At 42.9% G+C, this 72,089-nt stretch overlaps 1 protein-coding gene across 1 annotated transcript; it reads right to left on the reverse strand.

Annotated features, from left to right (window-relative positions):
- Window positions 1–17,578: 17,578 nt before the first annotated feature.
- Window positions 17,579–51,537, reverse strand: LOC132898943 (hyccin 2). Its single transcript, XM_060940608.1, has 12 exons — window positions 51,466–51,537; window positions 51,239–51,296; window positions 37,322–37,426; window positions 34,140–34,319; window positions 33,982–34,062; window positions 29,159–29,274; window positions 26,292–26,387; window positions 25,848–25,964; window positions 25,183–25,270; window positions 24,821–24,971; window positions 24,404–24,538; window positions 17,579–18,541 (listed from the first exon to the last, which is right to left on the reverse strand). The coding sequence occupies exons 2-12, from the start codon at window positions 51,287–51,289 to the stop codon at window positions 17,964–17,966; spliced, it is 1,698 nt and encodes a 565-aa protein (XP_060796591.1). The 5' UTR covers window positions 51,290–51,296; window positions 51,466–51,537; the 3' UTR covers window positions 17,579–17,963.
- Between the last annotated feature and the right edge of the window lie 20,552 nt (window positions 51,538–72,089).

Genomic DNA, 72,089 nt, shown 5'->3' on the forward strand with positions numbered 1-72,089 from the left:
CATGGCAGCCAGGTGCTCCACGATGTCGGGTTATCCATAGCCAGGCCTCGCAGGGTGGTTTCCAGGTCCTGGTTGAGCCTCTCCGTCTGACCATTGGACTGTGGGTGAAACCCAGAGGAGAGGCTGGCAGTGGCTCCGATGACCTTGCAGAACCCGTGCCACACTCGGGAGGAGAACTGGGGCCCTCGGTCTGAGACGATGTCCTGTGGAAGACCAAAGACTCGGAAGACATGATTAAACAAAAGTTTCGCAGTTTCAAGAGCAGAGGGGAGTTTGCACAGTGGTATGAAGCGGCAGGCCTTGGAGAATCTGTCAACTAAGACCAAAATGACCGTGTTACCTTGTGACTCAGGGAGACCCGTGATAAAGTCGACTGCCACGTGGGACCAGGGACGCCGGGGAATGGTCAGAGGATGCAGGAGACCCTGGGGACGCTGTCGTGGGTTCTTGGTTCTGGTGCAAACCTCACAGGACAGGACAAATGACCTTACTTCCTTCTCCATGTTAGGCCACCAGAAGTGTCTTTTCAGGAAGTCCAGGGTCCTCCGAGCTCCCGGGTGGGCGGTGAGAGGGGAAGAGTGACCCCACTGGAGAACCTTGGCCCGGGCTTGATGTGGGACGTACAAGAGGCCTGGTGGCCCCGTCCCAGGACCGGGGTCCTGGCGTTGGGCTCGTCGGACAGCCTCCTCAATACCCCAGCGGACAGGGGCCACAATCCGGGACACAGGGATAATAGGCCCGACTTCATTCTCCCTGTTAATGGCAGAGAACAGTCTGGACAGTGCGTCAGGTTTGGTGTTCTTGGAGCCGGGGCGGTATGAGAGGGTGAAGTCAAACCGACTGAAAAACAGGGCCCACCTAGCCTGTCGAGGGTTCAGTCTCTTGGCTTGCTGGAGGTACTCCAGGTTCTTGTGGTCAGTCCAAACCAGGAATGGATGTTGTGCTCCCTCCAGCCAGTGCCTCCACTCCTCAAGGGCCAGTTTGACCGCTAGCAGTTCTCGATCCCCCACATCGTACCGGGACTCAGCAGGACTCAGGCGGTGGGAGAAGTAAGCGCAGGGGTGCAGCTTTCCTTCCGAACGTTGAGAGAGCACCGCGCCGACACCACTGTCCGAGGCGTCCACCTCCACGATGAATGGTTGGGAGGTGTCCGGGAGAACCAGAATGGGTGCCGTGCAGAAGCGGTCCTTGAGGTCTTTGAACGCCTTTTCTGCCTGAGGAGACCAGCCATAAGATCCACCTGTCCCTTTGGTGAGGTCTGACATGGGTGCTGCCACAGAACTGAAGTTCCTGATGAACTTGCGGTAGAAGTTAGCGAATCCTAAGAACCGCTGAACCTCCTTAACGGACTTGGGAGTAGGCCAATCCCGGACGGCCAGGGTCTTGGCAGGGTCCATTTGGAGTTGGCCTGTCCGTACAATAAATCCCAGAAAGGAGACCTCGGGAACATGAAATTCGCATTTCTGGGCCTTGGCGAACAGATTGTTCTGTAGCAGCCTCTGGAGAACCTGGCGGACATGGTGGCGGTGCTCCTGCACGGTCTTGGAAAAGATAAGGATGTCGTCGAGGTAGACAAAAACGTATAGGTTAATCATGTCCCTTAAGACGTCGTTGATTAGGGCCTGAAAAACAGCTGGTGCGTTGGTGAGTCCGAAGGGCATCACCTGGTATTCGTAGTGCCCAGACGGGGTGTTAAAGGCAGTCTTCCACTCGTCTCCCTGTCGGATACGGATGAGGTGGTATGCGTTCCGTAGGTCCAACTTGGTGAAGACGGTGGCGCCTTGGAGCAGGTCGAAAGCTGTGGACATCAGCGGAAGGGGATATCGGTTGCGCACAGTGATCTTATTCAGGCCCCTGTAATCAATACATGGTCGGAGCCCCCCATCCTTCTTGCCGACAAAGAAGAAGCCGGCTCCAGCAGGTGAAGTGGAGGGTCGAATAAACCCAGAGACCAGGGCATCTTTGAGGTATTCCTCCATGGCCTTGCGTTCTGGCTGAGAGAGTGAAAACAGTCTGCCACGAGGAGGGGTAGTCCCAGGGAGCAAGTCGATGGCACAGTCGTAGGCCCGGTGCGGAGGAAGAACGGCGGCCCTGCTCTTGCTGAATACCTCCTTGAGATCCCAGTACTCTGTGGGAACTTGAGATAACTCGGTGAGATCAGGGGGCTCGGCAGGAGACACAGGAGAGCTAGAGAGCAGACAAGAGGCATGGCACACAGGGCCCCATTCCACAACCTGGCTTGTTACCCAGTCTATGCGAGGGTTGTGGCGGGTAAGCCAAGGAAGGCCTAGAATCACTGGGAACTCTGGTGAAGGAATCAGGTGCAGGGATATTTCTTCCTTGTGACCTTGAGACTGGAGGAAAACTGGAGAAGTAACTTGGGTGACTCTTCCATCACCTAACGCTTGGCCATCGAGGGCAGACACAGACAGTGGGACTTCAAGAGGTGCAGTCGGAATATTGATGCTTTGGGCGAAGTGAATATCCATAAAGTTCCCAGCCGCCCCTGAGTCTATCAAAGCTTGACAAGAGTGGACAGACTCACCCCAGGAGATGGAGACCGGGATGTAGATTCCTTGGCCAGGGAGTCCGGGAGAGAGGGTAGGCCCCGTCACAACCCTCCCTCGGCTGGACGGGGCGGTCCTTTTCCCAAGAGTTCGGGACATGATGCTCGGAAGTGACCAGGCTTGCCACAGTAGATGCAGCACTTGTCCCTCCTTCTGCGCTCCCTCTCAGATGCGGAGAGGCGAGTACGACCCACTTGCATGGGTTCTGGACAGTCACTGAAGGAGGTAGACGGTCTCCAGGTAGAGGTAGGGAGGCTGGGGGGGCTCAAGGCTTGGTGGCGTTCTCTCATCCTGTTGTCCAGACGAATAGCATGTGAGATGAGGGTTTCGAGGTCACTTGGGCATCCAATAGAGGCCAGACCGTCCTTGATGGGGTCAGACAGACCATGGTGGAAGGCTGACACCAGGGCAGTCTCGTTCCATCCACTTACTGCTGCGAGTGTTCGGAACGAGATGGCGTAATCTGCGACGCTTCCTCCTTGCCGGATGGACATGAGCTTTCGGGCTGCGTCGGTACTGATGTCTGCCTGATCGAAGACCCGAAGCATCTCTTCAGAAAACAGCTGGAAATCAAAGCACTCAGGTCCCTGTCTTTGCCAGATAGCAGTAGCCCAGGCTCGCGCCTTACCAGCTAATAAGGTGATCACAAAGGCAATCTTGCGGCGATCCGTAGTGTAGGTGGTAGGCTGAAGCTCAAAGGTGAGTTGACACTGGGTAAGGAACTCTCGGCACTCACTGTGCTTGCCGTCATACCTCTGTGGTGCAGGAAGGCTGGGTTCGCGAGGTGAAGAAGGCAGCATTGCAGGAGGCACTGGAGCAGGAGTGGGAGCTGGATCAGGAGCAGGAACTGGATCAGGAGCAGGAGATGCAGGCAGAGATGTCAGCTGTGCCAGGGTTTTCCCAATTTGCTGAAGCAGTTCCTCGTGGCGAGCGAGGGCCTCACGTTGGCTGGTGAGCGTACGTCCATGAGCGTCCATGGTCGCTCCGAAGCGTGTCAAAGCTGCCATAATTCCCTGAAGGTTGGCCGGGTAGACAGTTGAAGCAGCCTCTGCTGAGTCGGTCATGATGGAGTCTTTCAGTTAGGGTTTTGCTGGGATTCGAACCTGGTTCGTTGGTGTGATAATCCAGCAAACCCCCACTAGGCCACCAGGGGGATGACTCAAATGCAGAGGCGTGAGGCGGAAGTAGAAAAATAATCAAAAGGTTTATTTAAACTATATACACTATATACAGGGCAAAACAAAAGACAAAAAAAAACCAAAGAGTATAATCCAAAAGAAAAGCAAAGTGCAAAAATTCAAAAGCTAAGAAGATCAAAAAACACAGTACAAAGGAAACTGGAGATAAACATAACAGCACAAAGACTCCGTGACAAGAGGACTGAACTCAGGGGTATAAATAGACAAACTAATTAAGGACACAGGTGAAGATAATTAGGCAATTAACACAAACTCAAAACACAGGAACAGTGGCGGCCTCTAGAGGCCAAAATGAACACGACATGAAAAGGAAATAACAGCGGCCTCTAGAGGCCAAAACAGTCCTAGTCCTAACACCGTGTTCACAAGAAGAACGACGACGTTCATTCTCTTTGTTCCTCCTGACCTCTTCTGCTGCTTGCTACTATTACTGTTGTCATGCCGACCGAGGCTGTTGTGTTTCCCGCTTGTGGTCTCGTCACTTGTCACTTCCGGAAAAGGCAGTGCTGAAGTAAGTAGCTCGACTACGTAGCTCGATAGGGTTTACATGCACTAAGTAGCTCGGCTACAATCGCTTAATCTAGGTCGCGTAGCTCGATTACGAGAAATCCAGTTCGGTTCGATTTCAGCCGAGCTAAGGTGTTTCCATGGCATTTAGAACTTCGATTTCAGTCGAGCTACAGCAGAAATTCAATTTTCTCTATGTGCATGTAAACGCAGTCACTGTCTGTATGGTCCCGTGTACTTTTTCTTTAGCTGTGTAGTGTACTTTAATGATTTCTTTGGAGCCATCTTTTTTCTTTTTCTCCACGATGCTTCTCCACTGGAACCACCAAGTCTGTTCCTCAGGATCGTAGGCCAGTGTCTCAAGTTGTCTGTTTCTACAGTCTCTGCATTCTCTGTACATGCATTCTTTGGTCACATTCTCACATGACAGTGAATAAATGAGATCTGTTACCTTAGAAGTCTTAATGACCTTGTGAAAGGACAGCCTACTGGCCATGAACTGCATGTTGGAGTGGAGCTTGCACAGATACCGTATGTGTCTCTGTCTTTGATTGTGAGTTGAACAACCCAAAAGGGTCGCTGTCTGCAAAACTCTGTATACGAGAGTTTAAAATTAGGATACTCATGCCTAAACTTCATATGCAAGGTCTTCATAGAATCAAGAAGAAAGCGCGTTTTCATTTTTTTCATTTTCTTAGTAATTGTCTCTTTTTTTCCCAGTAGTTGCCCTACTGTTGTCGTCACGTTCTAAAAACTCAGTGACTTTTTTCTTTACATCTTGGCTGATTTTATTTCGTTGTGTTTTCCGTGTGTATTTTAGTTTGTTGGTCCTGGTCATATTTGACTTCAGAAGCTTTGCGGAAAAGCCAAACACTTTTTTTGACCATGGTAGTCATGCGGTATTTTTTTAATGATCTTACCAGCCACGATTTTCGAAATGATTTGCCGAGCCTTGCGATTGTCATTGTGGTATTTTTGCTTTATTTCTGAAATTATGCTGTTGTGGAATAACAATGTTCTTTTTAATTGTTTGGTTCCTTGCTGTAGCTGCTGTTTTGTTCTAGCTTTTGGGGATTCCATTATGTCCATTTTCATCTTCAGACAATCACATCTTTTTTTTTAACTTTTCAACTTGTCTTATGGCTTTGTCAAGTTTTTCTCTAGTTTCGGTAAGGTCTCGGTACACCTTTGCTCTTGATTTTTTTCTTTTCTTCCCTCTTTTCCTCTGTATTGTCTCTGGTGTAGGCTCCAGCTGATGTGGCATGGGAATAACCATAATGTTTTCAGGGGATTGTGGTGGTGTTGCCCCCGCCAGGAAACTTTCTGCTGCTGCGACCATTTTAGAGACTTTAAGTCTACTACGTCTGTTTCGCTGTGTAATTCGCCAATTTCTTCTCATTTTTCTTTGGGCCCTTTTTGGCATTTCTTTGACAGACTTCACTATACCTTTCTCTTTTTTCTTTAAATATCTTTCTCTGTCTTTGTTTAGGAATTCCGCATACTTCACTGGGTCTGATTTTATTCTCTCCCTGTATGATTTTGACTTCTCTGCCGCTGTTTTTCGTGCCATCTTAAAAAAACAGAGAGACCACTTAGTTGGCTTCAATTAACATAATCCCCTAGGACATCACTGTTTCCCATACATTGTCGAGACTATGGCGGCCTGCAATAGTCTAAATTTGGAAAGTGAAAAAATATTTCTGCCATACTGATGTCTCAGTCAGTCTCTTTTGTTTGCATTACTTTTAATTACTTAAGTAGGCCCTACCGCAAATTCAGGCCTGTTTTGGTGTAGAAAAAATTAACATGAATCTGTTTTGGAACCTGCAGCAGTGCGCTGCACACCCTTGGAGGCTCCTCCACTTGCGCACGCATGCACATACTGTACACACACACACGGTGAAAGATGGTGCATCTGTGTGCCACTCCAAAGCAGCCATAAATTAGATGAAAAGGATGTCACCTATGACTGACACTGACTACGTTTACATGCACCTAAGTATCCTGAATATGTTCAGGATATTAAGTATCCCGGCTTTGCGTTTGCACATGTAAACACCTTTTCCCAAATTCAATATGCCGAATAAGACCTTATCCCCGTTTCTGAGAAATCAGGAAATGCTAGGTGGAAAGAGACCAGGATACTGTAGCATGTAAACACCTTATCCTGATTTCTGACAATTGAATGCTATAATCAGTAACCGGAATATAAGTATTTATCATGTAAACATTTATCATGTATTTATTCATGTAAACACTTTATCCTGAATATGATCAAAACCGGGGCGGCACGGTGGTGTAGCGGTTAGCGCTGTCGCCTCACAGCAAGAAGGTCCGGGTTCGAGCCCCGTGGCCGACGAGGGCCTTTCTGTGTGGAGTTTTCATGTTCTCCCCGTGTCCGCATGGGTTTCCTCCGGGTGCTCCGGTTTCCCCCACAGTCCAAAGACATGCAGGTTAGGTTAACTGGTGACTTTAAATTGACTGTAGGTGTGAATGTGAGTGTGAATGGTTGTCTGTGTCTATGTGTCAGTCCTGTGATGACCTGGCGACTTGTCCAGGGTGTACCCCGTCTTTCGCCCGTAGTCAGCTGAGATAGGCTCCAGCTCGCCTGCGACCCTGTAGAACAGGATAAAGCGGCTACAGATAATGAGATGAGATGAGATGAGATATGAGCAGTTTGGAAATGACGCACAAAAAGTGTCCACTAATTTTAGCTCATATTTACCTTCATATATGTTCTTTTTATTACCCCCTGTGGGGAGCACTCTTTCACTCATCCATGTGGTTCCCTTTGGAGTGTCTGTTGCTATGGTTACTGAGTAAACAAATCTAAAGCAATAAGCCTGGGATTGTATTTTATACAGAGTGGTGGAAATGATGGTAAACCCAAGGGACAAGTGTTCTACATGTGAAAAATATGACAAATTGAGATTAAATATTTTTTAAAATAATATATTTTACTGAAATGAATAGTAGTGAATACTTTATGCATGAGTTTGACATTATTTCATTCTTAACTTTAAAGTGAAACAAGGTCAAAGACCCAAAGTCTGACCTAGGGACAGAGGCAAAATGGCTAAAAACACATATAAAATGCCTCCCATTTTATAGAAAACATCATAGTTGAACCATGATTTTTTTTTTCAAGTTCCCCTTAATGAGTAGTAAGTGTGGAAAAAAAAAAGAAGTAGAAATGTTCTTTGGTTTTTAAAATATCTGCCAGGGACAAGAAATGCACCATAGTTGAAGAATCACCCATATGTAGTTTCGTGGTGAAATCTTACTGAAATGTGATCATTGCACATCTTTCATTTCATGATCATGTTGAAATGTGTTATTGTTTACCTGGCACTGATTTCTTAATACATGTGGTGTCCTCATGAAGCCTTTTTTTTCCATTAATAGTAACAAGAAGGTGAAAAATAAATATTTATCCTAAGGTCACCAATCCCCTCTTAAAGTTGGGAAAATAATTTTTGGCTGGAAGCCCCTCTAGACCCCCAACCAGGGCTTTGCCCTGGACCTGACCGGGGCCTGCAGCCCCTGGACCCTGACTTTCTCACTTCTTTTTTCATTTTGGGGTTGACAGCTATGTGACTTAAGACAGCTATCTTCACCACATTACACCAAATAACCGAGATAACAGGAGTGTGTTACACTCCTGCAAAACTCTCATGGTTTTAAATTTCCAGTCATTCATTTATTTTCTTGAGCACTTATCCATTATGGGTCGCAGGTATGTTGGAGCTGTTACAGGTCAGAATTGTAGGTCAGGTGGAATTTTTCAACCTAGGTTAGAATTGTTAACCCAGTTCATAATTTGCTATTTGTATCAAGGAGACATAGTATATCTAGGGTCAGGATTTGGGAAGACTTTGTATTTTAAACTACTTGATGATGTAATAAGACTGGACTCATAATCCATCCATCCATCCATCCATCCATTATCTTCTCCTGTTCTACAGGGTCGCAGGCAAGCTGGAGTCTATCCCAGCTGACTATGGGCAAGTGGACTCATTAATAAATTCAAAATATACTTCACTCCTTCCATTGCAATTGTCACTAGTCTAGTGGTTAAAGTTTTGGGTTAAGAATCAGAAGGTTCTGAGTTTGAATCCTTGTTAAGTATGAAAAAAAGACGGGGAAAAATGCTAATTAGTGAGATAGGAATCGATAGACAGACAGACAAGAGGAAATACTAGGTAGGTGTAGACAGAGAGGAAGTGCTTGGAAGAAAGAGAGACAAAATAAGTGATGGAAAATCCTTTTTAAGAATCTTCGATAAGCCAAAATTTTGCTTAGGTTGGAAATTATGAACTAGGTTAAAAATTTTAACCCAGGTCAAAAAAAACCCAAAACCTTAGGTTAAAATTTTTTGACCTGTAACACTCCGGACAGGTCGCCAATCTATCATGGGCTATCACAGAGACACTCACTCTCATGGGAAATTTAGAGTAGCCAGTTAACCTAACCCACATGTCTTTGGACTGTGGGAGGAAACCGGAGAACCCAAAGGAAACCCACACAGGCATGAGGAGAACATGCAAACTCCACCCAGAAAGGGTCTGGTTGACCGGCAGGTTTGAACCCAGAACCTGCTTCCTGTGAGGTAACAGTAATAACTAACCTCTGCACCGCCCCAAAATTTATCAAGATGTAAAAATAAATGCAGTTACTCAGTTCATAAATTGTGTTTAGTCAAATTCAATTAAACCCTTCCACGATCTCAACCGCAATGGCCACAGGACACAAATATCTTATTCCCATTCAATAATTGTTTGGTGATGTGATATGGCATTGCATACCGATGCCATATTCAGGACAGAAATTTTGCTCATGATAGCAAGCAATTCTTTTACTCCATGGTCTTGTTCTGCCCTGCACTCTCCTGATGTTGGTCCAAAATATTTCATTCATTCTCAGGTTTGAAAAGACTGAATGTGTGTCTGAATTGCTATCACCTGTGGCAGCTAGGAATCAAGGCCCATTTCATTTCACGCTTTTCTTCAGCCTAATAATTTTTATCTAATCACTATACCAGAATGCCACAGATGAATAGAAACATGAAAAATTCTTAGGTCTCACTCTAAAGTTCTATGTCTGGATGGAGAGGTACTAAAAGCATCGGGACACCAAAACAATGGTGAAAATTATACATGCACAAGATACGAAAATGTGTTTTTGTTTTGTCATTTAAAATAGTTTTTTTAAAGATATATTTTTATTGAGATTTTCATATTGACTTTAAACATGAACATTTTAACAAATAAAATGAATACATTATCCCCTCCATCTGGCAAAAAAGAAAAGAAAAAAGATCACAGCAGTGCATAAATTACAGAAAATTTAAAATTAATCACATTTCAAAATGGGCGGCACGGTGGTGTAGTGGTTAGCGCTGTCGCCTCACAGCAAGAAGGTCCTGGGTTCGAGCCCCGGGGCCGGCGAGGGCCTTTCTGTGTGGAGTTTGCATGTTCTCCCCGTGTCCGCGTGGGTTTCCTCCGGGTGCTCCGGTTTCCCCCACAGTCCAAAGACATGCAGGTTAGGTTAACTGGTGACTCTAAATTGACCGTAGGTGTGAATGGTTGTCTGTGTCTATGTGTCAGCCCTGTGATGACCTGGCGACTTGTCCAGGGTGTACCCCGCCTTTCGCCCGTAGTCAGCTGGGATAGGCTCCAGCTTGCCTGCGACCCTGTAGAAGGATAAAGCGGCTAGAGATAATGAGATGAGACATTTCAAAATCATGTGTTTCCAAAAAGTCTATGTAAGGCCTCCACAAGTGAGCAAAGTTCTTTTCTTTCTTTTTTTTTTACAATATATGTTAGTCTCTCCAGAGCGAGACAGGCCATCAGTTCCTTTGTCCACATTCCAGTAGAAGGTGTATCCACACTTTTCCATAACAATGCGATTATCCTTCTGGCTTGTAAAAGTCCAAAGTCGATAAGCAGCAACTGTTGTTGGGTCACAACAAAGCCTTCAGGGTATATTCCCAGTATACAGAGTTTAGCTCGCAAAGGAGTCATTTAAAATTGTTACATGTTATATTAAAGACATATTTCTGAAGTTACAGCCAGGTCTAGATCTATCATCCAGACAAGGTACGCTACTTAACGTAAACATTGCTTGTGTGGTCCAATGACTGCATCAATAATCAGAGTTAAAATGTTGTCATAAAACATTCCAGAGCACGAGGCTTTGTGGCATCCTGTGATCTAAGCTGTCAACTTATCATGATATACAAAAGGAGTTAAGATGGAGAAAGCTCAAATGAAATTGTCAAGGGCACATAACAGGAAAAATAAAAGTATGAAAAGGAGAAAGTGTATGAAAGAATGAGAAAACTTGTCAAAGTGAATGAAAGACTGAAGGAAGGATGTAAAGTAATTACGACTTCAGTGAAAATCTTGAGAGGGAAGTTTGAAGTTGAACAAGAAAACAAAGACATTTTGTAATTGGCTAAACTAGACTAGCTACAGTGGTGCCTGAAAGTTTGTGAACCCTTTAGAATTTTCTATAGTTCTGCATAAATATGATCGAAAACATCATCAGATTTTCACACAAGTCCTAAAAGTAGATAACGAGAATCCAGTTAAATAAATGAGACAAAAATATTATACTTGGTCATTTATTTATTGAGGAAAATGATCTAGTATTACATATCTGTGAGTGGCAAAAGTATGTGAACCTCTAGGATTAGCAGTTAATTTGAAGGTGAAATTAGAGTCAGGTGTTTTCAATCAATGGGATGACAATCAGGTGTGAGTGGGCACCCTGTTTTATTTAAAGAACAGGGATCTATCAAAGTCTGAGCTTCACAACACATGTTTGTAGAAGTGTATCATGGCACGAACAAAGGAGATTCCTGAGCACCTCAGAAAAAGCAGTGTTGATGCTCATCAGGCTGGAAAAGGTTAGGAAAAGAACCTTATCCCATCTGTGAAACATGGTGGTGGTAGTATCATGGTTTGGGCCTTTTTTGCTGCATCTGGGCCAGGACGGCTTGCCATCATTGATGGAACAAGGAATTCTGAATTATACCAGCAAATTCTAAAGGAGAATGTCAGGACATCTGTCCATGAACTGAATCTCAAGAGAAGGTGGGTCATGCAGCAAGACAACGACCCTAAGCACACAAGTCGTTCTACCAAAGAATGGTTAAAGAAGAATAAAGTTAATGTTTTGGAATGACCAAGTCAAAGTCCTGACCTTAATCCAATCGAAATGTTGTGGAAGGACCTGAAGCGAGCAGTTCATGTGAGGAAACCCACCAACATCCCAGAGTTGAAGCTGTTCTGTACGGAGGAATGGGCTAAAATTCCTCCAAGCCGGTGTGCGGGACTGATCAACAGTTACCAGAAACGTTTATTTGCAGTTATTGCTGCACAAGGGGGTCACACCAGATACTGAAAGCAAAGGTTCACATACTTTTGCCACTCACAGATATGTAATATTGGATCATTTTCCTCAATAAATGAATGCCCAAGTGTGATATTTTTGTCTAATTTGTTTAACTGGGTTCTGTTTATCTACTTTTAGGACTTGTGTGAAAATCTGATGATGTTTTCGATCATATTTATGCAGAAATATAGAAAATTCTAAAGGATTCACAAACTTTCAAGTACCACTGTAACATTGGTAGACTAATGTAGTTTTATGAGACATGAGGAAAAGACTAGTGAGGCTAATGCCTCAGTCTGTTGAGAATAAATGTTGTTGCTTATGTTTAGATTTTGGTCAAATCCCAGTATTTTATCAGGACATGTACAGTTTGATGAAAACAAGCTGCAAATTATAGCCGACTGTTTTCTTAGTTTTGCTGCCTTCACCTCAATTAGCTAATAGCTCATCAATAGCTAAGATAAACGCTAGCCAGCTTTCCTTAGATGTGAAATTGATGTTCAGTCTGTCTCATTCAATTCTCGAAATAACATGGTCTACCAGTGGTATTTAGCCACGGGTTTTCCTGTGTTTATGCCAATCAGTCACTAACTTATGTTACTGATGTGACAATACAGACAACCAGAAGGGCACTCAGTAGAGAGCATACCTCCTCCAAGCCATATATTAGAATATCCTGGATCCACATACATATTCTGATTTGCATCAAAATCTAATCAAATTTTCCTTGGTCCATGGTTCACCTTTCCTCAAAATTTCGTTCACTAATTTTATGAATTGGGCAGCACGGTGGTGTAGTGGTTAGCACTGTCATGTCACAGTAACAAGGTTCTGGGTTCGAGTCCAGCAGCTGACGGGGGCCTTTCTGTGTGGAGTTTGCATGTTCTCCCCATGTCTGCATGGGTTTCCTCCATGTACTCCGGTTTCCCCCCCACAGTCCAAAGACATGCAGTTAGGTTAACTGGCTACTCAAAATTGCCCATGAGTGTGCAGAAAGGAACTGGCCACCCTACTGCTGCAATTCTGGCCAAGTCAACCAAATGGTTCACCTCAAGCCCCGATTGGATTTGGCAGTGAAGATGATGATGACAGCTTTTAGAGTTGGATTGGGAACAGACAAACAAACAAACAAACAGAGGTGAAAACATAACTTCCTCCAACAAAGTTGGTGGAACTAATCAGCCAGTTTATCAGTCAACATTAAGTTGGTTGGTGCGGCACGGTGGTGTAGTGGTTAGCACTGTTGCTTCACAGCAAGAAGGTTCTGGATTCGAGCCCAGCGGCTGACAGGGGCCTTTCCGTGTGCAGTTTGCTTGTTCTCCTCGTGTCTGTGTGGGTTTCCTCCATGTACTCCAGTTTTCCCCACAGTCCAAAGACATGCAGTTAGGTTAACTAGACATACAGGGGCGGCCTTGGGCTGAAATGCCCTTGAGCAAGGCACCTAACCCCCAACTGCTCCTTGGGCGCTGTAGCATAGCTGCCCACTGGTCTGGGTATGTGTGTGTGCTCATTGCTCACCTGTGTGTGTGTATGCATGCGTGTGTTCACTGCTTCAGATGGGTTAAATGCAGAGGACGAATTTCACTGTGCTTGAGTGAGCATGTGACAAATAAATGCTTCTTCTTCTTTTTAACTTGTCCCATTTGCTTAACATGTAACTGTAGATTCTTAGTTCTCCTGATAAGAATACCAAGATAACTTTTATGTTTTGATCTGTCTGTACTGGAGGAGGTTGAATTGACAAAGCATGATCTAGGAATGTAGACCTCTGTCGCCTAAGAGATTTTGCCTCACGGATCGATCCGGGAGCAAACAGTCACTGGCACAGACACAGCTGCTCAGCGATGTTTCTCAGTTTATTGTAGGACAAATATAAGTATATATTCACATTCAAGAGTGTGTTGTAGCTGTGTGATTGGATGATGATGATTTAAGTGACAAAGCTAAGTTACCTATGTATAATGTAAATGGGTGATGAAGCATGACATCACTGGTTTAGATTACACTACTGTCTGAAAGAAGAGAGACATTATGTACATCACTTTACAGAATCATAATCTTATGAAAAGAAGAAAGACATTACTGGTCAACATAACCTTCATTAAGCAGAGAGCAGAATGTGCAAGCAAAGAAAAATCTCAAGGATTTAACTAACCAAAACAAATAGCAATCAGACCGGTCTGCCTGTTCCAGTGTCAAGTATGCCAGACATATATTTCTATCAATAACCTTCCTAAACACAATCGGACACAAACACACACCAGACCAGTGTTGTAGTCGAGTCACTAAACCTCGAGTCCGAGTCCAGTCTCGAGTCCCTAGTATTCAAGTCCGAGTCAAGTCCAAGTCATTAAAAAAATTATGAGTCAAGTCCGAGTAGAGTCCACTATTGATTTGAGTTGAGTCCGAGAACAAGACTTCAACCGCACTATTTGACGGTGGCTGTTTCAGAACCATTAACATGAGTTTGTTCCTGAACATGACATATGAACAAGTGAATGTGCATTCTCTTTGTCAGGAAGTGTGAAGTATTCTGAAAAGAAAGAAAGAAAGAAAGAAAGAAAGAAAGAAAGAAAGAAAGAAAGAAAGAAAGCACAACTTTATTCATCACACACTTGTGAAATTTCCTCTCTGCACTTAGCCCATCTGAAGCAGTGAACACACACATACCCAGAGCAGTGGGCAGCCATGCTAACAGCGCCCGGGGAGCAGTTGGGGGTTAGGTGCCTCGCTCAAGGGCACCTCAGCCCAAGGCCGCCCCATATTAACCTAACCTGCATGTCTTTGGACTGTGGGGGAAACCGGAGCACCCTGAGGAAACCCACGCAGACACTGGGAGAACATGCAAACTCCACACAGAAAGGCCCCCGCCGACTGCTGGGTTCGAACCCAGAATCTTCTGTCAGAGATGGTTGGGAGATGGATGGAAGTGCAGAGCATGTGTTTATTAATACAAGTGAAGACGGTAAACAATCCAGAACAGCAGGCAAAATTGTAAAACGGTGAAACAGGCAATAGATCGAACGAGGTACAAACAGGCTATCGTAGACTCGACAGAATCAAAGACGAGAAACAGGAAATCAGGGATCAGGAAACCAAACAAGAAAATAAAGCTCGGTAATGTCTCAGCAATGCAGCTCAATACTTCGCAAAGTAAGCGTGTTTTCACAGTTTTTATATAGGTGCTCTGATTGTGCCTTAAAGGGCTGATGACACGAACATGACTCTATGCAATTTCTTAAATAAACTATACAACATGGCAAACATGTTAGATTTCTGTTATAATTACGTGAAAAGAAGCTGTTGTTACGCAAATATCCAACTTTTAATTGCACAGCGCAAGAAAACTGGGTCCGTGGCTCGCAGCCATGTTGTGACGTCAGCGGAAGAACACGCTATGGTTCACTGGCTGTTCTACTCTGGTTCTACTCAATGGAAATGGCGCATGAAAACGCCAGTGAACTCTCTAGTGCTAGCTCTTCCTCTTCTGGGAGTCTAGAATTGTGTTGATCTCTTCCGAATAGAATCTATGATAGCCTACCCTCTTTACCCTTTGCCTCTCGTTGCTAGGCGGCAGTTACATGAAAGCCGCAAGCTTTCACAAGCAAATACATGACTGATATCACGCCGACTTTATGATTACATTTATGATTATCATGTAGAATCTATAGCTCTACGTACCTTTATCTTATGTCGTTTCACAACACATGTTCTGACAGGAGGACTGTCTTTGGATCCGGCATAGCTACGAGTAGACCCCCTCCGGAATACTGGCAGTGTTGCCAGATTGGGAGGTTTCCCGCTCAGTTGGGCAGTTTCAAGTGCATTTTGAACATATTTTGGGCTGGAAAACGTCAGCAGTATCTGGCAACAGATACTGCTGACGTTTTCCAGCCCAAAATATGTTCAAAACCCACCAAAATGCACTTGAAACCACCCAACTGGGCGGGAAACCTCCCAATCTGGCAACACTGTGTAGGCACTGCTGATGGTAGCAACACACGTTTGTGCTGAACTGCACACCCAAGAGATTCTTTTAAGCTGGGAAGGGTGTCAAAACAATCCAAATCGAAGTGTTTGGAGCACAGGACGGATGTTGGTGAGGGCTCCCACTTGTCACGAGTGCGCCTGACTTGCTTCACCCACTTCGCATGCAGCTCGGGATCTCTGGGAAACTTGAATAAACTTACCCCATCCTTGTGGGTTTTGGAACAAAAGCCGGCAACACAAGGCGAAGGCATAATAACTATATATGTCTAATAAAAATACTAATAATGATAAACTGAACATCTGCTGCATCAACAACAAACTGGTAAATTAGGAGGAAGGTTCTTTCGCTGACGTCATATAGCCCCTCCTCCTCCTTCGTCTCCTGGGTGCTGCAGCCCTGTCAAATTTGCCCAAATAGCCGCGTTTTTTATCATAACTTGTAAAATAGGCGCCTTCGTGAATTAATATATGGATCATCGGGAATTACTTTTTATGTTATAAAACATCGCCAAAGATGTCAAAAACGTGTCATCAGCACTTTAATCCTGTGCCCAAGAGTCTATCTGATGCATGTGCCAAGGCGCGCAGGTGTGACACTCTTGCACTAAATTAGTACAAAATTAATGTAGATATAAATATCTTATGCCAAATTATCATGGCATGTTACAAAAAATAAAGAAAAAATCTGAGTCCTCGTCTCCAATTTACGAGTCCAAATGCAGTTAATGCACGAGTCCGAGTCCAAGTCCGAGTCATCAGTGCTCAAATCCAAGTTGAGTCATGAGTCCTTAAAATTAGGGCACAAGTCGGACTCGAGTACAAGCCTGCACCAGGCACACTATTATGGGTGGCAGCTTTTTTTAAATGATCCTTTCACTGAGCAAACTGAATAAACTCCTTTCTGTTTATGGTTAATATGGATGATGTAGTTGGAGGGTAGCATTTCTTTCACATGAGGTGACACCTTCATGATCTTCATGAGCCAAAAGCTAGATGATATATTGAATGGCGTCAGAATACATAGCCTTGTGTATGCGAATAAACTGAGACGAAGAATAACAGAAGAATTAGATATTAAAAAAAGGCTTAAATATCCTTAGACTAATCTTGAATCCTGGGTTTAATTAACCAAATCCTGTGAGCTGAACTGAACGAGAATAATGACTGACTGTTGGCATTCTCTGGGACACATTTGCCAATTTAAATAGCAGGTATTTCATCATGTCTGATTTGTGTCCCAGGAAAACAACTTCCTGTAACAATCACATCTTTAAAGTTGTCAGCAGCCTGCAACTTCTGGAGATGTAACAGGATTGAAAATCATTATCTTTACAGCTATTCACATGCTACCAATCCCAGTAATTGACTTACTGATATTTTACCAGATACAGTCACCTGCCACTTTATTAGGAACACCATGACTAATACTTGGTAGGACACTGCACAACAGTGCCACAGTTACTGAGATCACATTTTCCCCCCGTTCTGCTGTTTCTGTTTTTAATTAACTATTGAAATAAAATAAAATGCAGTGATCGTCACAATGTATTTATTCAACATTGAACAGATAAATTTTCAACTCTGTACAAGCGATATATAGATATTGTCACAGCATATAACTCTTCCTATCTTACAATATCCATTTACATAAATGTACATATTTTTGAGATATAAACTTGCTTCAAAGTAGATAATCTATATTGTTCATTACACAATGTAGCTTTTCCATGGATTCTTTGAGGCTCTGAGCATTTCAGTTGCACTGGATGGATCAGTAGCACAGACAACACAAGCGGTCAGTCTATACCATTTACAGCAATGGAACTCAAGCAGCTTCGTTAATACTTCCTGGAGTCTCACACATGTGATTCTTTGGATCATGCATTGTCAGGCCACTCATCATTAAATTCATGTGATTGTCAGTTCTGGAGACTATTTTTAAGATACAGCAGGATGTTTAAAGTCCATCACGTATGTTATGGCACATTATATGCACCTCTGGATCACATGTCCACAAGGGGAAGTCGGTGCAAAAAACGCTTATTTCTTCTGCAAAAACTGCCAGTGCATAATGGTGTAATTATAAATTCTTCACTTTATGCACACAAACATGCGCGCGCACACACACACACACACACACACACACACACACGCACACACACTGTCTCTTATAAGCACATACACTCACAGATCACTGTGAAACCATTTAACATATACAAAGACATGCTCATACACATGCACAATATTTCAGTCAACACACACACACACACACCGAGACGCATTTAAAGACACACAGATTTGTCTACACTTGTGATATAATCTGCATATTAAAACTGGATGAGCGAGACTGTTTGGACAGAGGGCTTGCAGAGGAAAAGGGACTTCCAGGCGAGAGCAGATCTTGGCTTCTTGATGCCTGCCTGAGTTGCATTTCCTGCAGGCTGACAGCTGACAAACAGTGAGCCCGATCTGCACTCAGGCTTCCAAATGACAAGCTATCTGTGGGCCCAGATGAGCCATTAAAACCGGTGCAGTCCAGGGATTTACTGGAAGATGTGCTAGCAGTTCTGGCTGGAGGACCAACAAATGGGGGCAGGTAATGTGGGTCTAGGAACCTCCTGGCCATGCTGGGGCTTGGGCTTCTGCTGCTCTCGGCAGTGCGGAGCGTGATGGCTGGAGGAGGCGATTGGTGGTGTTGGTGGCGTGTCCACAAAGCAGCTCTGGTCTCGAAAGACATGTTCACTGCTGGGTCCCGGGACAGACGCACTCCTGCAACTCGGTCCCTCTTCATACTGCTGGGCTGGCTACTACTGGAGGCCCCGGAGGAAAAGCCCTCATCTGGGTCAAATGAGTCCTCACCGCAGCTTCCACCATCAGCTTCTGGGGCACAGACAGGCAAAAAGGTCAACAAATAAGAAAGGGAAGAGACCATAACCTTTAATGTTTTAAATGTTATCTCTATCCATTATATCAGTAGTATATGTGTGAATACCATTGACAAGAACTGACACATTGGAAAAACCTGTTGACTTGAAAGTTATTTATAATGTAAGCAAAAGTTGTTGGAAGCCACCAGTACTCTCTAACCACAAAGCTATACAACCCCAATTCCAAAAAAGTTGGGTCACTGTGTAAACTGTAAATAAAAACAGAATGCAATAATTTGCAAATCATGGAAACCATACATTTCGTTGAAAATAGTACAAAGACAACATATCAAATGTTGATACAGGGAAATTTTCTTGTTTAGTTGACCTGGCGACTTGTCCAGGGTCCCCGCCTTTCGCCAGTAGTCAGCTGGGATAGGCTCCAGCTTGCCTGTGACCCTATAGAACAGGATAAAGCAGCTAGAGATAATGAGATGAGATGAGATGAGATGAGATGAGATGAAGCGCAAAACATGACAGAGGAGACCCCAAACTGTTGAGCAACTGAAACTGTATATCAGGCAAGAATGGGACAACATTTCTCTTTCAAAACTACAGCAACTGGTCTCCTCAATTCCCAAACGTTTAACGTATTGTTAATGTCCTCTACTTTTAGCAACACGTTTGGGACGTTAACAATACATTAAATGCTTGGGAACTGAGGAGACCAATGACTGTAGTTTTGACAGAGAAATGTTTTCCCATTCTTGCCTGATATACAGTTTCAATTGCTCAACAGTTTGGGGTCTCCTCTGTCATGTTTTGCGCTTCATAATGCACTAAATGTTTTAAATGGGAGACAGGTCTGGACTGCAGGCAGGCCAGTTTAGCACCCGGACTCTTTTACTACGGAGCCATGCAGTTTTAATATGTGCAGAAAGCGGTTTGGCATTGTCTTGCTGAAAGAAGGAAGGCCTCCCCTGAAAAGGATTTTGTCTGGATGGCAGCATATTGCTCTGAAATGTGTGTATATATCATTCAGCATTAATGATGCCTTCCCAGATGTACAAGGTACCCATGTCATGTGCACTAATGCCCCCTCATACCATCACAGATGCTGGATTTTGAACTGTGTACTGATAACAAGCCAGATGGTCCCTCTCCTCTTTAGCCTGGAGGACATGGTGTCCATGATTTCTAAAAAGAATTTCTGCTTTTGATTCATCAGACCTCGGGACAATTTTCCACTTCGCCTCAGTCCATCGTAAACGAGCTCGGGCCCAGAGAAGGTGGTGGTGTTTCTGGATATTGTTTATATCTGGTTTTAACTTGCATTTGTGGATGCAGTCATGAACTGTTTTCACAGATGATGGTTTTCTGAAGTGTTCCTGAGCCCATACGATGATTTCCACTACAGACACGTGTCTGCTTTTAATGCAGTGTCTCCTGAGGGCCTGAAGATCACAGGCATCCAATGTCAGTTTTCAGCCTTGTCTCTTGCATACAGAGATTTCTCCAGATTCTCTGAATCCTTTAATGATATTATGGACCATAGATGATGTGATCACCAAATTCTTTGCAGTTTTACATTGAGTAACGTTATTCTTAAATTGTTGCACTGTTTGCCTTAGTCTTTCACAGAGCAGTGAACTCCTCCCCATCTTTACTTCTGAGAGACTCCGCCTCTCTGGGATGCTCTTTTTATACCCAATCAAGTTACTGACCTGTTGCCAATTAACCATTTTTTCTATATTACACAACTTTTTCAGTCTTTTGTTGCCCTGTCCCAACTTTTCTAAAACGTTTTGCTGACATCAAATTCAAAATGAGCATATATTTTTCAAATAATAATAAAATTTCCCTGTATCAACATTTGATATGTTGTCTTTGTACTATTTTCAATGAAATATAGGGTTTCCCTGATTTGCAAATCTTCACATTCTGGTTTTATTTACGTTTTACACAATGTCACAACTTTTTTTGGAATTGAGGTCGTATACTGGGTACAAGGTGGGACACATTCACACCTAGGTGGCAATGTAGCTAGTCCACATTTTTGGGACATGGAAGGAAACCACAGAACCAGTAACGCTACTCGCTGCACCACCATGCTGCCAGTAAAAAGTACTCACAGGTACACACTGTATGATATATGAGAGGTCATACAAACCAATGCTAAACCAACCCCTGATTGGTTAATTCACATGAACAAAACAAACAAACAAACAAAACCCCCCAAAAACCAACTCCTTTTAATCAGTCAGTCAGTGATGATGTTTAAATGCTTGCAGGTGTGTTTGCTTATTGTGTTGACTGCACATGAGAGAAAAGAAGAAAAGCAAGTGTATTAATGACAGTATTTATAAAGACACCGAGGAATATTTCTCAGCGGCTGCCACGCATGCCACGAATAGCCTGTTGTCTACAATTCCATCTCAAACAGTATACTCCTGTACTAAACCATGTTTTATTAATATTATCACTTTGATATATTGTGTAGTGCCATGGTAGGAGTCCGCAATCTGTGAATGTGATGGAGTGTGAAATGGTAATAGGAGCATTTCCACAAGAAATGTGGTATTCATGATAATACAGTTCAGAAAAATGGAACAATACCTTATGATAGTTGTTGTACACTTACAAGGTGACTCACGAATACGAATGTTGATTTATTCAAGTCTTCAAATTGTGTAATTGGTGATGAGTTATTACTGCAGTACATTACTTGAATTACACACATAAATTTACTGAAAATCACAAAACGCAGTTTCAAACTTAATGACTGGGGGGGGACAGATACAAAACAAATCCATAAAATAAGACAAATATGACTTGCCATTCAATGAGTACAACAAAAAAAAAAAAGGCACCCAATAAAAGGAGAAACTGGCAGTCTGTGTCTATGGTAGCTGATGCACAACAATCACTGATTTAGTGCGCACCATGCTCAAAGGTGCCCTTTATTTGTTTAGTCATTTTCAGCTCTGTGAGCTTTACTTTTTGTGGAAATATTTCTAAAATATTCTAGAAAAAATATGCTATTAAAATGTACAGTATATATTTTTCACATATATGTTTATTGAGGGGCGGCACGGTGGTGTAGTGGTTAGCGCTGTCGCCTCACAGCAAGAAGGTCCTGGGTTCGAGCCCCGTGGCCGGCGAGGGCCTTTCTGTGTGGAGTTTGCATGTTCTCCCCGTGTCCGCGTGGGTTTCCTCCGGGTGCTCCGGTTTCCCCCACAGTCCAAAGACATGCAGGTTAGGTTAACTGGTGACTCTAAATTGACTGTAGGTGTGAATGTGAGTGTGAATGGTTGTCTGTGTCTATGTGTCAGCCCTGTGATGACCTGGCGACTTGTCCAGGGTGTACCCCGCCTTTCGCCTGTAGTCAGCTGGGATAGGCTCCAGCTTGCCTGCGACCCTGTAGAAGGATAAAGCGGCTAGAGATAATGAGATGAGATGAGATGTTTATTGAGGGGTGGTATGGTGGTGCCTTACACTGATAAGGTTCTGGGTTTGAACCTCGTGGCTGACCGGGGCCTTTCTGTGTGGAGTTTGCATGTTCTCCTCGTGTCTGTGTGGGTTTCCTCCATAAGTCCAAATATATGTGGATTAGGTCAACTGACTACTCTAAATTACCCATGTATGTGAATGTGAGTGTGAATGTTCATCTGTGCTTTAGCACAGATTGGAGAGCTGCCCAGGGTGTACCCCACTTCTCGCCCAAAGCCAGTTGGGATTGACACCATCTTCCCTGTAACCCTAACAGATCAGTGGTATCGATAATGGATGGATAGATAGATGGATGATAATGGATAATAATAATCTTTGATAATCTCCATCATGCTATAGATGTGGTATAACTCCATTTCCAGAAAAGTTGGGATGTTTTCCAAAATGCAATAAAAAAAAAAATATGTGATTCACTAATACGTGTGAACGTTTATTTAACTGACAAAAGTACACAGAAAAGATTTTCAATAGTTTTACTGACCAACTTAATTGTATTTTGTATATATATAAGTGAAGCTAGAATTTAATGCCTGCAACACACTCAAAAAAGTTGGGACAGAGGCATTATTACCATTGTGTTACATCACCTTTCCTTTTAACAACACTTTTTAATCGTATGGGATCTGAGGATACAAATTGTTGTAGTTGTGCAATTGGAATTTTTGTCCATTCTTGCGTGAGCCACGACTTCAGCTGCTCAACAGTCCGTGGTGGCCGTTGTCTGATTCCCCTCTTCATGGTGCACCATACATTCTCAATAAGAGAGAGATCTGGACTGGCAGCAGGCCAGTCAAGCACATGCACTCTTTGTCGACAAAGCCACGTTGTTGTAGCCTGTGCAGAATGAGGCCTGGCATTATCCTGCATGGACTTCCCGGGAAGAGACATTGCCTTAATGAATATGTCTCTCTAAAATCCCAATATATCAATGGTACCTTCACACACATGCAGCTCACCCATGCTGTGGGCACTGATGCACCCCATACAATCACAGATGCTGGCACTTGCCCCTTTCTCTGATAATGAACTGGATGATCGTGTTCACCTTTGGCACTGAGAACTCGATGTCTGGTTTCCCTGAAAACAAGCTGAAATGTGAACTCATCTGACCACAGCACGTTTCCACTGTCTTTCGGTCTGTCTGAGATGAGTTCTGGCTCAGAGAAATCGGTAGCGTTTCTGCATAGAATTGATGAATGGCTTCCTCCTCGTGTAGTACAGTTTCAGGTTGCATTTCTGAATGCAACGGTGGACTTTGTTAAGTGACAACGGTTCTCCGAAGTATTCCCGAGCCCATGTGGCTATTTTTGTCACGTTCGCGTGATGGTTTCTCAGGCAGTGCCACCTGAGGGCCTGAAGGTCCCACACATTTAACAGTGGTTTCCGACCTCGCCCTTTATGCACTGAGATGTCTCCGAATTCCCTGAATCTTTTCACAATAATATGTTCTGTAGATTTTGAAAGACCTACAATCTTGTGTTGAGAAATGTTTTTTTTTGAACTGACGAACAATTCTCTCATGAATTTTGCCACAAAGGACTGAGCCACGCCCCATCCTTGCTTGCAAAGACCGAGCCTTTGGTGCTGCTCCTTTTATCCCCAATCATGCTGCTTTTTGTGGAATCTTCCAAAATGGTGTTACTTAAATATCCTATCAACTTTTCAGTCTTATTTTGCCTCTGAACCAACTTTTTTTTGAGTGTGTTGCAGGCATCAAATTATGACTTCATTTATATTTACAAAATATAATTAAGTTGTTCAGTAAAATGAATGAAAATCTTTTCTTTGTACTTTTGTCAGTTAAATAAAGGTTCACATGAATTAACAAATTACAGATTTTTATTTTTACTGCATTTTGGAAAATATCCCAACTTTTCTGGAAATGGGGTTGCAGATGTAGTTGGAAAACCACTAGAGAATTAGTGAGCCAGATATAAATTGATGAATGGGAAAGAGATATTGCCCCATTTCTACAAATCTGAGTAACAGTCAGAGTAACACTGTGCACTACAACACAAGTTCTGGCTTGTCAAGCTAACTTTGGGTTAATGCCACTTTTAAACTTTTAAAGATTGCAAAATTAACAAATTTTCTCCTTCAGTTAACTTTAAAATCTTGATTGTTGAGCTACGTCAGTCTTTTTGAAAAAGGAACCAAATTTGCTACGCTTGCTTTGTGACATACCTTCAGATAGCTTGATCAGCAAGACATTCAATAGATATAAGGGTATTTCAGTGATATGGGGTCTGTCTCAGGGTTGCACCACTAAACACATTCTACATTCAATACAAATCAACAACTATCAGCCATGTTGGTTCAACAGCAGGAGTTTCTACTGGTTTAGATCTTCATCAGCCCTGCCTACCCCCTCTCACAGATCGATGGACGGTGCTCGTTGTCCATCCACAGGGTACCGGACTGGGTGATTTTTTCAGGGGAGAGAACAGACTCGGTGCAGTGGAGGAATAGAAGTCAGCCAAGGTTGAGAAATCAAAACAGCCTGAGATGAAGACAATGAGTGCTCGCTAAACAGAGGGGCAGATCTGCGACAGTAAAATGACTCTTTGTCTGACAACAAACTGAATTTATATATTTGGAAAATACACCACCGGCTTTTAGTCCAGGCATTTCAATACTATGATCAGATAAACTGAAAAAAGATCAACTCAATGGGGAAACAAATGAAAATGAACAGAATGAGAGGAAACTCAATGCAACATCCAACGTTTTTCTGTCCTGTATTCACTGCCATATGTGTAAATGCATGTGTAGGTGTTTGTACCCTCTCGTTTCCAGCGGAGTCTGCGGATGGAAGCAGCAGTGATGGCTGTCTGAGAGACGCGTTTGTTTGTGGGTGTAGCTTCAACCTCCAGAAGATTCCGTGTGCCTTCTGGTGGTCGAGGTGGCAGGGAACATCTCATCGCATTTGCTATCTAAAACAAGTGCATATGCATAAGCGTTATTTTTAATATATATGTAGTGTTCTTATGCTGTGAAAGGTCACAATGTAACAGTGTAATATATTTTCATGTCCAGTTTCTTTTTACATTTTATCATCATGTGGTCAGAAACATCAAACTCACTCCAGTGACATGGTAATGTTATGTCATTATTATTGACTAAAAGCAGAAAAAAAGCTGTTACTAGTAAAGGCTTGGCGTATAGCTCTAGTTGCGCTCTGTACAAGATGTCCTCCAAAGCTTCTCTTCCGAGTTCCCATTGGCCATTGTAGCTGCAATAAAAGACACACAGCATGTTAGCACATTCTCTAAGTAACGAACATGAAAGAAATTAAACAAGTTCTTTGTCTTCATTGTTGCACGAGAGAGTCTCATCTCATTATCTCTAGCCGCTTTATCCTGTTCTACAGGGTCACAAGCAAGCTGGAGCCTATCCCAGCTGACTACGGGCAAAAGGCAGGGTACACCCTGGACAAGTCGCCAGGTCATCACAGGGCTGACACATAGACACAGACAACCATTCACACTCACATTCACACCTACGGTCAATTTAGAGTCACCAGTTAACCTAACCTGCATGTCTTTGGACTGTGGGGGAAACCGGAGCACCCGGAGGAAACCCACGCGGACACGGGGAGAACATGCAAACTCCGCACAGAAAGGCCCTCGCCGGCCACGGGGCTCGAACCCGGACCTTCTTGCTGTGAGGCGACAGCGCTAACCACTACACCACCGTGCCGCCCGGCGCACAATCAACAAAGAAGATTTATTCTTCTTATTAAGGGAAGTGAAATGAGCACTGCCAGAGGACATCACTAAAGCCTTTCGAAGAGGACTTATTGAACTCACATTGCATGATAAACTGCAGTCAGCATCTGCACCATGAACTCCGGATCCAGACGCATGCGGTTGCATGATTCTCTCCACAACTTCTGCTGTTGACGTGGGTAGCCACATACACACAATCTGAGTAAACAAAACCAAACCAAACCAGAAGGAAGGTGTGATGTTCAAGAGAAGGGAACGTACAAGAAGTACATACACTTCTTAACTAAGACTCATTAATGCCTAGCTTATTTGGGAAATCATTGATTATTTCTTTATGCATGGAATCTTTAAGGTTTTGATTATGTATGCATATTTAAGATAACCGTGGCCTTTGCTCATTTAACATCATCAATAGTCCATTAATTTACTCTTTGTCAAGCCCTTTACTGCCAGCGAGAGACAGAGAGTCAGGCAGCAGAAAAAGGAGAAGATATAAATAATAAAAGATGATCAGGACAGTATTACCGCGAGCTCATTCTGCAGACTGATTGATGGGAGGAAGCTGGCATGTAGACCACAGCAGAGTTGTAGCAGAGCATGAGGAAAGATAGCACCTCAAACCTACATACAGTCAGGACATACACACCACCATTGAACAAAACAAATAAACAAAAACAAAAACCTTAAATTATCACCATCTCCCCAACTGAAGATTAGTCACTATAGTTTACATGATAATCTGTTTTATATTCACCCATAATATATTATACACGTTCATCATCCACTTCAATACGAACACCTGTACACCGGCTCATGTATGCAGTTCTCTAATCAGCCAATCCCTTGACAGCAGCACAATGCATAAAATCATGCAGATACAAATCAAGAGCTTCAGTTAATTTTCACTTCAAACATCAGAATGGGAAAAATTCAAGTGATCACTAAAAGTGATCTCACTTTTAGTGACCTCAAAGTGTGCCTTTCTTTCACTGTGGTATGGGTGTTGGTTTGAGCCAGATGGACTGGTTTGAGTATCTCAGAAACTGCTGACCTCCTAGGGTTTTCATACACAACAGTCTCTCGAGTTTACACAGACAGAATGGTGCGAAAAACAAAAAAACACTGAATATACAACACTGACAGGTCTTTGGGTAGAAATTTCTTGTTGATCAGAGAGGTCAGAGAAAAATGGCCAGATTGGTTCGAGCTGCCAGGAAGGATATAGTAACTCAGATAATCACTCTTTACAACCGTGGTGAGCAGAAAAGCATCTCAGTATGCACAAAAAATACTGAACCTCCCCCCCCTTCCATTTTTCCCCATTCTGATGTTTGAATGTGAACGTTACCTGAAGCTCTTGATTTGAATCTGGATGATTTTATGCATTGTGCTGCTGCCACAGGATTGACTGATTGGATACCTGCCTAAATGAGCAGGTATATAGGTGTGTCTAATAAAGTGGATGCTGAATGAGCCATAAAATTAAAAACACTGACAGGTGAAGTGAATAACTTTGATTATCTCATTACAATGGTACCAGTTCTTGAAGTTGATATGTTGGAAGCAGGAAAAATGGGCAAGCGTAAGGATCTCAGCGACTTTGAGAAGGGCCATATTTTGATGGCTAGATGACTGGGTCTGAGCATCTCCAAAATGGCACATCTTGTGGGGTGTTCCTGGTATGCAGTGGTTAGTACCAAACAAAAGTGGTCCAAGGAAGGACAACTGGTGAACCACTGACAGGGTCATGGGTGTCGAAATCTCATTGATTCTCATGTGGCACAAAGGCTAGTCCATATGGTCCAATCCCACAGAAGAGCTACTGTAGCACAAACTGCTGAAAAAGTTAATGCTGATAGCTTTCTGTTTTAGCCAGTGTTAACTTTTTCAGCAGTTTGTGCTACACTAGCTCTGTGGGATTGGACCATATGGGCTATCCTTCGTGCTCCATGTGAATCAGATCCTTACACTTACCCATTTTTTCTGCTTCCAACATATCAACTTTGAGAACTGATTGCTCTCTTGCTGCCTCATATATCCCACCCCTTGACAGGTGACACTGTAATAACATCCATCCATTTTCTGTAACTGCTTATCCTGAACAGGGTCGCAGGCAAGCTGGAGCCTATCCCAGCTGACTATGGGCGAAAGGCGGGGTACACCCTGGACAAGTCGCCAGATCATCGCAGGGCTGACACATAGAGACAAGCAACCATTCACACTCACATTCGCACCTACGGTCAATTTAGAGCCACTAATTAGCCTAACCCTCAATTCTTTGAACTGTGGGGGAAACCAGAGCACCCGGAGGAAACCCACACAGATACGGGGAGAACATGCAAACTCCACACAGAAAAGCCCCCGTCGGCCGCTGGGCTCAAACCCAGAACCTTCTTACTGTAAGGCGGCAGTGCTAACTACTACACCACCATGCCGCCACTATAACAACATAATCCACGTAATTCACTTTAACTGTCAGTGTTTTTGATTTTATGGCTGTATATTAATATATTCACCATTACCAGTTTCTAAAAGCTGTCTGGTTTACTAGTAACCTATTTGAATGTAAAGGATGGAAACCCACATTCTGGTCACACTGCATGCTGAATTGATTCCATCATTTATATCAGGACTAAATGACTAAGAAGCAGAAACCATTGTCCACCAAGTAGAAAATTAGACACTAAGAGTGTCAATAGTGATGCCTGCCCCACCAAAAAGTGTAGTCCTTCTTGTTACTAATTTGTATACCTCAAATACACTTAAAATGTACTTCAGACAGGAAGGATGTTATTGAAGAAAAACAATTTCATCCATTTGCCCTTGCCGTGACCTTCATCCTGTTCCAAATTCCAATATCTAATCAGTTCATCTGCTGGTTAAAATGGTTAAAATTCCATATCAATCCTATAAACCTTCAGCCACTCATTCTTGAGATATTGAGCTAATAAGAGTCTCAGAAGGATGGACGGATGGACAGAGCTAGTGGCAGGGGTATAAAAAGTCTATGGTGAATGTCAAAGAGGTCGATCATTTGACCAAACTGGATTTCATTCTCAATTGCCATCCCTGCAGAAAGCAAAGTAATTATGATTCGTGAACTTCTTTGACCAGGAGGTATTGAGTACTGACATTACTGTTCAAGCAGTAAAAAATAAAAAAACCTGCAAGACCCAATTAATATGATATTAACTGAAAGATGTTCTGTGAGAAGAAAATGGTCAGATATAGATCATGTATGGAAATATGGAAAAGTTGAATCAAAAATTTGGCTATAAAAACTGTCTATAAAATGACACACCTTCCACTTGATTAATGTGGCTGTCAAAATATTTTGCTCCCTACAGTTTTTTATATTGCTTACTAAATGGAAATATAATTCAACGTGATACCTGTTTTGAGAAGTAAACGTTTCTCTCTGGGGCAGCAGGCCACTGTATACCACTCTGATCAGGTCGTGTTGGCTCAACGCTCCCTCTGTCAGAGCCATGGAGCCCAGACTGGAGGGCTACAACAGACACACAGCACATACTAGAGAATATAAAGGACCAGAACATCAAGGACGTAGTAGCTCATCTGGCCTGCCATCAAAATGACCATGACTACCAAAACATGAAACAGAACTGAAATGCGATAATGTGAGAGAGGACCAACCTCCACGACAAACTGTTTACAGCAGGAAAATCAACAAAGGACTGAATTTTGTTCCCCGAGGGAAGATCAACCCAAAACATCAATCAGAACTGAATTCGCATGATAAATGAGAGAGGAGATACAATTCTATTCTAGTCAGAAGAAAATGTGTTAAGTTGACCTAATTACTAATTTGTTTGTAAAAATTGACAATACAATGACCAAAATTTGTGCAGAAGGACTAGTTCTTTCAAATAAAACAATCAGAACTGAAATCCATTCAGAACTGAGGGAGGAGATACGATTTAACTGAAAAGAAACAAAGTTGTACACAAAGTTGTAAAAAAAATTGTTTACAATAAGAAATCAACAAACAAACGACCAAGTTTTGTTCCTCAAGGGAAGCTCAACCCAAAACATCGATCAGAACTGAAATCGGGTGAGAACTGCGAGAGGAAATACAATTCTAATGAGAAGTTGCAAAATTCGTGAATTTGACCTAATTAGCAGTTCGTTAGCAAAAATTTGACAAAACAATGACCAAGTTTTGTGTGGAGTGATGAAACAAAACAATCAGAATAGGAATCTGTGGAGAACTGATGGAGGAGATACGATTTAACTGAATTGTGGATGACGGATGCCACGCTGTGGCCTTATGGACAGATGAGCTAACAAGACAGGAACGCCTATGTTTTAACTAAAATTCTTATGTAGAAATGAAGAGGAAAATTAATTAGGTCACCACAGAGAAAGTAATGGCACACTGAGTGACTCCTTTGGTGTCGTCACATGTACAGTGGGGCAAAAAAGCATTTAGTCAGCCACCAATTGTGCAAGTTCTCCCACTTAAAAAGATGAGAGAGGCCTGTAATTTTCATCATAGGTACACTTCAACTATGAGAGACAGAATGGGGGGAAAGAAACCAGGAAATCACATTGTAGGATTTTTAATGAATTAATTGGTAAATTCCTCAGTAAAATAAGTATTTGGTCACCTACAAACAAGCAAGATTTCTGGCTCTCACAGACCTGTAACAACTTCTTTAAGAGGCTCCTCTGTCCTCCACTCATTACCTGTATTAATGGCACCTGTTTGAACTCGTTATCAGTATAAAAGACACCTGTCCACAACCTCAAACAGTCACACTCCAAACTCCACTATGGCCAAGACCAAAGAGCTGTCAAAGGGCACCAGAAACAAAATTGTAGACCTGCACCAGGCTGGGAAGACTGAATCTGCAATAGGTAAGCAGCTTGGTGTGAAGAAATCAACTGTGGGAGCAATTATTAGAAAATGGAAGACATACAAGACCACTGATAATCTCCCTCGATCTGGGGCTCCATGCAAGATCTCACCCCGTGGGGTCAAAATGATCACAAGAATGGTGAGCAAAAATCCCAGAACCCCACGGGGGTCCTAGTGAATGACCTGCAGAGAGCTGGGACCAAAGTAACAAAGGCTACCATCAGTAACACACTACGCTGCCAGGGACTCAAATCCTGCAGTGCCAGACGTGTCCCCCTGCTTAAGCCAGTACATCTCCAGGCCCGTCTGCAATTTGCTAGAGAGCATTTGGATGATCTAGAAGAGGACTGGGAGAATGTCATATGGTCAGATGAAACCAAAATAGAACTTTTTGGTAAAAACTCAACTTGTCGTGTTTGGAGGAGAAAGAATGCTGAGTTGCATCCAAAGAACACCATACCTACTGTGAAGCATGGGGGTGGAAACATCATGCTTTGGGGCTGTTTTTCTGCAAAGGGACCAGGACGACTGATCCGTGTAAAGGAAAGAATGAATGGGGCCATGTATCGTGAGATTTTGAGTGAAAACCACCTTCCATCAGCAAGGGCATTGAAGATGAAACGTGGCTGGGTCTTTCAGCATGACAATGATCCCAAACACACCGCCCAGGCAACGAAGGAGTGGCTTCGTAAGAAGCATTTCAAGGTCCTGGAGTGGCCTAGCCAGTCTCCAGATCTCAACCCCATAGAAAATCTTTGGAGGGAGTTGAAAGTCCGTGTTGCCCAGCGACAGCCCCAAAACATCACTGCTCTAGAGGAGATCTGCATGGAGGAATGGGCCAAAATACCAGCAACAGTGTGTGAAAACCTTGTGAAGACTTACAGAAAACGTTTGACCTCTGTCACTGCCAACAAAGGGTATATAACAAAGTATAGAGATGAACTTTTGTTACTGACCAAATACTTATTTTCAACCATGATTTGCAAATAAATTCTTTAAAAATCAGACAATGTGATTTTCTGGATTTTTTTTCTCATTTTGTCTCTCATAGTTGAAGTGTACCTATGATGAAAATTACAGGCCTCTCTCATCTTTTTAAGTGGGAGAACTTGCACAATTGGTGACTGACTAAATACTTTTTTGCCCTACTGTATGATATTCAATTCAGTTTTATTTCTATGTTGCTTTTACCAACTGACACTCACAGCATAGCTTTCCAGATATAACCCATACTGCAACAAGAAATTAAATGACAAAAAAAAAAAAAATCACAAATTTTTAGATGTTTTTGCTTATTAGTTTCTCACTTTGTCAGATCTCATCACCAGACGGGATCCAAAATAGTTAAAGTGGACGCTCAAAACTTTTCAGAAAGTAGAAGAAAGAAAACGATTCTCTATATACAACCCCGATTCCAAAAAAGTTGGGACAAAGTACAAATTGTAAATAAAAACAGAATGCAATGATGTGGAAGTTTCAAAATTCCATATTTTATTCAGAATAGAACATAGATGACATATCAAATGTTTAAACTGAGAAAATGTATCATTTAAAGAGAAAAATTAGGTGATTTTAAATTTCATGACAACAACACATCTCAAAAAAGTTGGGACAAGGCCATGTTTCCCACTGTGAGACATCCCCTTTTCTCTTTACAACAGTCTGGGGACTTGTCTCCTCAGTCTGGGGACTGAGGAGACAAGTTGCTCAAGTTTAGGGATAGGAATGTTAACCCATTCTTGTCTAATGTAGGATTCTAGTTGCTCAACTGTCTTAGGTCTTTTTTGTCGTATCTTCCGTTTTATGATGCACCAAATGTTTTCTATGGGTGAAAGATCTGGACTGCAGGCTGGCCAGTTCAGTACCCGGACCCTTCTTCTACGCAGCCATGATGCTGTAATTGATGCAGTATGTGGTTTGGCATTGTCATGTTGGAAAATGCAAGGTCTTCCCTGAAAGAGATGTCGTCTGGATGGGAGCATATGTTGCTCTAGAACCTGGATATACCTTTCAGCATTGATGGTGCCTTTCCAGATGTGTAAGCTGCCCATGCCACACACACTAATGTAACCCCATACCATCAGAGATGCAGGCTTCTGAACTGAGCGCTGATAACAACTTGGGTCGTCCTTCTCCTCTTTAGTCCGAATGACACGGCGTCCCTGATTTCCATAAAGAACTTCACATTTTGATTCGTCTGACCACAGAACAGTTTTCCACTTTGCCACAGTCCATTTTAAATGAGCCTTGGCCCAGAGAAGACGTCTGCGCTTCTGGATCATGTTTAGATACGGCTTCTTCTTTGAACTATAGAGTTTTAGCTGGCAATGGCGGATGGCACGGTGAATTGTGTTCACAGATAATGTTCTCTGGAAATATTCCTGAGCCCATTTTGTGATTTCCAATACAGAAGCATGCCCGTATGTGATGCAGTGCCGTCTAAGGGCCCGAAGATCACGGGCACCCGGTATAGTTTTCCGGCCTTGACCCTTACGCACAGAGATTCTTCCAGATTCTCTGAATCTTCTGATGATATTATGCACTGTAGATGATGATATGTTCAAACTCTTTGCAATTTTACACTGTCGAACTCCTTTCTGATATTGCTCCACTATTTGTCGGTGCAGAATTAGGGGGATTGGTGATCCTCTTCCCATCTTTACTTCTGAGAGCCGCTGCCACTCCAAGATGCTCTTTTTATATCCAGTCATGTTAATGACCTATTGCCAATTGACCTAATGAGTTGCAATTTGGTCCTCCAGCTATTCCTTTTTTGTACCTTTAACTTTTCCAGCCTCTTATTGCCCCTGTCCCAACTTTTTTGAGATGTGTTGCCATCATGAAATTTCAAATGAGCCAATATTTGGCATGAAATTTCAAAATGTCTCACTTTCAACATTTGATATGTTGTCTATGTTCTATTGTGAATACAATATCAGTTTTTGAGATTTGTAAATTATTGCATTCCGTTTTTATTTACAATTTGTACTTTGTCCCAACTTTTTTGGAATCGGGGTTGTAATTAAACCCTGGATTAAGAGATGAGCTTTGGCACCCCTGCCAAAATCACAGGGCTTTTATTTTGCCTTGTTTGCATTAGGAAAATATGCTAAACCTTTGTGACTTTCTTTCATCATCATCATCATCATCATCATCATGTGCTTATTTACAAGCACTGATATAGTTATACAGTATTAATTCTCATATTATTCACAATGCCTTCGTGGCTATGTTCACTTGCAGAATTCATCTTTCTTTTGTATTAAAGCATTTTAACTGTAAGATTGAATACACACATACTTCACATCTTCATAATAAAGTGGTGTGATGTCTTACCTCATGGTATATGGACGGTTTAGAGAGAGATGGTATGGTGAAGGACAAAAGCTTGCTGTTTCCCTTGCTGTCCACAATCTCCTACAAAAATAAAAGAGGGGAAAAAAATGAGCAGTCAGTTGGGGATCATGTTGAGCCTTTCACAGAGATGTGCTCACCAGGTTATAAATTCCCAGCAATAGAGCCTCTACACAGCCATTGCGGTGGCGATCTCTGCTGGCAGTGTGGTGCAGGTACACCCAGATCAGCTCGGGGAGGAACTGCAACGTGAAGCGGCGTAGTCCCACCTCTGTGCTCCGGTAGAGTTCAAACAGCTGGTGACACACTGGAGCCAAAAGCTGTGGAGACATGTACACTATTGAACAAACGCCATAAGAGTTTTAGGAGCTAATATTAAAGCAGGTGAGTTTTTCCCCTAATTTAGTCTTGGCCAATTCTCATCCACAATTTTGGTCTTCCTTATCATACAACAGCTACCAGTCCAGGAGGGTGAAGGCTATCACAAAGCTTCTGCATCTGTCTGAACTGCTGCTCATGCTGCATCACGGGGGCTGTGTAACAAACTCAGAGGAAAACGCTATCCGCCCATCCATGATTGACTCATGCCGCTGTGACTGATAGTGGAGATACTGTTGCTGTCTTGGACTCCTGGCCATGGATTTTTGAAGCAGATGCATTTAATAAATCCATCTTGCATCACATGCTATGCACTTTTGTGTACACTGTGCACTAGCAGCTTAATTGAACATTAACATTTTGCACCGAGCAGAAATGACAAATTACAGCAACGATACATCATGCCATTAAATCAACGAACATAAACTCCCATAGAAATAACCATCAAATTAAAAATCCCAAAATGGCCATTTGAAACATTTTGTAGCTGTGTTCTTGCTCAGTTCGGTGGCTATTTGGCAAAATCCAAAGTTCTGTACTTAGTACATACTCCAGGTATTAATAGAACAATATATAAAGTATATTACTGAACTGCCCAGTGTGAACACTGGCATGAAAAATATATGCAGTTCACCATTCGAGATGTAGCTACTCTCATAATTAATGTATTTAAATCCACTGGAAGAATTTTGAAATGTTGCCATCTCTGGTGGAAAGATACAATTACAATCTGCTTATTGAACATATACATACAGTGACATGAATGTCATCTTGGATATGAATGCCGTGGCAATATTTGGGCTTTCAGTAATTCCTTTGAACTGTTCTTTTTCTGTGGCAGAATGATTGTACAGCATACATCTTTAATTAAAAAAATCACTAGAATTTGGTGCACAAGTTTTAATTTTCTTTGGGTTTTCTGAAATCAACACAGGGTCAAAATTATACATACAGGGTCAAAAATTTACATACGCTCACTTAGATTATTAATTCAGAGGTGCTGAAACTTCCAAAATGTCTCTTATCTTGCCAAGGCCGAGGTCTCTTAGCTTCTCTGTGCCTTCATAAAAAGGGTTTGTTTACAACACTCAGTAAAATCGGAAAGTCCAAGGAGCTCAGTGCAGATCTGAGAAAGAGGATTGCAGATGTACACAACTCTGGAGTGTCTCTTGGAGCCATTTCTAAACCACTGCAAATTCCAAGATCAGTTCAAACAATTGTATGCAAGTTATTGTGAGGTGTAGTCACTTTGTCAAGCCACTTTGCTTTAAGAAAACCCAAACTGTCACCCTCAGCTGAAAGGAAATTGGCTTGGATGGTCAGGAACAACCTGGGAACCACTATGGCACAGCCCTGCCATGAACTGGAAGCTGATGGATCACTGTCTACAGTTCAGATCACCATGGACTAAGAGATTGCTATCCAAGAAATAACCCCCTGCTCCAAAATTGACATCTTCAAGATTAGCTAAAGTTTGAAGCTGACCACATGGACAAAGAGAGAGCCTTCTGGAGGAAAGCTGTACGGTCAGATGAGACAAAGATTGAATTGTCTGGCCACAATGACCACCATGTACAGAGGGACACTGGACCACCTGGTGGTGGTGGAAGCTCTGGGGCTGTTTTGCTGCCAGTGGAACTGGTTCATTGCACAAAATGGATGGAATAATGAAGAAAGAGGACTACCTCAGAATTCTTCAGCATAAACAATCAGAAACTTGAACACAACATGGGACTTACAACAGGACAATGAACCCAAACACACATCAGAGCTGGTTGTGGAGGATAAAGCAGGCTAACATTAAGCTTAAAACAAGTCCTGACTTCAACCACATTGAAAATATATGGACTGTGCTTATAAGTCGAGTCCATGCCAAGAAATAAAACAAATTTAATTGAACTCCACCAATTCTACCATGAAGAGGTGTGAAATATCCAACCAGAATTCTGCCAGAAGCTTGTTCATGGGAAACAAAAACGTTTGATCAAGGTGAATCGCGAAGAGACATTTTACCCAAATATTAGGTGTGCTGTATGTACATTTTTGACCCTGTATGTATAATTTTGACCCTGTGTTGATTTCAGAAAACTCAAAGAAAATTAAAACTTGTGCACCAAATTCTGTTTTTTTTAATTAAAGATGTATGCTGTACAATCATTCTGCTACAGAAAAAGAACAGTTCAAAGAAATTACTGAAAGCCCAAATATTGCCATGGCATTCATATCCAAGATGACATTCATATCACTGTGTGTAAACTCCTGACCAAGACTGTATATAGGACAGTTCACTCGTAGCTTGCTACCAAATAAGAACACCAATAAATGCCATCGCAATATATAGGTACATTTCCATCGTGCCTGATTCAATTTTGATCTTATCTGATTATTCTTTCTCAGCCCCCTCCCCTGGTTGGCTCTTGCTCTTGCCTGTCACCTTGTAGTCAGACTGTTTTTGTGCCTAAAGCTCAGGCGGGTCGGGATGACGGTTGATGTATCAGAGCTGGTGTATAATGTGTGTTCACATTTCCTGCTGATTCTGATACCCCTCACACAGCGCTGACTGTGAATTACTTTTACGTGATTGTTGGGGGGACTCACAGAGAGTATTCGTTATCCCCTGACTTTGAATATTTGCAAAATACTGTATTACAGTGCTTTTAACATGCAGTATGAGCCTTTTTACTTAGACTGTGCCATAACTCAAATTCCTTCCACATTTCACTTCACACCAATTTTGGCATTAGTTAGTTTAACCATTTTTAATAATAAAGTATTAGTTAGGTATTGGTTAGCTAGTTAGCTAATTTGATTTGCATAGCCATATTTTATGATGGAATTAATGCTGAATGTTAAAAAATGTCTGATTCATTCAAAGTTACAGCTGAACAAACTAAGCAAAACAGTTGAAGGTTATATCCCACAACCTGGTAATCAGGAGCTTTACCTCACTGCTGGGCTGCTCCTGTATGACAGCATATAGTGCAGGCACCAGACCTTTCTTCAGACGCAGGCAGCAAGTATAGCCAGGGATCAGATCATCAGGTAACGTCTATGGAGAAAAAGGGAACTGTATTAAGGAAATGTGCCAATGCTTCCAGACAGGTGGATTGCTTTAGACAATTAAACAAGTAACATACTACCATTGTTTATGTCTACAATATGCTGAGCATGGCCATTTAACCTCTATTTTGCGTCAGGATCGTTAGAGGAAATGGTCTAAGTGACTTTGAAAGAGGGTTCATTATCGAGGTAGAGATTATCGAGGGCAGGAGCTTCAGTCACAAAGACTGCTCAACTGGCTGTATTTTAATAGATACAGTGCATAAACTGATATTCACATTTAGATAAAATGGTAAAGACATCAGTAAAAACTAGATAGAACTCAACACCAACGGCGTCGATGGGGATGCCTCCGCCTGGTAGACTACACGCCTTATTAAGTTGTGATTTGGGGATGGACATTTGACCTCACAGTAATCTTGACCTGGTGAAATTACTTGCCTTGGAGATAGTGTTCACAAGGTTTTCGGACAGACATTTGACCTCACAGTGACCTTGACCTTAGACCTTCTGATCTCAAAATCTAATCAGTTTCTCTTTGTCCCCAAATGCACAAATGGTGAAAGTTTGGTGAAATTCCTTCCATCTGCCTTGGAGATATTGTGTTCACAAGGTTTTCGGACAGACATTTGACCTCACAGTGACCTTGACCTTAGACCTTTTGATCTCGAAATCTAATCAGTTCATGTTTGTCCCAAAATGCACAAATGGTGAAAGTTTGGTGAAATTCCTTTCATCAGCCTTTAAGATATCGCGTTCACAAGGTTTCGGGATGGACAGACGGATGCACGGACGGACGGACGCACGGACAGATGGACAACCCGAAAACATAATGCCTCCTGCACCTTACGGTGGCAGAGGCATAAAAATAGCTGGAAAATATGGTTGTGAATTAATATGATATGGAAGGAAAAACAAAAATACAGCTCTTTTGCAGGGGACAGAAAATATGAATACAATATGTGATCAGACTGTCAGTAAGAGCATCCCATCATAGACCATTATACAACAATTATACGTATAAAGATGGATATTATAGGAGGTTGCAGTGCATAAAAACCTTCAATATAAAGCCCAGTGGTGCAAAGTCAACAGTCACTGAACTGCACAGATGTGGACAACCTTCACCATATTCTAGACACCAAGAAAATGGTACAGGCCTGAATGGTTTGACCCCTACAGTGAGTGGGTCCAGTGCAGTGGCGGCTCCAGAGATTTTTCCTTAGGGTGGCAAAGGAGGGGCATAGGTTCCAAGAGGGGGGCATAAGTTGTCGATGCAGCAGTTTATGCAAATCATAGAAATCATTTTTACTTACGCTCAAGAAAGACTCACAATCAAGTCATCTTGTCAAATATGTATTGAGCTATTGTACCACCAAGGAAAACGGATTCAACCATCTCAACCATCTTTTCTGAAAGTATATTCCCAGGCAATGAATGGAACTATTCTGCCCTAGCGATGTATCAAAAAATAGACAGATAGCGAACGGTTTAGATTGTGGATCTTTACTGCAGACTTCAAACTTATACAGATGTGTTCATCCTCGATTTCCGTAAAACTAAAAGAAACAAATTAAGTATATCACTGAACTAAATAGCACACAGGCGAAAACACGAGCTAGGCTGACCTGGGCCCTGTACTACGAACGGAGGTCAACCTACCCAGAAGTAACCCAGGGTTCCCCTGCTAAACCGGGGTTGACAAAACCTGGTTATCTTAATTGGGGTTAAACGGTACTACGACGCCAGTTATGAAGTTGATTTGTTGAACCTGTGTTAACCTACAGTGGTGCTTGAAAGTTTGTGAACCCTTTAGAATTTTCTATATTTCTGCATAAATATGACTTAAAACATAATCAGATTTTCACACAAGTCCTAAAAGTAGATAAAGAGAACCCAGTTAAACAAATGAGACAAAAATATTATACTTGGTCATTTATTTATTGAGGAAAATGATCCAATATTACATATCTGTGAGTGGCAAAAGTATGTGAACCTTTGCTTTCAGTATCTGGTGTGACCCCCTTGTGCAGCAATAACTGCAACTAAAGGTTTCCGGTAACTGTTGATCAGTCCTGCACACTGGCTTGGAGGAATTTAGCCCATTCCTCTGTACAGAACAGCTTCAGCTCTGGGATGTTGGTGGGTTTCCTCACATGAACTGCTCGCTTCAGGTCCTTCCACAACATTTCCATTGAATTAAGGTCAGGACTTTGACTTGGCCATTCCAAAACATTAACTTTATTCTTCTTTAACCATTCTTTGGTAGAACGACTTGTGTGCTTAGGGTCGTTGTCTTGCTGTATGACCCACCTTCTCTTGAGAGTCAGTTCATGGACAGATGTCCTGACATTTTCCTTTAGAATTCACTGGTATAATTCAGAATTCATTGTTCCATCAATGATGGCAAGCCGTCCTGGCCCAGATGCAGCAAAACAGGCTCAAACCATGATACTACCACCACCATGTTTCACAGTTGGGATAAGGTTCTTATGCTGGAATGCAGTGTTTTCCTTTCTCCAAACAAAACACTTCTCATTTAAACCAAAAAGTTCTATTTTGGTCTCATCCGTCCACAAAACATTTTTTCCAATAGCCTTCTGGCTTGTCCACGTGATCTTTAGCAAACTGCAGACGAGCATAAATGTTGTTTTTGGAGAGCAGTGACTTTCTCCTTGCAACCGTGCCATGCACACCATTGTTGTTCGGTGTTCTCCAGATGGTGGACTCATGAACATTGGCTAATGTTAATGTGAGAGAGGTCTTCAGTTGTTTAGAAGTTACCCTGGGGTCCTTTGTGATCTCACCGACTATTACACGTCTTGCTCTTCGAGTGATCTTTGTTGGTCAACCACTCCTGGGGAGGGTAACAATGGTCTTGAATTTCCTCCATTTGTACACAATCTGTCTGACTGTGGATTGGTGGAGTCCAAACTCTTTAGAGATGGTTTTGTAACCTTTTCCAGCCTGATGAGCATCAACAACGCTTTTTCTGAGGTCCTCAGAAATCTCCTTTGTTCGTGCTATGATACACTTCCACAAATGTGTGTTGTGAAGCTCAGACTTTGATAGATCCCTGTTCTTTAAATAAAACAGGGTGCCCACTCGCACCTGATTGTCATCCCATTGATTGAAAACACCTGACTCTAATTTCACCTTCAAATTAACTGCTAATCCTAGTGGTTCATATACTTTTGCCACTTACAGATATGTAATATTGGATCATTTTCCTCAATAAATAAATGACCAAGTATAATATTTTTGTCTCATTTGTTTAACTGGGTTCTCTTTATCTACTTTTAGGACTTGTGTGAAAATCTGATGATGTTTTAAGTCATATTTATGCAGAAATATAGAAAATTCTAAAGGGTTCACAAACTTTCAAGCACCACTGTAATCAGGGTTAATGCGCGTTCACATGAAAGGGGAGGTTATCAGCGCAAATCACCACTGTTCACAATGGCATGGTCGCCGTACTTCACGGAGGAAGAATGCGCTGTCATAATGCAAAGCTACGAGGAGTTCAAAACAACATTAAGAGCAAAATCTAACACAGCGGCTGCCAATAAGGAGCGGCAAGCATGTTGGCAACGAATTGCCGATCGGGTAAATGCGTAAGTACATTCTCCCTTCTACATGTTCCAGAACAGAAGTATAGGATGAGAGAAAGCTTCATGATCAATCACAAGTCACAGAAAATGGTCCTTCGACGTGGCCCCAGTCATATATAGCTTGTTTAATGTCCGAAAAATCCTGAATAAAATTTGGTATGGTAAATTCATGGAGTAGCCTACTTAAGCTGATATGTGCACATGAGTCACATGAATTAGGATGACTGACTGTTCAGTCCCTTTGACTAAGTTGGTGTATGTCCTGTGAACATTTCAGAGGCAACAGCAGTGCCAAACGCACCTGGCAACAGGTGAAAATGAAATATAAAAACATCATTCATAATGGTAAGTGTATGTGTGTGTGCGCGAGCATGCAAGCAAGCATTCATTTGGCTTTTCTGTCTTTTCTTTTCAGGAATGGGAGAACTTGAATAAATAAATACAGTAGGAATGAGTGGTGATTTTGGCTTTTCTTTATTTTGTGTTACTGCCTGAAAAATTGACATCACCTAACGCAAAATGGGACCAGTACTGACAGGTTGATTTGAGGTATGGACATGACCTATTTGAATGTGGGCCTATATGAAGTAGACCTTTTACCTGTACGTTGATGCTATGGAAGGATTTTCTATTCACATAATCCGCCTCATGCTCTCCCAGGGGTGCACTGATTCGGATGTGAGTGCAGTCAATGGCTCCTATTACTCTTGGGAAACCTGTATATTTTGTTAGTCATATCAATTGTCAGTCACAATTGTCTCTATGAGAGTAGGCAAACAGACACAATTTGATATTAGTAATTACCTGCGATTGCATAAAACCCTTCTTTGATCTGAAGTGCGGTTAAATGCCCAGGGAACACGACAAATGCATTCATCAGTTTGGTTAGGGCAAGTACCACTTTGCGAATCATACGACATACAGTGTTCTTACTGAGGTTTTCAGCATCACCGATGGAATACATATATTGTCCACTGGCAAAGTAACGCAATGACAAGCACATAATTTGCTCGATTGTGAGGGCCTGGCTTCGGCGGGTTACATTGCAGACGTCTGCCTCGATCAGCTGGCAAAGGTAACGAATTCCCTCAGCTGAGAATCTATATTGTTCATGAAGAACATCGTCCGGGTATGCCAGAATATTTTGGCGGTCTCTAAATACCCTCACCCTCCGGAGAGAGCCCCTCACAATCTGCGCTAGTGTTGTGACTCTCGAGTCTCGAGCTGGGGGAGCCGGTCTTTCTGTCGTTCTTTTTCTGTACTGTGTTTCAGATGAAAAAGCCTTTGCCCAAGGACAAGAAGTAGGCTAAACAGCATTTGCCTTTTATTTATTCAAGTTTTATCTGTTTGCCTAATAGTTCAAATTGTTTTGTATATAGTTTATAATGTTGTTGTGTGATATTAATGATAATATTGTGGGAAAACTACTTTGCACGGACGTTCATTTAATTTATTCTATCGTCATTTTGTTTGTTCTATTTTTGTGTATTTTATTTATTTATCTGTTTGTCTAGTATCTATTTTTCTAATAATATATTTTTTGCATTAATAGTTTGTTTTTTCCTATTAAAATAATCTTGTGTTCTTGTTATAACTTTATCTATTTATCTGACTGTTTAGTTGTATCTATTTTTGTTACAATTTCAATATTTTTAATATAGAAAGTTTTTTTTCTATTAAAATGTTCTTGTGTGATAACTAGTTCTTGTGTTATATTTATTGTAGGGCAATTCCATGTAAATGTCAACCTCACCATGCAAAAATAAAGCAACATGTAATACATCAAAACCACTCCCAGAGATATCACCTAGGCCTGTATTTTACATATGTGAATAAGTTGAACCAATTTGTAACCAACCTAATATGTCACTGTCAGTCTTTCTTTCTTATAATGTAAAACCCAAGCTAAAATCAACTTTGATCATGTACAATTCTATATTATTGTCACAAGCCACAGAAATGTATGCTAAAATCCACAAAACAGCAAAACAATAGCCATCCTAAATATTATTTAAGAACTTTGATAGTTTTAGCTGATATTTAGAGAGTTTTTCAAAGGGTTATGGTGGTTAAATTGCTGATTTTCTAAACATATGCCATGTCTATTTCAGACGCGTCACATCCATAACGGAATTTCGTCACATCCATAACGCTGACTTTTCCTTCCGAAACTCTGCATGAAATACAAAATATTTTAAACAAAGATTTTTTAATATTCACCTTGGACCCCTCTATCAAATGGATATCTCCATTTCGACATTAGGTTTACAATTTCACAGAGTTTGATAAAAATGTACAGTAACCCAAGAAAAGTGATACTTTTTCTGTCACATCCATAACGCATCTTTTATTGGCGTTTTCTGGCATGCCCTAGATGTACTATGGGAATTGTTCTTGTTCTATCACTTCTCCAGTATGGTACAGCCTTAAAATATGCAACACCTGTTTAAATACTGGGAGACAATAAAACATGCACTGGGTCATTTGTTGCCATTTTGAGTTCAAGTGTCACGTCCATAACGCTGGAATTGCTCTGTAGTTGTATCTATTTTGTATCTCAGACTTAAATATTTTTGTAAAACAAGTGTTTTTCTATAAAATATTCTTGCGTTCTTGGTAACTATGTTCTTGAGTGTTTTTTTTTTTACAGAAAAGCCGTTCTGCATGGACATTCATTGAAGCCCTCATTGTTTTTTAATGGTTATTTATGAGCGTTTAGGGGTTACAATAATGTAAGTCTAGGTTGCTTTATATAAAAGGTATGTCCAGAAATATTGATGTCACTGTCTAAGCAGAGGGATCTGGCTTCTTTAGACACTGTCTTCTTAAAACTGAATAAATATTTAAAAAGAGCCAAATGAGCCAGTCTTTTGAACGGCTCTTTTCAAAGAACGGATCACAAAGATGCGGATCCCATCAAAGAGCCATAAATCCCATCTCTAATCTGCGCTCCGATATCGCACGGGCCATCCAGGTACGCTGGCATTGTCTCTAGAGGAAATGTCGGTGGAGAGGTGGTGTTTAAAAAGGGTGTGGTTAATCGGAAACCTCGGGTTAACCAAGAACATAACCTGAGACGAGCAGGTTTGAGATGCAGCGTAAGTTGCCATGGCAGCATACCTCGGTTTGAACATAGCCAACTTTCGTAGTATGGGTTAATCGGGAAGTTACGCTGCACGTGATCAAGTAACTCTCGAAGTTACCCTGGTAAGCCAGAAAACCCGCTTCGTAGTACAGGGCCCTGCTAGAAATGCTAACACACAAGTTGTTTACTTTCTAAAAGCCTATCACTTTACAAAACTATTAGCTTTCATTTCGTTGCCTAGCATACACAGAAAGTAAAACATAACTTACAGGTATAGCTACTACTGGAACCTAGCAAGACAGCACTCCATACATCCAACCAATGACTGTATAGCCTACTGCATCCAACAAAAAACTAACGTTTTAGAAAAACTAACGTCTCTGATTGATAACTAAAGCTTCTATGCTAGTGGAGCAAGACTCGCGTGCTAGTCTAGTTGCTGACCGACCAATATAAAAAATACTGATAATAAAGATAGCTGGGCTAAAAGAATAATTGAGTACCAAAATGCATTTAACATAGAAAGGACAAGACTGTGTTCTATCAGGTGAAAACAATTTGACCAACCTCTTTGCTCCAGCACATTGCCTCATCAGAAGTCGAGCATTCAGAAGAATCATAACAGAAGAACGTCTCTCTCTGGGTGAAACCATTTCAAAATTCCAGGGGTGGGGTGGGGTGTGAAATAGCGTAAATAGCGGTAGATACTGTAGAGATGAGATGAGGGCTTAGTATCTCTGTAGATAGATAACTGAATTTCAAAAATGTGTTTTAATAAATAATTCTGGGCGGCAAGGTGGTGTGGTGGTTAGCGCTGTCGCCTCACAGCAAGAAGGTCCGGGTTCGAGCCCCGTGGCCGGCGAGGGCCTTTCTGTGTGGAGTTTGCATGTTCTCCCCGTGGGTTTCCTCCGGGTGCTCCGGTTTCCCCCACAGTCCAAAGACATGCAGGTTAGGTTAACTGGTGACTCTAAATTGACTGTAGGTGTGAATGTGAGTGTGAATGGTTGTCTGTGTCTATGTGTCAGCCCTGTGATGAGCTGGCGACTTGTCCAGGGTGTACCCCGCCTTTCGCCCATAGTCAGCTGGGATAGGCTCCAGCTTGCCTGCGACCCTGTAGAACAGGATAAAGCGGCTAGAGATAATGAGATGAGATGAATAAATAATTCTTTTTAAAATAGGGGGGCAACTATGGTGGCAAGACATAGTTTTACAATGGCAATTGCCACCTTTTGCCACCCCTTAAAACCGCGCCTGGTCCAGTGTTTCTGTTATGCTGGGGGGTATTCTGCTGGAAAGCTTTGATGGAAGGGTTACTCTTCTGTCTGATCACTTTCTCTTCTGATTTCTTTTCTGATGGGGGTGGTCTCTTCCAGGATGCCCCAGCCCCCATCCATGTGGGTTCACTGAATAATTTGCTGAGTATTACAATTATGCAAATCATTCATCTCAATCCATGTGTAGATTTTGGACAGGTGTTTTAGCTAGGTCACTCCACCACCATCATCAAAACACCACTTAAAAATAACTTTTGCATCCCTGACTCCAGAAAAGTTGGGACACTGTGTAAAATATAAATAAAAACAGAATGCAATGATTTGAACATTCTTTCCAACCTATATTCGATTGAATACAATAGAAAGACAAATCTTTAATGTTCAAACTGATAAACCTTATTATTTTTATAAATATACACTCATTCTGAATTTGATGCCTGGAACACATTCCAAAAAAGTTGGGACCACTGTGTTACATCACCTTTTCTTTTAACATCACTCAGTAAATGTTTGGGAACTGAGAACAATAACTGTAAGTTTTGAACATGAAGTTCTTTCCTGTTCTTGCTTGATACATGACTGTGGCAGCGGGGATGTGGTCGAGCGTCGGCTGTAAACGGCAAGGAGGCAGGTTGAACCAGTAGGTAACATGTGATGAGGTGCATCTGTGTCTAATTACTGGCTGTCTATTAACCTGTGTCCCTGTGTGTCTTTCGGACAGCCAGGAATGAGAGAGAGAGCTGTGACACCCCATCGCATGTACGTGTAGTATGTTTATGTGTCATTAGAAGTCACTGAAAAGTGTCAAAATAAAAAGAACACACCTGTTCCAAAGCCTGCTTCCAGTTTCTCTGTTTCCCACAAGTGAAAGAGTTGTTACACTGGTGCCAGAACCCGGGACTGAGGAATGAACACCGCCATGGAGTCCGAAACAGTCAGATAGCTCCTCCAAACATTTGCCAATGACCTCATTGCACTGACAGTAGATCAGGGGCAGTGCTTCTGGGCTCTGCTCAAAGCCCAGGCAGAAGACCGGCAGGTGATTCGTTGCTGGATCCAGTCAACAGGTGCTTCAGCGGGCGTCTCTGCAGCCAGCAAGCCCATCCAGCTGGTCAAGATGAGGCCACAGGATGCCCTCGATGCCTTCCTTGAGCTGTTCAAGTGTGTTGTGGAGGCGAGCTTGTGGCCAACCTCACAGTGGGCGGCTCGCCTATTGCCGCTCCTGTCAGGGGAAGCCCAGCTCATAGCTTGGCAGCTCCCAGCCACCAGCATGCTGGAGTACCCCAACCTGAAGCAAGTCATCATACAGCGGGTCAGCCACAGCCCAGAAGAGCAGCGCCAGCGCTTCTGCTCGCTGGCATACGGCGAAGTGAGCTGGGCATTTGCGTTCATGCAACAGCTCCGAGATGCTTGCTGACAGCGGCTGCTGGCCGGCAAGTGCGATGTTGAGTCCATCACTGAGTGAGTGACACTGGAGCAGTTTGTCGCCCAGCTGCCAAGTGAGACGTCAGCGTGGATCTGGTGTCACCAAACGGCGTTGCTGGAGGAGGTGGTCCAGTCGGCTGAGGACCACCTGATGGCATTTCTGGGAGCAGGCTTCAGAACAGGCGTGGGTTTTTTTTTGACACTTTTCAGTGACTTCTAAAGACACATAAACACACTACATGCACACGCGACAGAGTGTCACAGCTCTCTTTCTTGTTCCTGGCTGTCTCTGACACACAGAGACACAGGTTAATAGACAGCCAGTAATTAGACACAGGTGCACCTCATCACATTATCTACTGGCTCAACCTGCCTCATCGCTGTTCACAGACAACGTTTGACCACACCTCTGCTGCCACGACGACTTTATTTGCTCAACAGTTCGAGGTCTCCATTATCGTATTTTGCGGTTCATATTGCACCACACATTTTCAATGGCAGACAGGCAGGCCAGTTTAGCACCCATACTCTCTTACTACGAAGCCACACTGTTGTAGCATGTACAGAATGTGGCTTTGCATTGTCTTGCTGGAATAAGCAGGGACATCCGTGAAAGAGGAGATGTCTGGATGGCAGCATATGTTCGTCCAAATTTCCAAAATTATTTGCAAATCATTGCATTCTGTTTTTATTTACGTTTTACACAGCATCCCAATGTTTTTGGAATTGGCACTGTAAATGAATACAGTTCACTTCCAGAGAATCTGGAATCACCTTACTAAAACACTCTGTGTTAGTATGTTTTTCTCCTCAGGTAATCAAAATTTGAATGCAATTTTCAAAGGAATGTTGCAGCCCGGCGGCACGGTGGTGTAATGGTTAGCGCGGTCACCTCACAGCAAGAAGGTCCGGATTCGAGCCCCGTGGCCAGCAAGGGCCTTTCTGTGCGGAGTTTGCATGTTCTCCCCGTGTCCGCGTGGGTTTCCTCCGGGTGCTCCGGTTTCCCCCACAGTCCAAAGACATGCAGGTTAGGTTAACTGGTGGCTCTAAATTGACCGTAGGTGTGAATGTGAGTGTGAATGGTTGTCTGTGTTTATGTGTCAGCCCTGTGATGACCTGGCGACTTGTCCAGGGTGTACCCCGCCTTTCACCCATAGTCAGCTGGGATAGGCTCCAGCTTGCCTGCGACCCTGTAGAACAGGATAAAGCGGCTAGAGATAATGAGATGAGATATTTTTCACTGTTTAACCCATAATTGGTTGTTAGTGCTGTGTTTGGCCTGTAATGAAGACCAGAGACACGATCAGAATCTCCCTCAGTTACAGAGTACTGCAGCATGTTTGCAGATGAAATGTCACATTAAAATACAGGGTCAAGTTTTACCCCCATCCACACATACAGTATATGAATATTATGAAAATGTAGTTTTCCCCTCTCCTTTAAAAAAAAAATCTATCCACACAAACAGCGTTTTCAAAAATATCTCTTCACAAGAAAATGCAAAACATTTGAAGAAATTAAGAGCATGTGCATTATGCGGAAACGTGGAAAAAAGGCCAAACATTCTAAAATGTAAAATGACAATATCAAGAATTCACATGTGCAGACTGACAATGAGGTCAAACTACTGCTTCCAGGTACACTTGAATACACATGATCTGTGTCTTACCCAAACTCTCCATTCACATTACAGTTTGTACTGATGTTTGTATGAAGCATATCATACTCAATGGTGTCATAATAAAACAAAATCTGAAATTTAAAGGCAAACTTTATCACCCACATCCCTCAGCATATGGTTTCTATTATCAAGAGCTTTTTTCCCAGCTTCACATGCCAGGTAGGGAACAGAGAAGTTTTGAAGTGAAGACAAGCGTGAGACAAGGGTGTGTGATGTCAGCACTCCTCTTTAACCTAGCCACTGATTGGATAACGCGTCGAACAACAGAAGATCAAACCACAGGCATACAACGGACCCTCTTCTCCTCTCTGGAAGACTTAGGCTACATCCACACGACAACGGCAACGAGATGTTATTTAAAAATATATCGCGTCCAAATGGGCAACGATCAGTAAAATATCAGGTCCATATGGCAACGCAACGCTTGCTGAAAACGATGCAATACATATGCCACACCTCTAGGGGCACTGTAAGACGGTCCCTTTGGAGACACCAGAACAATAGAAGAAGTAAGGACGCATGCGCATAAACTATTATGTGCGAGACTTCATATTAGCCACAAAGTCAGGAAAATCTGTTCGTAAAATTACATTATAATGACCAAATACAGTGAAAAGTATTTTTCCAGTCTCACCTGTGAAAGGTAATCCCATGTGATCTCGTTTGGACGGCAAACCTGTTGGTACAGTTAAACGCAGCTAATCTTTATTCTCAGCTTTGACCTATCCAATATGGCAGCGAGGATGACGTATGATTCTACGCTGAAGGCGGCGTCTTTAATGGTCTGGAATAAATTGAATGATACACGTTGATGGATTAATTTGCTCTTCTACGCCCTTTTTGAGGAATGTATTGTAGGACTTAAACTAACATCTGAAGAGGTGAGATCGCTCCTTTTTTTCCCTATTTTTGCTGGCGGGATTGACTCTGCCCTAAGGGCAGAGTCTCTCTCTCTCTCTCTCTCTCTCTCTCACTTTGCACCATTACACAATAAATATTCACAGTGAAAATATTTTGTAAGCGCGTTTCATCAACCAAGTTATAGGATTTGTTGACAACTCGCATCGAGTTCGTTACACTTCTACCCGGCGTGAAGCACTGACAGTCATGTGGTTGTGACGTCATCGTAAACAAATCCGTTCTACTCATCCAGACGACTTCGCAACGGCAACGTTGCCAGATCTTTCCACTCTGGAACCCGTTTTCAAAAAGATTGCGTTTTGGGCACCCAAAACGCCGGTGCCGTGTGGACGCCAGGCCTAAACGATAAGCAATTGTTTCGGAGTCACCTGAATCCGTTGCCGTGTGGACAGGGCCTTAGATTTTGCTGATGACCTGGCATTATTGTCCCATACACACCAGCATATATAAGAAAAAACATCTTGCCTCAGTCAATTTGCTCAGCCGATAGGACCAAAGATCAGCCGGAAGAAACGAGAAGTAATGACTCTAAACACTCCAAACCCCTCACCAATCTGGTTGAATGAATAAGATTTACCAACAACAGAAGAGTTCACCTATTTGGGAAGCATTGTCACAAATGATGGAGGAGTGGGCAAAGACATCAAGAATCGACTCAGTAAAGCACTTTAGGCATGCTTAAAACCAGTTAGACAGAACAATGCAGTGTTTAACAAAGGCAAAAGTAAACAATACGGCAGAGCTGACCCCAGGTATGGCCCATAATGCATTGGAGTAAACAAGTGATGATGTAGTTATGGGTTAGTGCCATTGCCTTCAAAATGCTCAACGATGTGTGGAGCTCCCAGCAATATAGCATTAAGACCAAACGAAAATTATACCAGAGTTGCATCCTTTCTACCCTTTTATATGCCTCAGAATGCTGGAAGATGACAGTGAATGATCTCAACAAACTTACGAAGAGCTTATGAAGAATCCTGAGAAGATTCTGGCTAAACAAGATTTGAATGAAGAACTGCTATGTAAATGCAAACAAGAACACATAGAAACCACACTTTTGAGAAGGACATAGAAGTGGATAGGGCATGTCCTCAGAGAGAAAAGGATAATATTGCAAGAACAGCCCAACATTGGACACCCAAAAGTAAAAGGAAGCGTGGCAGACCGAAGAATACCTGGCAGAGAATGGCTAAGGGAGAGTTGAAGACTCAACAACACACATGGGGTACCATCCAGAGGCTAAACAAAAGTGGAAGAACTTCATTGCTGCCCTACATGCCAGTTGGCATAGCGGGCATTAATAATTTATCACCCACAGGGGACATGCACAGGTTCATTTTGTGACTTCAGGGTTTTCCCATTCACATACAGGAGAGCGAAAACAGAACTTTATAATTTGTCCACCTTAAACAGTATTTTTGTAAAGCTCCGTTTCCAGTGACCTAAAACACCATTTTCATGTGAACAGGAGGCCAAAGCACAGAGAATAAAACAATGTTTAAGAAAAAAAATCCATATATGTAAATAGACATGACCTTCATCTTGTTTTGGGTCACATATTTAGTGAAAGGGTTAAAGTGATTAGCATTTGGCACTTATATTTGTCAAAATTAAAAACTGAATTATTGTGCATACTGAAAGACCTGGGAGTTTCACCCTTTCTGGTAGAAAAATGATATTGCAAGCTACTTAAGAAAGGACATTTTATAGCATAGAAGGTTGTGCTACGTCTTTCTCCACTATTAGGTTTGATCTGATGGCTGAATGGCAAGTAATTCACATTTAATTATAAACCAGTTCTCACCTTGAATTCTGAGAGCCATTCCTCCACCACCCCACGCTCGGGACAGAGCATGGCCCACCTTAAACAAAGAGGTGCAAATATTAACAGAAATAAAACATGAAATGTTGCTCACATAAACCTTACCCCGAGAACTTGCAGTAATAATATATTTAGAAACTATTAGCGAGAGAGAGCTATATAAGCACATCACTTCATTTCAAGAAACATTCAGGAAGGTCAAACCTCACCTCACTCACACACGATTCAGACGCGTAAATGAAGGAAGGTCAGACTCTGATTCTGCATCATGATGTCTGCTGTTCTAGCGATTGCTGATCAAACAATCTGAGAAGAAAGATCAGAGATAAATGCTGCTCATACTTCATCAAGTCCTGCACTGATAGAATCACAGTAAGTTATTCTGGGCGTGTAACCTGGGTGTGTTTGTGTGTTTAATTTTAGCCACAGACTGAGGTTGAAAATATATGACGAAATTCCCATATTATTTCCATGAGTGGCTTAAAGTATCCACTCCTATGAAAAAAAAAACACTTTTGATCAGCAATTCAGTTCCACACAGACTGAATCTAGTCTTAGATGACCCTGGGTAACATTTTAATAACTAATATGGTATGTGTTTGTTTATATCTGTAAAACACCATTTGATTAAACAATTTTTCCAACATGTTCAGTAGGTAATGTGCACTGACAATGTACAACCCCAAATCAGAAAAAGTTGGGATGGGATGGAAAATGCAAATTAAAAGAAAGAGAAAGCAATGATTTCTAAATTTACTTTGACTTGTATTTCATTGCAGACAGAATGAACCCAAGATATTTCATGTTTTGTCTGGTCAAGTTTATTTCATTAGTTATTATGCATCCACTCCTGCATTTCAGGCCTGCAACACATTCCAAAAACGCTGGGACAGGGCAATTTAGGATTATTAATGAAGTAAAACAATTTGTCAACAAATGCATGAGAAAATTATTGAAATGTTTAAAAACAATGTTCCTCAAAGAAAGATACAAAGGAATTTGGATACATCATCCTCTATGATGCATATCATCATCAAAGGATTCAGGGAAGCTGGAGGAATCTTAGTGCATAAAGGACAAGGGGGCAAGCCTAATCTGAACACCCGTGATCTCCAATCCCTCAGACAGCAATGCATCAAGAACCGTCATTCATCTATAGCTGATATAACCACATGGGCTCAGGATTACTTTGGCAAACCGTTATGAAGCACTACAATACGGAGTTACATCCACAAATGCCAATTAAAACTTTACTGTGCAAAAAGGAAGTGTAGTATGACCCTGACGTGGGTGGAATACTGAAGCGCAAACAAGCGGGGAATTGGTGTCAACACAGGCTTTATTATGAATTTTCGTTTCTCCTGCTTTTCAGCTTTTACGTCATTTATTCATTCCCACACACGCACACAACATACAGACATGTGCTCAGGTTGTGGAGAGAGATCCCCCTCTTCGCTCTCTCCCTCCTTTTCTATGCTCCATCATCACTGTAACAAACACAGACACACAAAATTCATTGTCAACCGGTGTAATGACTTCGCCACTCACCTTCCCTGGCCCCGCCCTCCATTCATCAACAGATGCTTGGCCACGCTCCCACCACCACATACCCCCACCGCCTGACTCAGGCCAGGGAGCCGTACAGCCTGAAGCAGACTTCTGCCCACAATGGGACAGAAAGTCTGCCACCACCATCTGTGTCCCCGGCCTGTGGACCACCTCGAATTTAAAAAGCTAGAGGGTGAGATACCAACGGGTGATCCGCGCATTGGCGTCCTTCATGCGGTGGAGCCACTGGAGCGGCGCGTGGTCTGAACAAAGGGTGAAAGGGTGCCCCAGCAGGTAGTACCAGAGGGTGAGGACCACCCACTTGATGGCCAGGCACTCCTTCTCGATGGTGCTGTACTTACTTTCACACATCGAGAGCTTGCGACTGATGTAAAGCACTGGACGTTCCTCACCCTCCACTTTCTGGGACAAAATGGCTCCCAGCCCTCTGACCGACATGTCTGTCTGGAAAATAAAAAGCAGAGAGTGTAAAAGTGTAAAAGGGGAGTGTGAAAGTGGCCCCCCACACAGTGCAGCTTTTACTTTGGTGAAGGCCTGTTGGCATTGCTCTGTCCACTGGACCAGATCTGGTGCTCCATTTTTAGTGAGATCAATAGGTAGGCTGGTGACGGCCAAATAATTAGGTATGAACCTGCGATAATAGTCATCCCCAGGAACTGTCTCACCCCCTTTTTGATCTTGGGTCTTGGGCAGGCCGCAATTACTGCAGTCTTGTCAATTTGGGGACGCACCTGCCCATGACCCAAGTGGAAACCCAGATACCGTATTTCCACCTGCCCAATCGCACACTTTTTCGGGTTAGCCGTAAGGCCCACATGCCTCAGCAACTCCAGGACAGCCCTAAGGCATTCTAAGTGCTGTGGTCGACCATTGATATGTATAATGATGTTGTCAAAGTAGGCCATGGCATAGGCGGCATGGGGTGGAGGATCTTGTCCATAAGCCATTAGAATATAGTGGGAGCCCCAAATAACCTGAAAGGAAGCGTGACGAATTGGTGTAAGCCGAACGGTGTGAAAAAGGCTGTTTTCTCTCAGGAGTCAAGGGGATCTGCCAATACCCCTTTGTGAAATCCAGTGTCGAATAAAAGTGAGCAGCACCTAATCAATCGAGCAACTCATCAATGCGAGGCATTGGGTATGCGTCGAATTTAGACACCACATTGAGTTTTCTATAGTCCATACAGAACTGGACCAACCCGTTGGTCCAGGACCACCGGGCTGCTCCAGTCACTGTGGGACTCCTCAATTATGCCCATTTCGAGCATGGCCTTGAGTTTGTCTCAAACCACCATTTTTTTTGTGTTCAGGCAAGCAGTATGGGCGGCTATGCACCACCACCCCGGGGGAATTTCAATGTGGTGTTCTATGAGGTGAGTACAGCCGGGAAGGGGCGAGAACACGTCAGAAAGTTCCGTTTGCAACCTGGCAACCTCCATGAGTTGGGCCAGTGAGAGGTGGTCTCCACAGGGGACTGGAGCGGCTTGAGTGATTACTTTTGTTTTTTACCTCTGGCCCCAGCTTTGCCCTCTCCAGAACTACTGACACCAACGCCACGGGGACCCCCTCATTCCAATGTTTTAACAGGTTGAGGTAGTATATTTATAGTGTCCCACCCCTATCCATTCGCCTCACCTCATAGTTGACGTCCCCGATTCGTCGTGTGACCTCAGAGGGCCCTTGACACTTGGTGATCAATTTGGAGCTTGAAGTGGGCAATAATATGAGTACTTTATCTCCCAGGGTAAACTCTTTAAGGCCCCTGTTGTACAGCCGGACCTGACGTTCTTGTGCCTGCCATAAATTCTCCTGGGTTAAATGAGTGAGTGTGTGGAGCTTTGCACACAGGTCGAGAATATACTGAATTTCGTTTTTACTACTTAAAGGTCCCTCCTCCCAATTTTCCCGCAGTACGTCCAAAATGCCATGAGGCTTATGCCCATATAATAATTCGAACGGGGAAAATCCTATGGAGGCTTGCGGGACCTTTCATACTGCAAATAACAGGGGCTCAAGCCATTTATCCCAATTACGTGCATCTTCATTCATAAACTTACGAATTAAATTTTTAAGTGTTTGATTGAACTGTTCTACCAAGCCATCTGTTTGTGGCTGACAGATGCTGGTGCGGATGGATTTAATCCCCAGTAACTCATACAGTTTGTGAAGTGTGCATGACATAAACATAGTGCCTTGGTCAGTCAGGATTTATTTGGAACGTGATATCCAGAAGAAGGATTTTCTTTGGAAATCCTGACTCAGGAGATAATTTTAAACAGTGCCTCTGCCACATTACATGCGGAAATGTTACGTAACAGGACTGCTTCCGGATTTCGCATTGCATAGTCCACCAAGACTAAAATAAAGCGATATCCCTTGGGTGACCAAACTAATCGCCTGACGAGATCCATGCCATTCCCCTCGAAGGGGGTCTCAATGAGAGGGAGAGGGTGCAAGGGCACTTTTGCGGTGGCTGCTAGATTTACCAGTTGGCATTCGCAGCATGCTGCACACCACCAATGGACATCCCCGCAAAACCCTAGCCAAATGAACCAGGCCATTATTTGGGCTGGTGTTTTATCCTGACCCAAGCATCCAACCATTGGATTAAAGTGAGCCACATGGAATACGAGTTCCCTATGGCTCTTTGGGATTAATAATTGAGTTATCTGTTCACTGGTTTGAGTGTCCTGCGTCACTCGGTACAGCCTATCTTTAAAAATTGCGATGTATGAGAAGGAGGGTGCCACAGTTGGCTGGAGAGGTTGACCATCGATTACTCTCACTTGGTCAAAAGCATGACACAAAGTCTCATCTCACATTTGCTCTAACAGGAAATCCTCAAAGGAATCCCTGAGACAGGGAGGAGGGGCAGGTTACTTCCTGTTCCTCATATTGCCCTGACGCAGTGCTGATGTAGACGGCTCTGAGATGGCTTACCCAGTCAATGCTACACCGGAATCCCCCCATGATGTGTTACTGTAGGACCTGCCCATGACTACATGCTCCATTAAACCTTTAAACCCCAGCCAATTGGTCCCCAGAATCAGTGCATGGGTGAGGTGTCGGTTAACTGCCCCCTCTATGTGCCAGCATACCGGCCCAGGCTTCACCTCTGCATCGGCAATATGGGGATCACTCAATTGGGGGGAGAAGACACAGACACAAAAGGGAAAGAAGGGAGGGGGACACCACAGGTATGGTGAGCCGGCTGTGGGGGGGGCAGCCCCTGCCTCCGTGGTGGGGGAACGGGCAGGGATGGAAAGAGGTGAGATGGGAGGAAGGAGAAGGAGAGAGAGAGAGAAAGAGACAAGGCAGAATGTCCACCTCCTGCTGGAACTGCCGCCAAATGGTCCTCCGCCAACTCGATGGCTCGATCCAGTGATGCCGGGCGGTGGCACTGGACCCACTCAGTTGTCCCTTCTGGAAACTGCGCGATAAACTGCTCCAGCACCACCATGTCAATGATCCCCTCAGTGTCACGGTCGTCCGCCCTCAGCCACTGCCAGCAGGTGTCCCTGAGCTGTTGGCCGAACACAAATAGCCAGCCGACTTCCTCCAATGTCAGTGTGCAGAAGCGCTGACGGTGTTGTCCTGGGGAGTGGCCGACATGCTGCAGGATGGGTCGCTTCAAGTCAGCGTAATCGACCTGACTATAGGCAGGGAGCTGTTGTGCGGCGAGTTGCGCCTCTCCAAACAACAGCGGTAGTAGGCGGGCCATGCGTTCCTCGACTGGCCACCCCCATGCTTCAGCCGCTTGCTTGAAGAGCACGATGAATGTCTCCGGATCGTCCTGCGGCCCCATCTTTGTTAACGTGACATGGGGTGGGTCCAGAGTGGTGGCGATCGAGGACCCTGCTAGTGTGAGCAGGTGCTGGAACACTTGGCAAACTTCCTGATGGGCCAGCAGCAAGGGTTTGAAGCAGTGTTCCTGCCCCTCCCAGAGGGAGATCAACGCTTAGTGCTGGTGCTTTTGGGTGGCAACAAGGGCATGAATCAAGTCCTTAAGAGGGGAGGACTCCATGGAGTGGTTCCCTTCAGTATCCCAGATTTCAGCACCACTGTAGTATGACCCTGATGTGGGTGGAATACTGAAGCGCAGACAGGCGGGAATTGGTGTCAACACAAGCTTTAATACAAATTTTCTTTTCCTGCTTGTCAGTTTTTACGTGATTTATTCATTCCCACACACACATACAACACACAGATATATGCACAGGTTGGGAGAGAGATCCCCTCTCTTTGCTCTCTCCCTCCTTTTCTATGCTTCATCATCACTGTAACACACACACACACACACACACACACACACACACACACACACACACACACACACCATTAATTGTCAACAGGTGTAATGACTTTGCCATTCACCTTCCCTGCCCCCGCCCTCCAATGACCAACTGACACTTGGCCATGCCCCCACTGCCACAGGAAGCTTTATGTTAACTGTGCCCAGAAGCACCGTTGACTTCTCTGGTCTCTGAGGCATCTGGGATGGACCATCACACAGTGGAAACATGTATTGTGGTCATATGAATTGGTATTCCAGGTCTTTTTTGTAAGAAATGGACACTATGTGCTCCAGGCCAAAGACAAAAAAGGACCATCCAGACTGTTACCAGCAACAAGTCCAAAAGCCAGGGTGTGTCATAGTATGGGGTTGTGCCAGTGCCCTTGGCAAAGGTAACTTACACTTCTGTGATGGAGCATTAATGCAGAAAAGTACACTGAGATTTTGGAGCAACATATGTTGCCTTCAAGATGACATCTTTTCCAGGGAGATTTCTACAAGATAACACAAAATCACATTCTGCACACATTACAAAGGTGAGGCTGTGGAAGAAGAGGGTGCCTGTCCCCTCTGTCAATGGAGAATGTGTGGTGAATTTTGAAATGATAACTATGATAATGAAGACGTGGGCGGCACGGTGGTGTAGTGGTTAGCGCTGTCGCCTCACAGCAAGAAGGTCTGGGTTCGAGCCCCGTGGCCGACGAGGGCCTTTCTGTGTGGAGTTTGCATGTTCTCCCCGTGTCCGTGTGGGTTTTCTCCGGGTGCTCCGGTTTCCCCCACAGTCCAAAGACATGCAGGTTAGGTTAACTGGTGACTCTAAATTGACCGTAGGTGTGAATGTGAGTGTGAATGGTTGTCTGTGTCTATGTGTCAGCCCTGTGATGACCTGGCGACTTGTCCAGGGTGTACCCCGCCTTTCACCCATAGTCAGCTGGGATAGGCTCCAGCTTGCCTGTGACCCTGTAGAACAGGATAAAGCGGCTAGAGATAATGAGATGAGATGAGATAATGACGACCCCATACTGTTGCACACTTTAAGACCTGTTTGCTCGAAGAATGGAACAAAATAACACCTGAAGTGCTTCATCACTTAGACTACGTTCAGACTGCACCCTGAAACGACCCATATCCGATTTTTTTGCCCATATGCGACCTGTATCCGATTTGTTATTGACAATCTGAACGACACAGATCCGATTTTTTCACATGCGACCCAGGCCGCTTGGATATGTGGTCCTAAATCCGATGCATATCCGATATTTTCACATGCGACTGCAGTCTGACCGGACAGGTCGCATTCATGCGACCTACACGTCATCAACAAGAGACAAACGTCACTATTCTGCGTTGGCTAATCCTGCCTCTTTGGTGGAAAACAACAACATTTGTACAGTTTTCAGAATTTAAATAGACTTTTATAGAATTGATCAAGCTAATGGTGGATTTGGTAGGGACCTGGATGTTTATCTGTTAGCCTGATTAAATAAAACAGTTTCTATAACTGATTTATAACTTAAACCATCCTGTACCACATCGCCAGGTCTCGCCTCATCTCCATAGCAAACTGCACTGGTGTTTATGCACCTTGAGCCAGCGCTGAGAGAAGTTGCAGAATTCAGCTGGCTATAAACAATCTAAATAAATATTTATAAAAATGTAGAAAAAGTTTATTAATATGACGAAATAAATATGTCCAAATTATTAAGCCTGAATTAAGAGTTTGGTAATACAGCGGCCGTATCCCAAATGACTGCCTACTGAAGCTCGAGTGCACTATATAGAGTTTAAAAATCCATTACTTCCTAGTAACATGTAGTGCACTTATATAGAAATTAGAGAGACATTTAGGAGTCAACCCTCGTTACCAGGCTACACGTTTTCATTTCAGTTCAGAAACAAAAACACACATGAGACCTCACACTTTAACACTAACCAGATAATTAAACAAACAAACAAAAAAAAGAAATTAAACTTGAAGAGTGCGCTTTTTTTTGTTTACGTATTACGTAGATGTGCTTATTACGTGTCAATTTGCGCATGCGGGACACTTTTGGGTCGTTTTCCGTTCATATTGGAGATCGCATACAAGTCTCATATAATTGGTAATGTGAACGGCCTAACAAAAAAATCGGATTTCACAACAAATCGGATATGGGTCGTTTCAGGTTGCAGTCTGAACGTAGTGTTAGTGTCTTCAGTCCCTAAACCTCTTCTAAGTGTTGTGAGAAAAAATGGCAACATTATAAAGTGGTCAGTGCTTTACCATCCCAACTTTATTTGAAATGTGTTGCAAAAATCAAAACTGAAATAAATATTTATTTTGAAAAAAACCCCAGTAAAATTCTTGAAGTAAAACATCAAATAAGGTGCCGTGGTCTTATTTAGAGTGCAATACAGCTCAAATATTTAGTACAAATCATTGTTTTCAGTTTTAATTTCAATTTCAACATACCATCCAAACTTTTTCTGATTTGGGGTTGTACATCTGTCCAGAATAAACCCAGTTTGAGTGAATTACAGATGCAACATGTCTCCCCAGCCCTGAGGCTTAAACCTTTGCAGTCACTTTTGATCACAGTAAACTTTTGTAATCTCGTAAACTTTCCATCTCACTGTTAGCTATCTGTCCCCTTCATGCTTCAAAAGAGCACAGGAACAGAGCATTTTTCACACACATTACGATGCAACAAAACAAAATATATGAAAATAAAAATGGAGAATAAAGACTCTATTATGCCATGCCCACTAGTTGGCTGCACTCGATATGATAATGCAGATTTAACAATAGAATGATCAGCTAAAAGTCAAAGGATTAGAGAGGAGAGGTGTGCACTGAGACTGAGTGGGAGGTACTTACTTTCACGTGGCCACATGTTCATTCAATCACCCTTAAGAACTAATTTATCTTTGTTAACCTTGCTGTGGTTTAAATGACTAATTTGTTTATTAATGACTAATTTGCAAACATCCCACTCGGTTCAGGAGAAAATATAAAGATCAGGTTGAAAAGAAACTAATAACTGCAGACGTGGGAGAGATTGGATAGAATTCCTTCAGCAGTGGGCAGGTGTGGGATTTAAACAAACACCCACAGACATTTCGATTAGAGTGCTATAGCTTTGTCTTGAATCCACTTCCTCAGCTCCACAAGAAGACGAGAAAGGGAAAGAAGACATACGTACCGTAGCGAGGGGCTTTTATAGGTTACACATGAGGACATAGTCACAGTCTAAAAGGGACAACTTTGCTTTTAGTACTCAGCAAGGAAACGAGCAAATCAGAAAGCTCTACTAGTTCCAAAGGAACCTTGCCCTGTAGGTCCTTCACTCAGTGATAGAACCACAGTTAAATATATAACCTTTGTAACTGATAACCATCAATCAAGTCAATGCTTAATTCTAATAAATGACTGAAGTCACGGGCGGCACGGTGGTGTAGTGGTTAGCGCTGTCGCCTCACAGCAAGAAGGTCCGGGTTCGAGCCCCGTGGCCGGCCCTCGCCGGCCTTTCTGTGCGGAGTTTGCATGTTCTCCCCGTGTCTGTGTGGGTTTCCTCCGGGTGCTCCGGTTTCCCCCACAGTCCAAAGACATGCAGGTTAGGTTAACTGGTGACTCTAAATTGACCGTAGGTGTGAATGTGAGTGTGAATGGCTGTCTGTGTCTATTGGCCTTTTTCAGCTCACTTCAGCTCACTTCAGCCCGACACGGCTCGCGTTTCGACTACCAAAAAACAGCACGACTCAGCTCGCTTCAGCCCTGCTTAGCCCCTAAAACTCGCACCGTTTTGGAGTGGGGCTGAAGCGAGCCGAACCATGCCGAGTGAGGCTGGGGGCGTGAGCAGACACTCCCCTGTGCACTGATTGGTGAGGAGGAGTGTCCTCACACACCCACACACGCCCCGCGAGCACGCTGGGATCTGTAAACACCGCAAACCCGGAAGAAGGAGAATTACGAGAATTATGAAGCCTTATGCGCCTCGCCTCATCTATACGCTCTTGTCAGTATCTGTTGGCGTTGTCGGTGACAACAAGCCACAGAACCAAGACCAGCAACACTAACGACTCCATGTCCTCCATGTTTATTGTTTACTATTCGGGTCGTGAGACTACTGCTTAAAAGCTCACTGATGTCACTGTTTGCGCTGCTTAACGACATCACGTGACGTCCACCCACTTTCGCTAACTCCACCCAATGTGTCCACCCACTTCCAGCCAGCACGGTTCAGCGCGGTTGTAGTCGAAATGCAACTCCAACAGCCCCGCTCAGCCCGACTCAGCACGGCACGGCTCAGCCCGACTCAGCCGCGTTTGTAGTGGAAAAGCGGCATATGTGTCAGCCCTGTGATGACCTGGCGACGTGTCCAGGGTGTACCCCGCCTCTCGCCCGTAGTCAGCTGGGATAGGATCCAGCTTGCCTGCGACCCTGTAGAACAGGATAAAGCGGCTAGAGATGATGAGATGAGAGATGAGACTGAAGTCACCATAACGAGCCTAATAACTGGATTCACCTTTCTCAGATTGTTGACTTGATTGCTTTTTTATGTGAAAGCAGTTGATACTTAAAACAAATGAATCACGCTTTTGCAGGGTATAACAGAGATGAAACTGTGCAGTAATTGTGCCATATGTTGTGTTATTTTGGATCAATGTGATCAGTCCGGGCCTGATTTTTGTTCCCAGTCCACCCTTAGCAATGGGGTGGAAATTTATGACTTTCCACACCACAATATCTACCTAACACTGTCGATTCCTATTCAACAGGCCAGTTGTTGTTTGATGTAAGACATGGCATGTAGATTTTTACAGATACTTGATTGCACCATTAAATTGGCACCAGGAGCAGTTGTTTGGGATTGTTTGTGGTATTAATCCCCAAGATGAACACTAAGTTCTTAAAGGTTTGAGAGGTGTCTTAAAATGCACTTAAAGGTCCATTTCAGACGACAAAAATGTGTGTTTATCAAGAACCAGGAGTAACTCCTGCTTCTTGATAAATCCGAGGATTACTCCTTAATTCCTTGGAGTAACACTTTAGCATGAAGTATGACAGTATACCGCTGCAAATTGATCAACCACAGCCAACAGAAGTGCATGAGTAGTACACTATACTCAACGCGTTCTCACACTTATGCTGAAATCTGTCATGTTTATACAGAAAGCATCCTTTTACAGTTGGTCTAGATTATTTTACGGACTATGTTTGAGATTTCACCCATTTTTTTTTAACTTTGTTTCGTCAAACCCAAGCTCCACTGGTCCCAAATACAAAGCCTATAGCAGAGTTGTTTGAAAAAGAAAACACAACATCAAGAAAGTGTAGATTTTGCTTTAACCTGAGTAGTCAGAATGATGCTGGCTGCAAATAAGAATTTTAATAAGTCATAAGAAGCCACAAACCAACACATTATTTCTGTGTATAACAGCTGGCTGCATTAAAACCCATCCATATTGGTTTTGCCACAGGTAGAAGAAGACTCAGTGCCTGAAATGGTTCACTGTATGATTGAGGTTTGCCTTTTGTAAATAACAGCTCAAGCCAAAATATGAGTATGTTATGAGGTAACTGTCTGAGAAGGGAAGAACCTGATCAATGAAATGTGTGTTTACTCATATTTACAATACACATCTCACATTATGCTGTTTTCCTCTTCAGATCAATTGAACAGAGCAGCCAAGTGACCACAAGCAGCCCATCCAAAATCATCCCTTAACCAGCTGTGGCTGTGATGTTTATTGATTCACTTCTAAATACTCACCTAAATAAATTATTCATTTTTCTACTGCTCTTATTGTTTGGTCGAAGTGTAAGACAATATTTTTTTGATGTCTCTAAAAGTTTTTGGCACTTTAGACCAAAATTGTATTCTGGGCCACATGATATATTCTGGCACTGAACTTGGCAAAGGCTCGTTGGAATTTCAGTTGGCATCACATTTGTGGTCAGATGAGGCCAAAATATATTATTTTTGTGGATAAATGGGGACTGGATTAAAGGTAACATATTATACCCCTTTTCCACAAGCTGACACAGTTCCCTGAGATCTTAATGAAATGTCTGTGACATGTTTTGGTCAAGATACTACAAGGATAAAGCACCACAGCTCCCTTCTCATCCTGTCGAAATAGCCCTGTTCAAAACATCTGAGTGCCTGTTCCTTTAAATGACAATGAACCACTGCTCACCCCACCCAGTCTTCCACCAGCCAATCAGGTAGCACTTTCGTCATGAATTCCCAAAGGCAGTTCTCAAGCCGTGAGTGGAGATACTCAGATGAGGAGGTGGTGTCATTCTAATGAGCTCCTTGTGACATCAAAAGAGGAGCCAAATCTGAACAGCTTGTTGAAGCTCATGTTTTCTGAAACAGGCAGTGCAAAAGAAACTGACTGGGTCATCTTATTTCAGAGTTTGTGGGTTAGTAGGCTCCAGATACCAGATGTGCACAAGCACTGGGAAAGTGAGTTTTCATAATATGTCCTCTTTAAGGAAACGCCCCCATACCACTGTAAAATATGTTATTGGATTGCTGAATGCTTTGGGGCTGTTTTACAGACACCAGTTTATGGATTGTTGTGAAGATCATTAATTAATTAATCAATCAATCAATCATTAATTCTCCTAAAAATACTATGATACAAATCCTGATTGCCTCTGCCAGCAGGTTATAACTTGGTAAGAAATTATTCTTAATTCTTAAGATATTTACAGCAAACATATTGTATATCCAAAGACATGCAGGTTAGGTTAACTGGTGACTCTAAATTGACCGTAGGTGTGAATGTGAGTGTGACTGGTTGTCTGTGTCTATGTGTCAGCCCTGTGATGACCTGGCGACTTGTCCAGGGTGTACCCCGCCTTTCGCCCGTAGTCAGCTGGGATAGGCTCCAGCTTGCCTGCGACCCTGTAGAACAGGATAAAGCGGCTAGAGATAATGAGATGAGATGAGATATTGTATATCCAATCAACACAGAAATAGTTCTGGGAACACAAAACACAAAAGCAAAAAGGTGTATTGTAATGGCCATTTCAGCCTTCAGAAGTGAACATTTTTCCCCTATAAGAGTGTACTTTTAAGCTCAAAAGATCAATCATTGCATGTGTTATTAGTTTTCATTAAGGGTAGTTGACTGTACTTAGATTAGCAGGATCTTCAAGATTCAAGATTCAAGATGTTTATTTGTCATATACACAATAACAGACACAGCGGTTTATTATTGGGTAATGAAATTCTTATTTTGCAACTGCCCGACCAAACTACGCTTACCAATATAAAAAGAATATATATATATATATATATATATATATATATATATATATATATATATATAAAATATGAAATATAAAATATAAAGTGCATATGGAATGCAAAATATAAAGGTAGAATGAAAAATGAAGATAACATAAAAAAGAGGCAAACAAACAATGTGCAAACATAGAGGTAGATATACTGTGCAATGTCTTAAAAAATAAAATATGAATATCCTGAATATCAAAGTTTACTTGCAATTTATTGTGGTATTTAGTTTAAGAATTTAAACAAACCAAAGCCCATGCTTCTCTTTGCAGGTCTAAATCAGAACTCATATGATGACTGGCTTTACCATCTATCTTGACATACAGTGTCTTGTGAAAGTATTCATCCCCCTTGGTCTTTTTCCTGTTCTGTCACATTACAAGCTGGAATTAAAATGGATTTTTGGGGGGTTAGCACCATTTGATTTACACAATATGCCTACCACTTTAAAGGTGATTTTTTTTAAATTGTGACACAAACAATAATTAAGATGAAAAAACAGAAATCTGGAGTGTGCATAGGTATTCACCGCCTATCGTATGAAACCCCTAAATAAGAGCTGGTCCAACCAATTCACTTCATAAGTCACATAATTAGTTGATTAAGATCCACCTGTGTGCATTCAAAGTGTCACATGATCTGTCACATGATGTCTGTATAAATCAACCTGTTCTGGAAGGACCCTGACTCTGCAACACCACCAAGCAAGCAACATGAAAACCAAGGAGCCTCCAAACAGGTCAGAGACAAAGTTGTGGAGAAGTATAGATCAGGGTTGGGTTATAAAAAATATCCCAAACTTTGAATATCCCAGGGAGCACCATTAAATCCATTATAGCAAAATGGAAAGAATATGGCACTACTACAAGTCAAGTCAAGTTTATTTGTATAGTGCTTTTAACAATAAACTTTGTCGCAAAGCAGCTTTACAGAATTTGAACGACTTAAAACATGAGCTAATTTTATCCCTAATCTATCCCCAATGAGCAAGCCTGTGGCGACGGCGGCAAGGAAAAACTCCCTCAGACGACATGAGGAAGAACCCTCGAGAGCAACCAGACTCAAAAGGGAACCCATCCCCATCCGGGCAACAACGGACAACATGACTATAACATTAACAGTCCTAACATAAAGTCAGCTTCGTTGATGCTATAAACCCCCCACCGACGGAAACCCAAGCGCAAAACTGTTCACGACAACCACAGTCCCAAAGTCAGCAAGTCAACTGCAGTCCTAAAGTCAGCAAGTCAACTGCAGTCCTCAGCCACAAAAGCACCACTGCAAGAGTCCAAAGCGTCCTCCAGGCGCGACCCCCAACTGTCCACATGGGACCGTCCTCCACAGGAGCGATGCGATGAGACTCCAACCAGACACAGGGCACCAGGATGGATCAGGCAGGTCTGAGGAGCAGAAGAGGCCAGCATCTTGATCTCAGGGCCAACATGTAACTCAGAGGGACAGATTTGGGGGGGGAGAGAGAGAAAACACAGGTTGTTAGGTATGCCCAATGTCACCTGAATATGCAGGAACAGTATACATATTGCACTGAATACAAGCAGGGACTCCGGCAAAACTAACTATGACAGCATAACTAAAAGGGGAGAGCCAGAAGGTAACACAGGCATGAGGGAACCCTGGGACATAAAGCAGCCAGCCACTACGCCGTCAACAAACTCGAGTGAGCAAGCGAGTGGGGACTGACAGCATCCATGCATCCCAGTTTACCAAAACACTCTATGTCTGAGGACCCTCCAGATCTACACCTTTACCTCATAAACACCATTAACAAAAGGCTTGACTAAACAGATATGTTTTCAGCCTAGACTTAAACACTGAGACTGTGTCTGATTCCCGAACATTACTTGGAAGGCTGTTCCATAACTGTGGGGCTTTGTAAGAAAAGGTTATGCCCCCTGATGTAGCCTTCACTATACGAGGTACCAGCAGATAGCCTGCACCTTTTGATCTAAGTAGGCGTGGCGGGTCATAGAGGAGCAGAAGTTCACTCAGGTACTGTGGTGCGAGACCATTTAGTGCTTTAAAGGTCAATAGTAGTATTTTATAATCAATACGAAATTTGATTGAGAGCCAATGCAGTGTGGATAAGACAGGCGTGATGTGGTCGTATTTTCTAGTTCTAGTAAGCACTCTTGCTGCTTCATTTTGAACTAACTGGAGCTTGTTTATGGCCTTATTGGAACATTCAGACAGTAAGGCATTACAATAATCCAACCTGGAGGTAACGAAAGCATGAACTAGTTTTTCCGCGTCGTGTAGTGACGTTAAATTTCTTATCTTAGCAATATTTCTGAGATGAAAGAAAGCTATCCGGGTGATGTTATCAATGTGAGTTTCGAATGAAAGACTGGGGTCAATAATCACTCTGAGGTCTTTTACTGCTGCACGTGAAGAAACAGAAAGGCCACCCAGAGTTACTATGTAATCAGGCTACATACATTATATGAGTATGAAGAACTTCAAATGTATTAAATTTATAACCAGGTTTTTGTGTTACACCTAGATAATCATTATAAATAACCGCAACGCCTCCTCCTCTGCCAGTTAGACGAGGCTGGTGTATATAACTGTATCCAGGAAGACTCGCTTCATTTAATGCTATATATTCATTTGGCTTAATCCATGTTTCAGTTAAACAAAGTACATTAAACTCCTGATCAGTAATGAGTTCATTAACCATTAGCGCTTTAGATGTAAAAGATCTAATATTTAATAGCCCCACCTTTAGATCAAAGGTGCTGGCAGCAGCTGTACAGTCAGTATGATCTAATTTTATATTGATTAGGTTACTGGAACAAACTCTCTGAATATTTCTACCTTTTTGTTGAGCTCGGGGAACAGACAGTCTCGATGTAGTGGACCCTGAGTGACAACTCTGTGCAGCTAGCAGACAGTCGGTTTAGCCTGTTTGTTTGCTCCCTGGCCTTGGCTCTGAATTGTCAGAAATTAACTAGACTTGTTCTGAGACTGTGACCTATGCTGCAGGAAATGAGAGCAGCACCTTCCTGAGTGGGATGGATACCATCCCGCCCTAACAGGCCAGCAGTGCCCTCAAAATTAGCCCAATTATCTATAAAGCCCACACTGTTTTCAGAGCACCACCTGGACAACCAGCAGTTCAGCGAGCATAACCTGCTGTAAGCTACATCGCCACGCCGCACTGGGATGGGGCCAGAGCATACTACAACATCGGACATCGCCTTCGCTAATTTAAACACCTCTACAAAGTTACTCTTAGTAACCTCAGACTGACGAAGGCGTCTATCATTAGCTCCCGCATGGATAACTATCTTTGAGAACCTGTGCTTGCCTAGGACCCTAAGATTACCTGCTATACACTACAAACATGACAAGAGAAGGCCACCCACCAAAACTCACAGACCAGGCAAGGAGGGCATTAATCAGAGATGCAACAAAAACACCAAAGATAACACTGAAGGAGCTGCAAAGATCCACAGCGGAAATGGGAGTATCCGTCCATAGGACCACTTTAATCCACACACTCCACAGAGTGGGGCTTTATGGAAGAGCGGCCAGAAAAAAAGCCACTGCTTAAATAAAAAAAAAAAAAGAAAACGTGGTTTCAAGGGAAACATTTAAATATCTTGGAATGGTGGAGTCAAAGCCCAAACCTCAATCCAATTGAGAATCTGTGGCATAACTTGAAGATTGCTGTACACCAACGCAACCCATCTAACTTGAAGGAGTTGGAGCAGTTTTGCCTTAAGGATTGGGCAAAAATCCCAGTGTCTAGATGTGCTAAGCTAATAGAGACATACCCCAAGAGACTTGCAGCTGTAATTGCAGCAAAAGGTGGTTCTACAAAGTATTAACTTTGGAGGGTGAATACCTATGCACACTCCAGATTTCTGTTTTTTCATCTTAATTATTGTTTGTGTCACAATAAAACAACAAATTGCACCTTTAAAGTGATAGGCATGTTGTGTAAATCAAATGGTGCAAACCCCCCAAAAAATCAATTTTAATTCCAGCTTGTAATATGACAAAAACAGGACAAACACCAAGGGGGATGAATACTTTTGCAAGACACTGTAACTGATCTCTTGTAAGAATGTTTACCTTCAGCCTAAATGCAGTTCAAGCAGCCTGTCTGTTGCTCAAAGTTTGTTTTTATTATGATTATTATTTTACACTGGCGCTCCAAGGTTAGTCAAACAATGAAGAGAAGCTTACGTCCTCTAGTTTAGTAGCCTATTATCCAAACTGTATGCCTAAGTTGCTATCACTAAGTTGTTAAGTATCCTCAAGTGTGTGATGATTTGGGCATATAATTTGGATGATAAGCTTAACATTGGGAATCCACTTAACACACTGTCTACTAAGATCATTACATCCAGCACATGCATCTGTTCATCTTAACAGTCAACTGCATTTGGGACCCAAAATATTGCAACTACTTTCAAAAATACTTTGTACAAAACTACATCAAGCACTTCAGTATTGAGGCCCTCATTTTTCAATTAAAGGCAAATTTGAGGTTAAAACAACAACAACAACAACAACAAGAAAACAGAGCATTTTTCATCGTGATTCTAATAGGCTGAAGATCCTGCTGCAACCTCTCCAACTTGATAAGAAGCTTACGAGCTTCTGTGCCAGATAATTAAGTGTATACAGTCCCTTAAATGAGAACTTAGCATAAGGCCTAAAATAGACATCGCTAAAAAGAGCTCAGTGGGAAGAGACAAATGAAAGCGGGACTTGCAGAGAGATCCATGAAGTGCACTGGAATCAATCGATATGCTTTTATCTGATAAAAGTTGCAGCATACTCCGTGTCGTGAAGTATTGCCCATGCACACACATGCCTTCTAGACATTTTACTCTACTGTTAAATACTGACATGGTGATTCAGATGGATGATGTGGAACCCATGGATGAGCACGGTTCATAAACACTGTGTTACATTGTGTTGGATTTAACAACAAGGTGCTTCTAATCGCTCAATCCTGTTAAGTTATCCAGCTTGTGTGCACTCTGCCCTAATGTGGCTTGGTATCAGCAGACGTCTGTCCTTGGTGCTAATGCAGTTATTTAGGTAGGAAGCTCCTTGTGGACTCGAGTGCTGGGATCAGATGACATGATATTTTTGTCTTCCATGACGGTCACCATGTGCCATAAATTCTTGCTGTATCTTGGTCTTGGTTGGGAGATTGGCGACACTACAAGGTCAACCTTGATCAATCAAGGTTCACGTCCTTGCGTGTTGTTTGGGAGAAGGGTCAAGAAATTGTCGATCTTGGCTCTCAAGGAACACATTGTTGGAGTTGTCAAACTAGGCGAGAAAAGGTTAAAAAAAACCGAACATGCTTTTAAACTTCCCATCCAGGTGTCATGAAGCCACATCGCTATTCTTCAATTATGCCACACTACAAGGCCTGTTGGTCATTCATCTCATCTCATTATCTGTAGCCGCTTCATCCTTCTACAGGGTCGCAGGCAAGCTGGAGCCTATCCCAGCTGACTACGGGCAAAAGGCGGGGTACACCCTGGACAAGTCACCAGGTCATCACAGGGCTGACACACAGACACATTCACACTCACATTCACACCTACGGTCAATTTAGAGTCACCAGTTAACCTAACCTGCATGTCTTTGGACTGTGGGGGAAACCGGAGCACCCGGAGGAAACCCACGCGGAGAACATGCAAACTCCACACAGAAAGGCCCTCGCCGGCCCCGGGGCTCAAACCCAGGACCTTCTTGCTGTGAGGCGACAGCGCTAACCACTACACCACCGTGCCACCCTGTTGGTCATTCATATTGGGGAAATTTTATGTTGTCTGATCCCAGCATAACAGCATACGGAGCAGTAGAACATGACAGAACATTCTGTTCTCAGAGCAACGTTTGACCATTAGATGAAGCTCTTCTCTAGGGCACTGTGCCCATCTCAGAGGGTCTCCCACTGTGGACGCCTGCAGCCTCAGGTGTGCATGTGAGTGAGTAAACACAGCACTGTGGTCATCTCAGTCCACTCTGCTCCATTAAGATAAGGGTCATGACAAAAACACTGACATGCTTTCATCCTTAATGTCATGGCCACGCTACAGGTGACCTTCTGGTGATCATCTCGTTGTTGTTATGCACCCAAAATAGAAACAACTAGAAGCTACTTAGGATGATCTAACGATCTGTTTCTGTAAATCATGTCATCTAGGTTTCTCAACACACACACACACACACACACACATGCCCTTATAATGCTGCAGTCGTGTGGTTTATATTATACATACCGGTGGGATGCTGCAGGGGACGCGCAGAGGAGGAGGAGGAGGAGAGGAGGAGGGAGTGCAGGCGTGTGATGTTGGTGTTATTTGGGAGCTGGTTGTGCTGTGCTGTGCTGTGGCCCCCACTCTGCAGTGCGCAGCCGCTCCGGAGCGCCTCACGCAAAAAGCCCGCAGCAGCTCGGCGCGCATAACCCACGCATAACATTCCCACTGAGCGCGCGCGCGACCCCCCCTGCCTGCACGACCCTTCACCACGGATGCGACCGCATCACGATCAGGACATGAGGGTCCTCACATCTATCCTTCACCCCTCTCTCCTGCCTTTACAGCTGACCAGCCTGATGGTCGACTCCTAAAAGAACCGGATCTTTAAGAACCGATTCCTAGGCACGAACTAATTTCTATTTTTAATTTTACTCCAGTATGAGTTATTCTCCGGGTAGAGATTGCAGCCAGCATCATGTTTCTGGATGCTCACTCTGAGTCATTTCAATTGAATTTGCTCGAAAGAATCGATTCAGTGAAGTGAAGCCTGTCAGCTCAGCCTCGGTGCGCACTGCGCTGCGATTGGTCAGCTGAGAGGTGACGTGATTGGACAGCTCTCTCCTGCTATGTGTTCTTTATGTCTCAACCAGAGCATTTTTTAACATAGTTACTGGGAAACCAAATAGTCTCCCAGTGGCCAGATTTGTGATCTTATACTTCTGTTAGTTTGTCTTTGCATTTTATAAACCACCACAACTGCCTTCATCAATCACAGTTACCCACATATTATTATATTGATGGTATTCATAGACACTCTTATCTAGAGCGATGTACCGTATAACACCTATTTATTCAGGTGACATTGGGCATACCTAACAACCTGTGTTTTCTGTCCCTCTCTGAGTTACATGTCGGTCCTGGGATCGAGATGCTGACCTCTTCTGCCCCTCGGACCTGCCTGATCCATCCTGGTGCCCTGTGTCTGGTTGGAGTCTCATTGCATCGCATCGCTCCTGTGGAGGACGGCCCCATGAGGACAGTTGAAAGTCACACCTGGAGGACGCTCTGGACTCTTACAGTAATGCTTTTATGGCTGAGGACTACAGTTGACTTGCTAACTTTAGGACTGCAGTTGTCATGAACAGTTTTGCACTCAAGTTTCCATCAATGAAGAGTTTATAACATCAATGAAACTGTCTTCATGTTAAAACGGTTAATATTATACAGGGAGTGCAGAATTATTAGGTAAATGAGTATGTTGACCACATTACCCTCTCTATGCATGTTGGCCTACTCCAAGCTGCATAGGCTTGAAAGCCTCCTACCAATTAAGCATACCAGGTGATGTGCATCTCTGTAATGAAAAGGGGTGTGGTCTAATGACATCAACACCCTATATCAGGTGTGCAAAATTATTAGGCAACTTCC

Source organism: Neoarius graeffei, chromosome 15 (genome assembly GCF_027579695.1).
Source record: "Neoarius graeffei isolate fNeoGra1 chromosome 15, fNeoGra1.pri, whole genome shotgun sequence".
In the NCBI taxonomy this organism is placed as follows: domain Eukaryota; kingdom Metazoa; phylum Chordata; class Actinopteri; order Siluriformes; family Ariidae; genus Neoarius; species Neoarius graeffei.

Bases quoted from the DNA above. Each gene is read 5' to 3' on its own strand.
- LOC132898943 (XM_060940608.1), bottom strand. From the start codon at position 51,289: ATGCTCTGTCCCGAGCGTGGGGTGGTGGAGGAATGGCTCTCAGAATTC. The intron at 26,388-29,158 runs GTATCACGTTGA...GACTGTATGTAG, and splicing joins ACGTTTACTTCTCAAAACAG to GTTTGAGGTGCTATCTTTCC. The intron at 25,271-25,847 runs GTGAGTTCAATA...CTTTTATTGCAG, and splicing joins ACTGCAGTTTATCATGCAAT to CTACAATGGCCAATGGGAAC.